The sequence below is a fragment of the Homo sapiens genome, chromosome 5 (genome assembly GCF_000001405.40).
Source record: "Homo sapiens chromosome 5, GRCh38.p14 Primary Assembly".
Lineage (NCBI taxonomy): Eukaryota > Metazoa > Chordata > Mammalia > Primates > Hominidae > Homo > Homo sapiens.
This window is the reverse complement of record NC_000005.10, coordinates 158020517-158092605: the sequence shown is the minus strand read 5'-3', so window position 1 is coordinate 158092605 and position 72089 is coordinate 158020517. Positions and strand designations below refer to the sequence as shown.

The 72089-nt window shown below is 41.7% G+C and overlaps 2 long non-coding RNA genes and 1 pseudogene across 2 annotated transcripts; all 3 read left to right on the top strand.

The window, feature by feature from the left end:
• LOC100128898 (latexin pseudogene) lies at positions 13752-14694 on the top strand (annotated as a pseudogene).
• Positions 41322-43976, top strand: LOC105377677 (uncharacterized). The gene is made up of 4 exons (XR_941130.2): positions 41322-41387; positions 41717-42035; positions 43513-43684; positions 43782-43976. It is a non-coding gene; the product is annotated as an uncharacterized LOC105377677 (long non-coding RNA).
• An 11286-nt stretch (positions 43977-55262) lies between these two features.
• LOC107986466 (uncharacterized) lies at positions 55263-60409 on the top strand. Its single transcript, XR_001742941.1, has 2 exons — positions 55263-55296; positions 58502-60409. It is a non-coding gene; the product is annotated as an uncharacterized LOC107986466 (long non-coding RNA).
• The last annotated feature ends 11680 nt before the right edge of the window (positions 60410-72089 follow it).

Sequence of the window (72089 nt, the reverse complement as noted above, 5' to 3'; positions counted from 1 at the left end):
AAACTTTCAGGCAGGTTTTTCATTTCATGAAATCTATTCGCAGGAATATGTAGAATAGATTTGAGCTAGAGGAGGAAACCTAAAGTCAGAGAGACCAGTTAGGAAGTTGTTGAAGATGTCTAGATGAGAGAAGATGACAATATAAATGATGGCAATAATGGAAAGAAGTTAACACATTTAAAATTTTTAAAGCAATGGACTCCAAAGGACCTGATAATTAATTGAATGTAATGGAAGGGATGTGAGAATCAGTTCCCTGACTTGGGCAACTAGTAGTATAGATACATCATTCACTGAGCTAAGAAGCTCAAGAGGAAGAACATGGGCCTCTTGGGTTGTTGACATCTATGGGGTTCCCACAATGAAGATGTCTCCCAGGTTATAAATTATAAAAAGCAGGAGCTGAGGAAAGAGCTCTGAACTGAAATTAAAGATCTGAGAGTCATTCTAGATAGTTGCCGCTGAAACGATGGTGGGGTCTAGGGGTTCATAGAGCTGTCTGCTCCTGTATTCTATGGTCCAGACTACTCTGTTTTTACAAGTCTCCTCCCTTTGCCTTTAGTTGTCACCCTGATGTCAGTGGAATCTTCTTTTTAATCTGCCTTTATTTTAAATTGGCCATACCTGAGTAAAGGCATAAAAGTAGCTAGACCTGCAGAAAAACAAATGCCAGACCTTTGTCACAGCAACTTGGAAAACTTCCATTTTCAATTTTATGGATATGTTCTTGCTAGTTAAGGTTTTGCATAAAAGGATGCTACTATAAAATGCATTCTAATTCTTAACTATAAACAACTTTTTATCATGTGCTACAGTGGATGAAGCAAGCCATGAAGATCTACAAAATTAGCAAAAAGCTAATTATCTAAAGCAGTACTCCCTGTACACTCAAGATTATTTTAAGTGATATGAGAGTTGATTTTGGATGATGCACGGATATGGCACTCAATAACATTGAGCCTCATCGTAAAATAGTTTATTTCATTTTCCATTTTCTTTCAATCTTTCTGACTAGACCTCCACAACGAGAAAGACTCACTTTGCTACTAGTGTGTCCTTAATGACCTCCAATTCCTATTAAAATCTCTTTATAACAGAGATAAAGAAGGCCTTGCATTCAGAGGCCTTCCAGAAACCACAGTTTCTAGTTAGAACTCAATAACATTATGTTATTTTTATTGCATCTATTTTTATATTTAACTTCTATTTATGGCAAATGGTTTCCATTTATGGTACAGATATCAAATGTCCTAAAATAAATTAAGAATTTTTAAATTAATCAGTTTCAAAGTTATTAAGTAAAAGATGGTTCTTTGATGTCCAAAAACATGAAGATGATAGTTTTAATCATTTCCACCAAGTAAGGTTAAAATCATGACTCATACACATATAAAATAACAACATTAAATTTTTTATTTATTATTTAATACATTACTGAAGTGAGTGAACCAGGCAGATAACATAACCAGTTCAAAGCAGGTGCCAAAGACACTCAAATGTATATGGAGTAAAATAATGTTGAAATGAATGTGGGAATGGATGTAAAACTGACTTTTCCACAGGAGAGAAGCATTGTCTCTTCACTGAACAGAACTGTTTTGCTTTGCTATTTGTTACCTATAAGTTACAGAGTAATAAAATAATTCAACGGCCGTAAAAATCTCAAATCAAACAACTTGCAAAGCTGTTCTCTAAACCATGCATAGTTTTCCATGGAAGCAATGGTCCAAGGCAATTTATACCCTATATGCTAGGGAGGAAGCATTGAATAGATGAAAAGGTACATAGTGGATGGCTTTTTGGCCTCAGATTACTTATCTGCAAATGAAGGACCTGGACAAGATACTTTCTAAGATCCTATAAGTTAGGAAATTCTCAGATTCATACTTAAACTCCCAGGACTTTAGCTGCAAAAGAATGGCATTTTGACAGACTACCTTTTATTTTTGAAGCTCTCAGCATGGAGTTAGACTGCTCACCTGTCTTCCCAAAGAAGATAACAGGAAGCTGTTTCCATTTACTCAGACTAGAAGTGTAGTCAATCAGTGATCACCATTCACACACCAGTGGCTTTGTTTGAAACAGGATGTCTTCCTGTGTGTTCATATTGTAATCAGGACCTTGTTGAAATCTAACAAATATACTTCATTTATCATCATCCTTCTTACTACCATTAATAATCTGAGTAGAAGTCCCAGCTTCCACCGGCTACCATAACACATCATTAACTTCCTTCTCCCTGAGCTAGCTGCAGGTCCCACTCCTGCTCAGAAAGTTCCTGTGCCAGGGGAGGCATTAACATAGTTATTTTAAAAGTAATTTGATATGAGAATTTCAGAGAGGCACAGTTCAATTTTTGTAGCCCCTTCTGAGTTTTTTTGGACAGCCATTTTGAGGAAGCTGGATTAATATAATTTTCATTAAGTTCAATTCGCTCCCTCCTCGAGTGACAGAGGATGGGGGATAGGGACAGGAGTAAGGTTACCAAGACTATATTTGATGACCTTACACAAGAAAGAGCCCAGGGAGGAGCAAATACTGCCTCTTTCTCTTCCAACACTACTCCTCTATTACCTTGGTTCCTTCTACGAGAGCTGGAGTCAGAATCCAAGAGAGTGGGCTTTTCTGCCAGAAAGTCTGGGATCTGCCACTTACCTCAAGCAAGTTCATTCATTTCTCTGCAGCTTCCTGATCTGCTAAATAATATAATAGTAGCCGGGGCTGGGCGCGGTGGCTCACGCCTGTAATCCCAGCACTTTGGGAGGCCAAGGTGGGTGGATCATGTGGTCAGGAGTTCGAGACCAGCCTAGCCAACATGGTGAAACCCCGTCTCTACTAAAAATACAAAAATTACCCAGGCGTGGTGGCAGGCGCCTGTAATCCCAGCTACTCGGGAGGCTGAGGCAGGAGAATCACTTAACCCAGAAGCAGAGGTTGCAGTGAGCTGAGATCGCACCACTGCACTCCAGCCTAAGCGAAAGAGTGAAACTCCATCTCAAAAAATAAATTAATTAATAATAATAATAATAATAATAATAGAATCACAGAGTTCTCACAAGGCTTAAAGCTAAGCAAGTAAAATACTTAGCATGATGGCAGTAAGCACTTTAATGTTAACCATTGTTGCAATTATAGTTCCATGTCACTGCCTGACTGCACTCGATATTGAAAAACACAAGTAACCACAAAAATAAGCATTATTTCATTGTCATTCAACAGGAATATCTTTCTCATCCATTTTTATTATTTTCCACTATAAAAATAATGAATAGGCCCAGCGCGGTGGCTCATGCCTGTAATCCCAGAACTTTGAGAGGCCAAGGCAGGCAGGTCATGTGAGGTCAGGAGTTCAAGACGAGCCCGGCCAACATGGTGAAACCCCATCTCTACTAAAAATAAAAATAAAAATAAAAAATTATCTGGGCATGATAATGTATGCCTGTAATCCCAGCTACTCTGGAGGCTGAGGCAGGAGAATCACTTGAACCTGCGAGGCAGAGGTTGCAGTGAGCCGAGATTGTGCCACTGCACTCCAGGCTGGGTGACAGAGGGAGACCCCGTCTCAAAAAATAATTATTATTACAATGAATAATATAAGTTTATTATTTTTGCAGTTGATGTTAGAAAGTATTTATACCAGAGTATTAGGACTAATTTCTGCAGCATGGAATTAGAAGGACAATTTTACTTTAAACTTGCAATGTTATAGGTTTGTTGTTTCTTAACAACAAATGTATATGTGTGTTTGTGTGTGTAATTATTATACATTTTTTAAATAGGGCTGGACATGGGAGCTCATACCTATAATCCCAGCACTTTGGGAGGCCAAGGCAGGAGGATCACTTGAGCTCAGGAGTTTGAGACCAGCCTGGGCAACATAGTGAGACTCCATCTCTACAAAAAATAGAAAAACTTAGCCAGGCATGGTGGCAAACACCTGTAGTCCCAGCTACTCGGGGGCTGAGGTGAGAGGATCACTTGAACCTGGGAGATTGAGGCTGCAGTGAGCCGTGATTGTACCACTGGACTCCAGCCTTAGTGACAGAGCAAGACCTTAAGAAGAAAAAAATTAAGTTTCTATTTTGAAAAAGCCAAAATGCAAATACCAGGAGTACATAATAAACAACTTGCAGGAACACAAAAAAGGGGGACAAGAAGACTCATCCACCTACCGCACCAGCTATCATTGTTCTAACGCCTTTGAAAATCCAGGGAGTTGTGACTCCTAAGGAAACTTAATTAAAGATCCTGGATACAAGTGTAACTGAGGGCTGGAGTTCTTAAAATCTGGAAGGTCATGGAGTCCAAAAGTATCTGATAAAAGCTGTGGATCTTTCTTCAAGGAATGTGAATGCATAAAATAGCCGCCTACAGCTGCAGGGTGTCCTAACTTCTTGAGGTTCGTGTAGGTACAACAAACACTAACATCAATCTAGGTATACCGCTAACAAGATCCTTCCACTACCTGCCTATTTGATGAAAGGTTTACCAAGAAGGTCCCATGACCAAAAATATCTTCCCCATGGTCCTGATACCAGTGCCTAATATCTCAATATTAGAAATTCTTTGGGGTCATAAATCATTCTATTCCAAAAATACATGCACATGTATGATTATTGCAGCACTATTCACAATAGCAAAGACATGGAATCAACCCAAATGCCCATCAATGATTGACTGGATAAAGAAAATGTGGTACATATAAACCATGGAATACTATATAGCCATAAAAAGGAATGAGTTCACGTCCTTTGCAGGAACATGGATGGAGCTGAGAGCCATTATCCTCAGCAAACTAACGAAGGAACAGAAAACCAAACACTGCATAAGTTTCACTTATAAGTGGGGGCTGAACAATGAGAACACATGGACACAGGGAGGGGAACAACACACACTGGGGCCTGTTGATGGGGGTGGAGGTTAGGGAGGAAGAGCATGAGGAAAAATAGCTAGTGCATGCTGGGCTTAACACCTAGGTGAGGGGTTGATAGGTGCAGCAAACCACCATGGTATACGTTTACCTATGTAACAAAATTGCACATCCTGCGTATGTATCCTGGAACGTAAAACAAAATTTTTTTAAAAAATTTGTTAATGGAAAAAGTGCTTGAATAAAATAAAAATGCAGTAAAAAAAAACTTGTATTTATTTAAAAAAGAAAAAAAGAAATTCCTTTGGGTCAAGGCATTATTACCTATAACGCTGCAAGAAGTTCTGAGAGATTTAACACATTAAGCTTGTATCATTCATTCATTCATTTTACCAACAAATATTTACTGGGCAACTACTATATTCCAGGTGACAGGGTAAACAAGACAGTTCTCTTTGAACTCAGAATCTAGTGTGTATGAGAAAATGGGCAGAGAAATGGATAATAAATGCATAAACAAATGAATTAGTACCGTCATTGGTTGATGATGAGTGCTGTGAAGGCAAGAAGACAAAGTCATGGAATAGAAAAGCTTGTCAGAGAACACAGTCACATTGGGTGCTCAAAGAGCCTCCCTGTAGATCTGACAAGTGAGGATAAGCCAGTGTATTGAAAGATAGGAGGAAAGGCATGTCCGTCGTGGAAAAAATGTAATTGAAGCTGCACATCACATTCTCTCTCAGATGAGGGCAGCTTCTAAAAATAGGAAGAAAGCAAAGTCCAGAAAAAAATATATTGCAGAGAGAAGGAAGGGTATAATCACAGGGAAGGCACAAATAGGGAAAGACTTTGAAAAAGATAGGTAGGGAACAGAGGTAAGAGGCCAGACCTGATTGGAATTATACCTTGGAATAGTTAGAATCCTTTCAGCTGCAAGTGATACACATCTGACTCAAACTGGCTTAAACAATAAGGAATGTCACTGGCTCAGGCAAGGTGAAATTCGGAAGTGATGCAGGATTTGGGTGTGGTACCATCAGGGCTCCAGCTCTGTTTTCCTTGATTCTCAGCTGTGTCCTCCTCAGTAGAGAGATAAAGATCAATATAGATGATAGAAAGTATAGAAATAGATACAGATAGAGCTGTAGGTATAACTATGCATCTACTATTTCCAGGTTTTTCTATTCCTCTTTGTCCCCAAAATGTTTCTAGCTTTGTTCACTAGGTTTCTTCCTCTCTCCAGCTCTTTGGGACAAATTCTGCTAAAATCAGACTAGTTCCTTAGACTTCATGACATAAGGCAGCAGGGATAGATGAACAAAGGCTAGAATGAAGATGTCATGTTCTGGGAATTTTATAAAATTCTAGAAAAGGAGAAGCCACAAGGAATGAAGGAATTAGATGATTAGAGAAGAGGGTATTTTTTAAAAGAGCTTTTGTGGCAGACGTATCCCCTTCCTAATGTTTGGGAAACAGACTCTCCAATAAATGGTGCTGGAAAAACTGGATGTCTACATGCAAAAGAATGAAATTGGACCCTTAGCTTATACCATACAAAAAAAATTTAACTTTAAATGGGTCAAAATTTTAAATGTTAAGACTTGAAACTATAAAACTCCTAGAAGAAAGCATAGGGGAAAAGTCTTTGACACTGGTCCTGGCAATGATCTTTTGGATATGACACCAAAAGCACAGGCAAAAATAAAAATAAAAATAAAAATAAACAGTGGGATTATATCAAGCTAAAAGCCTCTGGACAGCCAAGGAAACAATCAGCAAAATGAAAAGGCAACCTACAGAATGGAAGAAAATATTTGCAAACCATATATCTGATAAAGGATTAATAATCCAAAATATATAAGGAACTCAAACAATAGCCAAAAAGCAAATAACCCAATTTAAAAATGGGCAAAGGATCTGAATGGACATATTTTCAAAGAAGACATACTAACGGCCAATAGTTCTATGAAAAGATACTCGACATTCACCATCATCAGGGAACTGCAAATCAAAAGCACAGTGAGATATTACCTCACATTTTTAGCATGACTATTATTTACAAAATAAGAAATATAACAAATAGTGAGGATGTGAAGAAAAGGGAACCCTGGTGCACTGTTGATGGGAATGTAAGTTAGTACAGCCATTATGGAAAACAGTATGGAGGCTCCTCAAAAAAGTAAAAGTGGAACTTCCATATGATCCAGCAATCCCACTTATGGGTATATATCCAAAGGAGAGGCAAACAGCATCTCAAGAAGATACCTGCACTCCCATGTTCATTGCAACATTATTCATAATAGTCAAGATACGGAAACATCCTAAACGTCCACCGGTACATGAAAGGATAAAGAAAATGTGGCACATACGTACAATGGAATATTATTCAGGTGCCATCTGTAGCAACATGGATGAACCTGGAGGACATTACGCTAAGTGAAACAGGCCAGACACAGAAACATAAATACTGTACGATCTTATTTATATGTGGAATCTAAAACAGTCAAATTCACAGAAGCAGAGAGAGAATAGTGGTTATGAGGGGCCGAGGGGAGGGGAAGATGGGAAGGTGATGGTAAAAGTGCACACGGTTTCAGTTATGTCAGATAAATAAGTTCTGGAGATCTACTGTACAGGATAGTGGCTATAGCTACCAATATGGTACTACATGCTTAAAATTTGCTAAGAGGATAGATCTTATGTTAAGTACTCTTATCCCAAAAAATTTAAAGAAGAGAGAAAAGAGCAGGAGGGGAAGAAAAAGGATATAAAGAAAAAGAAGAAAGAGGAGATGACAAAGATGAAAGAGAAGGAGGAAAGGGCAAGAGGAAACTTGAGGAGGGAAGGGATATGTTTATGGCCTTAATGATGGTGATGGTTACACAGGTGTATACTTATCCCCAAACTCATCAAGTTGTATATATTAAATATGCACAGTTTTCCAAAATAAAATTGGGTTTAATGTTTTTTTAAAATGTTGGAGCAATTCTAATAAAGAACTTGAGTTGTTTTGAATTGACGTTTTGGGGTTTTTAACTAAGTCCTTTGATTGCAACATAGCTCTGAGACTGGCCTATGTGAGTCCTGGCTTCAGTAGGGTTACACACCCACCCACAAACATACACACACATGCACACACACGGCATAAGCTCAACAACCCTGTTTCCCACACCCTTTAGGGACAAGCTTGTCGTGATCTGCTCCAATTCTGACCTTGTCCAGGCATGTCAAAAGGAAAAAGACTGGAATTTTGGCAAGCCACTTTTTAAAGGTCATTGACCTCTGGTTTACACTACAGTTCAAACCACAACTCTGTACCATAAATCATTATTATTAAAAGCAGCTTGGGTGCAGTGTAAAGGTCTTGGATTTATAAGCAAGAGACATGGGCTGAAATCACTGTTCTATAGCTCACTAGCTGAGTGATCGCTACCGTGTTTCTTAACATCCCTTTAACATCTGTTTAAAAGGCATCATAGTGCCAACTTTAACAGGTTACTGCAAAACTGTGGACTCCATGCATGTATGAGCCTTACAGGTAGAATATTCTTTATTCGTTTTTGTATTTTTAAGACATAGCTCATGGATGGCAAATACACAGTCCTAATGCTGTAACTCTCTATGCACGGAAAACAAAGCTAATAAATAATTGTAATTTTTGCCACAAAATCTAAAACATAGGCACATTAAATAAGGAAGTATTGTTGAGCAAATGAATGAATGAACCCAGTGCTCTAAGCAGTCACTACCAACTGATCAGAGCTGGCTCTTGAGAAGATGCACAATAGCTACCCTTGGTCCTGGCCTTTATTCCAACTTTATCACAATGTATGTAACTGATTGCTTACCCACACCCTAGCGATCCACCACCCATTTTTGTAAATAAAATTTTACTGGAACACAGCCATACTCATTTGTCTACATATTTTTATGGTTGCTTTCACACTTGTGTGGTAGAGTTTAGTAGTTATAACAGAGAACCATATAGCTCACAAAGCTTTATAATTTTAGCCTTTATTTTAAAGTTTGCAAATCCCAGCTCCAGACCATGACTACCTTTAAGGTAGAAGCTATATGCTTCATCTTCTTATCCCCAGCACCTAGCAAACAGACATGAAGGATAATTATTTTAACACATGTTGGGGACTCAAAGAATACTGATTACATATGAAATGATGCGTTCACTAGAATTAACCATTCAGATTCTTATCTGGGCTCTCAGGTGTTGAAAAACAAGGCAGTCCACATTCATCAGGAGAAGGGCCATGGCAAGCATCAGAGGCCCAAAGACAAACTGCCAAGTAGTGGCCTAAGGTATTTGGGGTGAGGATGTACAACTGAGGGCAAAAGGAGACCCCAGACCAAGAAGAGAGCATGCACAGAGCACAAAGGAGCAACTCCAAAGTCCAATCTGGTCTTCACTCTACTTCTGCTGAAAACGGGCACTGCCAAATAAAAGTCTTTTCATTGAGAACCTCAAAGTATCCTCTGTGGACAATTTACATCAAAATCATCTGAGGAGTTTGTTCACATAAAAATGCCTAGGAATTATCCAAGACTTAAGACTGCATAAACCCCAAGGGTGGAGTCCAGCACTCTGCCTGGTTAACAAGTTCCCCGGGTGCTTTTCCTACTCATTCATTTTTACAACCACTGACTTCAAGAGTATGCACTCTTCCCAAGTGAGAGTTCCTAACAAATATTTATCTCAGATGGTTCCCTTGTCACACATATTTTCATCTAAAGACTTAAGAGCAAGGCATTCTTCCTGAAGATCTGATTATTATCTGTTGAGAGATGCTTTTACTGTGTCCACACAGTGCCAAATGCCTGCTCAACCCAACCAAAAATACCAGGAGAAGGTTTGCCTCAATAACCTGGCCAGTCAGAAATTGATTGATGATCCAAGAGTCTCAAGAAGACATAGGCTCGGGGAGAGACAAGGGCAATGTGGGGAGTGTCCAGTGGAATGATAGTGTCTTATTGGAAAGTATCTTTTTCCCCAAAATAACCAAGATAAATGATTTGTGACTGTGACATAGGACAAAGGATTTCAGTATAACAGAGACGACTATGGAAAAAATGCAACTAGTAAATCACTCTATGGAGAAAAACAAAAAGGAAACAGTTCAGAATGAGTGCCTCCAGAGATAAAAATCACCTCTCTGAGATATTTTTGTGAAAAAAAAATTCCTTTAGAAATATTGGGAAATAATTTATGGTAGGAAAAAAAGGCCATTATAAACCAAATGGTCTTCCCACATGATAGCAAAGTATATATTTAACATGGGCTCGTTATACCTTATTTACTATCAATTCTAACTAGGTTTTCCTTTGCTGCCAAGGTTTAGCCCCAAGGGTGTTAAATCTAAAGCCAACCCATTCTTCTCAAGGCTGTAAACGTCCATGAAAGGGGTTACGAAGTGAAAATAGACTCCTCCCCTGCCCCTGCCCATGAGACTCATTTCTAGACTCTTCAATGGCAGCCATTCATTACTTGTGTGCCCGGGATATTCATACTACCTACCAACTATGCCCACTCAGACTCTAGAAGCAGAATTCAGAAAAAACATACATGCAAAAAATTTTTAAAGAACTGCAAAATGAGTAAAATGGCATTGGGAAAACTAAGTAATCGTCTGGGAAAATAAATAATGTTTAATTCCCAAATCACTCCCTATACCTAAAAGTAGTTCAGATTAATCAAAGATTAAACCAGAAAATATGTGGCCATAAAGGTTCTAGTAGAAAACTTGGGGGGAAATGTTATAATTTTATCATGGAGAAAGTATGTCTGTGTGTAACACAAAATTCAGATGCCAGAATGAAGTAAAGATGAATTTTACCCCACAAAATTCTACATAAAAGAAAATACTGGAAGAAGAAACAAAGATAAATAACAAACTGGAGGAAACTAGGTGGCAATGCATATTATAGATCAAAGGGTATTTTTATTAATATACAAAGAGTTCCTAAAAATCAATAAGAAAAAGCCCAACTACAGAAGGAAAAATTGCCAAGGACATAGATTCTTCACAAGTAACTAAAGCGGCTTATGGACATATTAAATTTACTCAATTTCCTTATAATAAGAGAAATGAACATTCAAAACTATACTGAAATACCATCTTTCACTGATCAGATTGACAAAGACCAAAAAAAAACTTGTAGCCACTTGTATTGAAGGTGGAGAAAATAGGTATTCTTATACCTTATTGATGGAAATGTAAATTGATTTAATCTCTGAGAAAGGCAATCTGGCAATATTTATCAAAATTTAAAATGCACATATCCTTTAACCCAATACCTAAACTTCTAATGATTCATGCTGAAATTTACCTACACATGTGTACAATAGCCGGGATTACCATTGTATCACTGCTTTTCACAGAAAAGATGAAACAATCTGAATGTCTATCAACAGAGGGCTGGTAAAAAAAAAAAAAATTATGGTAAATATATATAATAGAATATATTACAAAGTTACTAAAATTAAAGAGGTAGCTCTATGTAATTATGTAGACAAAAGTTCAAATATATATATTAAGCCAAACAGGTGCAAAATGATATATTCATATATGATTATGTATCAGGAAATATTTCTGGCAGAAAAATTGAGAAACAGATAATAGTGGTCACCTGTGGAGAGAAATGAGTGGTTGGGGAATAAGGGTGGGAGAGAGACTTTCTACTATATATGTATTTGTACTTTTTGAATTCTGAACCATGGGCATGTACTACCTATTCAAAAGATATTTTTTAATGAGCTGCAAGAAAATCAGACAAATATTCAAACCCTCTCATCATATTCTAAAAGGGTCCCGAAGGTAGGTTTAGACCTGCAGGATGTGAGTAGTATCACCAGGCAGGAAAATTTTTAAGATATTAATTAGTATTCTGCTTTATTTTTCCCTATTTCTCTTTCCCAAATATGTATTGTGACCCTTAATAACTCCTTGCCTGAGGGTGTTTTGCAGGATAGAAAGCACAAGCTGCTTAAGTCAATGGTTCTTTCCAACTTTTGTAAAGCCTCAGCACTTTGAAGAGATTGGAGCAGGAGACTCAACGGGAAGGAGAAGGTGTGCGTTTGAGGGTAATAAGAGAGTGATCAGGAAAGAGGAAAGTTTTTGTAAGCAGAAAGAGATGACATTTTGGCAACACCAACAGCAAAGCTCACGGGCTAAATATCTGGCAGGCTAAGGGAGTCTTAACCCAGGATGCAGGGACTCCCAAAGAGTCCTAAACCCCAAGAACCAGCAACTAAAGGGCCAACAGAAGCAGTGAGAGCTGACCTCTATGAACCAATGGGGACACTTCTAGCTGACTCTAAGAAAAAGTCTAGAATCTTGGGAAATCCCTGTTGGAGGTGAGGGGGTGGGGCACAGCAGGGAAAGTTAAACTCCCAGAGGGTCATGTTTTCCTCTAGCCATCGGAATGCAGGACTTACAGTTGAATTACATAGCTGATTTTTTGGGTGAAGATTCCTCCCCATTACACTGCAGAGTACACTGTTAATCAGCTGGTGGACAGTAGGTGCCCAACATACTAGTCCCACTGCTCAAAGTCTTTGATGGCACCATGTGGATATATCTTTCTTCTTCTTTTTTTTTTTTTTGAGACAGGGTCTCTTGCTTTGTCACCCAGGCTGGAGTGCAGTGATGCAGTCTCAGCTCACTGCAGCTTGACCTACTAGGCTCAAGTGATCCTCCCACCTCCCAAGTAGCTGGGACCACAGACCTGCACCGCCACATCCAGCTATTTTTTTTTTTTTTTTTTTTTTTTTGTAAAGATGGGATTTCACCATGCTGCCCAGGCTGGTCTGGAACTCCTTGGCTCAGACAATCCTCCCACCTCCACCTGCAGTGATGAGATTACAGGCTTGATCTCTTTTCTACCGTGTTGTGTACCTCTTCTTTTCCTTTGTTTTTTATGATCTACCTTTGCCTGTTTCTATCACTTTTTCTTCTCCTGATGCCCAAGATAAACACATTCTAAGGCATGAGCAAGAACGGTTTGCCACAATCAAAATCGCACAAAGATGAAGATGCTCTCTTGAGCTTACCGATTCCATGCCCAGAATCTAAATAATTTTCTCAAAATGGCCGTCTCTTCTTACTGGATTTCTCCATGAAGCTTGGGGGGATGTTAGTTAAGCCTGAGGCAGACAGTGGAGGCAACCCTCTGAGACAGCACAGGAGCCTTCTAAATGAGCTAGTTCTCTTTTGGCAAAATATAAAACAGGTCTGTGAATCTGGCACCACCACGCCTCTCAACGGGGGTTGAGGTCCATCTTCAGTAAGAGTCGTCACAAGGAGATAGGATGAGGGCCAGTGAGGGGCACCAGCATCAGTCATCAAAGAAATTGCTGCTTGGCTGTCTAAAGAAACATAATGGAGAAATGGGGAAGTGAGTGGGGAACTGAGACCCTGTGTGTAGGGAGACTGCTGCAGTGCTTAATTTAAAAGACCGTGAAAGGCCCAAAATCTCTCTCCAGAGGACCGGAAACAGCACTCTAAAATCACATGCATAAACTTGCCTTTGTTTAAGGTGGTGCTTCTCACACTGAGCCCCATGTTTGTCCTGAGGACTCTGTATACACTTTCTCCAGGACCTGAGAGTTTCAAGAAGATTTTTTCATCATGTATTCTTACTTCAGCGATAATTTTAAAAGGAGGAAAAGAAAAAGTTCCAGCGACTGTAACGCCAAAACTTCTCCTTAGCACTGACAATTTGCAGTGGAAAGTTTCTTAACTAAGAGGCAGTTGTCTTCTCTGGAGTCGAGATAATACTTTTCCTTTAAAAAGGGGCCATATATTTAAAAACAAAACAAAACAAAAAAGGGTGATCCTTCCCACACCCAGCCCAAGCCAGGCATGACAGTTTTTCTGCCTCAGCAACCTGGGAGCAAGCAGGGTAGGAGGCTACTGGTCCCCTTAAGCCTGAGCAGACTCATGGTCACTGCTAACCAAGAATAGAAATTTCATGAACCCATGACCCAGCCTCCAAGGCAGCCTCGGTGGCAGTGATCTGCCTCAACTACCAGCAAGGGACACCCCACAAGGTATTTCTGAGGGAGACAGTCAAACAAACCAGCACGGAGGATATCCCAGGAAAAGGACATAAGTATCACCTCAAATGTTCTGTGGAATAAGTTATTCTAAAACAAATTGCAGTGAACTGCATAGCTGAATCGCCTTACCCTGCAGTGGGACAAGATACTGTACCAGAAATCAACATCACATGTGAAGGAGAAATGGAAAGAGCCCAGATAAAGAAAACAACACATCTGATCAAAAACTCAAGTCCATGAAGGAATCACTAGAAGCACAAAATATTCCAGACATTTTGAGAAATGTATCTCCAAAACATGAAGCCAGGTCAACATTTAGCCTGGGTTGCCTGTGGTTATGTAACATGGCAAAATTCTGGTGAAAACACGTGATATAAAAGTGGTAAAAATTAAACTGTCAAGGAAATGCAAAAAAATGATGACTTTATCGAATAGACTATACCATTCCACTTCATGACATTGCATCCCAGGAGATTGATTCCTTGGCAAATGCAAGTTCTTTGGCACTGACAAGATGGTGCTGAGGTAAAATGTAATCGCTGTCTGCCAAGGGAAGTACAAGCGGAATAAACAGAAACCCTAACACTAGGATGAAGAATAAACATGCCTGTGAATGTGTGGATGCCAGTCTTCATTGGTATCCAGCTAAAGGGGCCAACCATATCTCAAAGTGTCACTTTGTATAAATGTCTTGATTATAGTATAGAACTATATAGATTCCATAATACAAGGTGTCACTACGTAAAAAAGTCTTCATAACAGTAATAGTGGTATGTATATCCCACAATAAAATGTTTCCATTTCCAACCTCAAAAAAAGGAAAAAGAAAGAAAATATGGTATATACAGAGAGTGGAATACAATTTAGCCATAAAAAAGAATAAAATCCTGTTATTTGTGGCAACATGTATGAGCCTAGCGGACAATATGTTAAGTGAAGTGTCAGGCACGAGAAGACAAATACCACATGTTCTCCCTCCTACATGGAAACTTTTTAAAAATATGCTTATAGAAGCAGAGAGTAGAACTGTGGTTTTTAGAGGCTGGGAAGGAGGGGGAGAGGGGAGGATAGGGAGATGCTAGTTAATAGACACAAAACTGCATAGAAGGAAAGAGTTTCCATATTCTGCTACAATATAGGGTGAATGCGGTTAGCTATAATTTAGTGTATATTTTAAGAAAACTGGAAGAGAGGATTCTGAATGTTCACAACACAAATGATAAATGTTTGAGATGATGACTATGCTAATTACCCTGATTTGATCATTATACATTGTATACATGTGTGAAAATATCACTCTCTATCCCATAGATATGTACAATAATTATGTGTCGAATAAAAAGAAAAAGAAAAAAAAAGTCCATATATTACACAGGTTTAAGAAGTTCTGGTTTTAAGCATTGTCTTTTCAGGAAAGTGGGGTAAAATGTGAATGTTCCCATCAGTTCCCATCATAGGCGGTGCCTGTGGCACCACTCTAAACTTGAGCTGTGTGTTCCAACTGCCAGTGTGAACACCAGCATCCCATGAGCCCCAAATGCAAACTGGCTTCAGACTTCTGCTCTTCTCTTTCTAAACCCCATCCATTTTTCCAGGCCTGACTTCTCCCTGACCTCATTCAACATATCTTCTGTGCCATATACTTTACCACTTTCCCTAAACTGTTTGAATTACTCACCATTGATCAACCTGTATTCCTCTTGTCTACCCAAGAATATTGTAAGATCCTGTGGGTACACCCTAGAAGAGCACGTGCCGTTAATAATAATTTCTCTTATTTTCAACAACTACAAAGCACTTTCATGCCTAGTCTCTCATTTTACTCAAACGTCAATCCTATTGGGCAAATTGGACAGGAATTACTAGAAACTTCTATCAAGATAAGGAAACTGAGGTCCAGAGAAGTTTGGTAATTGAATTTGAACCCATTAAGTGAACTCACAAACATGCTAATAAACTCTGTAATCTTCTGACCTCCATACTGATCTGAGGGTCTGTTTGATATTACATGATTTTCCTTAAAACTGTTCTTCAAAGAAATAGTGGACATCCAGTCCAGCAACCTCACTGCCGAGCCTTCATAATACTCATCCAGGTTGTAATTGTATAGTTATTTTCTGATTATAAGCCTGATCCAAAGTGAGTGCTTAATAAATATTTGCTAATGAATGAATTCTACCTCCTGCGCTGACTCTAAGTTTTAGTAGAGTGATGGCAAACCTGCTTTGCTCATTATCAAATCCCCAGCTCCTAACTAGCGCCTCACACAGAGTAGGCCTTTATGAAATATTTATTGATAAACAAATGAACCAATCAATTAGTCAATGCCTAAATGCCCTCCTTTGAAAAGCATCCATGAGGCCCACAATCAGATTTCTTTTAAAAATCTACTTTCTGTTAACCCCCCAAACCAGGGCAGTGAACCCAAAACAGAATAAAATTACTTCTAAAATGAACTGTTACCCAGTTGCAAATTGGCTCTGGCTGCTGCTGCTGCTTCTCCCCCATTGACACTCTTTTCAGGCAGCGATTTCAGGTGATGGCATTATCATCAGCGGAATTCAATAAAGCGGCTGGCTTCCCCGCCCCCCACCCCCCCATCCATGTTTATTTTCTATAATCCGTCTTACAGCGGGAGACCATTACCCAGTCAAACAACGTTCAATTTCATCGGCATTACCGCTTCAAGGAAACAGGCAGAGGGTTCGCACAAACGTGTGTGTAGTAAATTTAGTCTTTTAATAGGTTCATTCTTTATTAGGTATTTATTTCGGGAGGCAAAGTCCTAATTAGATTAAGTGGAGAAGCTAAAAAGCTATGGAAACCCACAGAGATATTCCAGAATTAGATGGATTTGGTTTAGCTTTCCAGTTTCCCCTTTATTTTCTTCAGTTGGCTGGAGAAATCCACACAGCAATCTCCAGCCCCTCAGATAAGAGTTTGTGAAATGAAACCCTGCCAACGTTTTGTGTGAGGAAGTCGCATTTGTCTTTCTCCTGCGCAAAGTTATGTGGGACTAGAATCGAGGAAAAAGCAGCTCCCAGAGCCAATGGTGAACCCAATTTACTGTGGCAGATGAATATAACAAAGGTGGTGGTCTAGATGTTTGGCCTCAAGGCACAATTCAATTTTCAGCTGTTTCAAAGCTATTATGTCAAAGGCTGTTTGCATAAACATAAAGTTGCCGGGGTGATCTTGGGCAGGCGGGAGTGGAGACGTCTGCCCTCTACTGCTCAAAATGGAGATAGCGGCTGGACGTCCCCTCAACCCAGAATTAGAGCTACAAAAACTTCAGCTGTCTCCCAAATAACAGGCCATCTCCAGAACCTTCTGAAACTTTTTCTCTCAAGCTTTAAAACCAGAGTGATTATTCAGTTTTGTGTCGAGGGGGGAAATGCAGTAGACTGAGGATGTGATGAGTTGATGGATGATGTGGGAACCTATGAAAAAGCTATTTCCCTTCTTAGAATTTGAAAGAAAATTCCTTTCACCCGCCCATCCACCCACACGTATATATTTATATCATCACATTGATATTTAATATGTTTTTTAACATAGAAAGCAGAAACAGACAATGACTCACAGGAAACAAATCAATACATTTCAGAATGGGCTAAAAATGTCACCATAAAAAAATGCTTAATGTTTATGAGGGCAAGTGTAGGGGCATATCTTCTCAGTTTCATGTTGGAATTTAGTAATTTCCTCATGTTTTGCCTCTCTTTGTTCTTCTCTTTAATGAAAACTGTGCCAAGCTATATGGTAAGCACCTTACGCTCTCAGAGAGACACCAATAACGTGTAAATGTTCCTTCTAAATACAGATCTTTTTTGGTGAAATACAGCATGGGCCACTGCTGGGGGGGACTTTTCAGATGGGGTCCCCCAGACAAAGAGGAAGGTCAAATGCAAATAGGGGGAAGATGTGGTCTGAGAGACACTGATGTAAAATCCAGTCAGTCCAGAACCAAACCTGGAGCAGAAAAACACCCATCAGATGATATTGATTCCAAATGGCACAGAATTAATCCCCAATTTGATTTTGTAAACTAATGTTCCTATATCCAGAGTTATCCTTAAAATGTTTTATATTGTAAAATGTCCAATCTTTGTTCATTACGGAACACAAAATATTCCCTCGGGACACCCAGGTACCAAATAAGGCCCTGGCATGAAGACTGGATGATATAAATACATACATGGTGTTCACAGTCCAGTGAAGTTTATAGTTCAGTGAAAGAGACTGTCATTCATCAGATAAAACAATCCAGTCATTAATTACAAAATGAAGGTGATTAAAAAATGGTGCTCATAGGCCGGGCACGGTGACTAACGCCTGTAATCCTAGCACTTTGGGAGGCCAAGGCGGGTGGATCACCTGAGGTCAGGAGTTTGAGACCAGCCCGGCCAACATGGTGAAACCCTGTCTCTACTAAAAACACAAAAACTAGCCGGGCATGGTGGCAGGCACCTGGAATCCCAGCTACTCAGAAGGCTGAGGCAGGAGAATCCCTTGAACCGAGGAGGCAAAGGTTGCAGTGAGCTGAGATCGCACCATTGCACTCCAGCCTAGGTGACAAGAGTGAGACTCCGTCTCAAAAAAAAAAAGAAAAAAAAAAAAGATGCTCATAGAGCATGTTTAATAGGATACCTGCACTAAGACAATCCCTATTATGGCAAAATAATTGTCTATAATAATTTTTTAAAATCTAATTATTGGTGTGTTTCCTCATTCTCTAGGCACTGTCTGAGGTCTTCATATGGTTTTCTCATTGAATCCTCACCGCACCCCATGAGGTAAGCATATTATTCCATTTCACTGATGAATAAACTGAGATTTAAAGAAGTAACATAACTCGTCCAAGAGCATACAGCTAGTAGGTGGCTCATAACTGTCTAAGTCCAAACTCAACACGCTTCAGTGCTTCCTGCTTTCTTAGTTATCTAACTATTCTAGAAAATTCAGTCAATGAGTTTGAGAATCAACACATTCACATTAAGCAGAGCTACTGTATTTTCTTAAAGTTTCACAAACCAAAAAGAGTTAACTATTTTTAAGAAATGGAGGAATGGGTGCTGACAGCTGGGGTAGTTAGTAGACAAGTGTGGTTTCTAAGGCCAGACTGCTTGGGTTCAAATCTCAGAACTATCAGTTACTATCTGGGTGACATTGGGGCAAGCTTCTTCATCTTCCCATACTTAGGTCTCCTCACTTGTGAAATAGGAATGATAATAATAATAATAGGATCTACCTTGTGGGCTTTTGTATTTGACACACTTAGAACAGTATTTGGAAGACAGTACGTACCCTTCAGGTGCTTCTGCATTTTGGATTTATGATGAAAGCACAGATGATGGTCTACCTCAAGGGAGCCGAGAAGATTAAATGAGGTAACATTTGTAAAGTGCTTAGAACAGTGCCCAGAACTGTGTAAGGGATATGTAACTGTTGAATGAAATCCTTCCCTGGCTGCCCATGACTGGGAAGAGGACTAGGTAGCCACAATCACCCTGGAGTCAGGAATCACCACTTTGAGATGAACCAGACACAGGTCCCCATCTAGATGGTCGAGGCCAAAGGCTTTGATCTAACTGAAGAATGGTCTTATGTTGCACAGTAATTTGCATTTGTTAGCTAAGCCTCCAGTGTTGGGATTCTGCAGAACTGCTCTGTGTGGAAAAAAATAACTAAATCACAAAAGGCAAGGGGTTCTTTGGTTTCTTCCCCCATTCCCACATTCCCAGTGGTCTGCCTTACCCCCCACCACACCCACACACAGAAACAGGAACTCAGGCTGTGAGTGAACTCGTGTCTTCCCAGTTGGTACATTAAAGGATAGGAAGGCAGGACAGAATAGTAATTAGGGACATGAAATTCAGAGGCAGGAAAAATTGGGGTCAAAATTCAGTTCCACTTCTTAAACAGAGATGAAAACAGTATTTTTCTCACAGGTTTGATGGAAGAATGAAATATGATAGTATAAAAAAGTGCTTATCACTTAAAATAAAATAAAAATAATAACAGCCAGTATTTATTGAGTGCCAACAGTGTCAAGAGCCTTCTATACCACATTTATGCCTCCCAACGACCTAGCACATATATGGCTGTTAGTCCCATTTTACAGATGATGTTTGGGATAATTGAGTCATTTGCTGCTACAGCCAGGATTTAAAGTCAAGTCTGACTGGGGCTGGGACATACTATTCTGTAAATGATAGCTGTTATTTCCCTTTGTGTCATCAATTCCTCAATTATTCAAACCATTAAATTTTTTTAATTTTTAAATTTGTGGGTACACAGTAAATGTATGTATTTATAGGGCACATGAGATGTTTTGATACAGGCATGCAATGCATAATAATCATATCATGGAAAATGGGGTATCTATCCCCTCGAGCATTTATCCTTTTTGTGCTACAATCCAATTACACTTTTAGTTATCTCAAAATGTACAATTAAATTATTGTTGACTATAGTCTCCCTGTCTAGCAAATGCTGTCTTATTCTAACTACTTTTTGTACTCATTAGCCATCCCTACCTCCCCTTCAACCCCTTCACACCCCTTCCCCTGGTAACCAACCTTCTGTTCTCTACGTCCATGAGTTCAATTGTTTTAATTTTTAGATCCCACAAGTAAGTGAGAACATGTGATGTTTGTCTTTCTGTGCTTTGCTTATTTCACTTAACATAATGATTTCCAGTTCCATCTGTGTTGTTGCAAATGACAGTATCTCAATCATTTTTGTGGTTGAATAGTACCCCATTGTGTATATGTACCACATTTTCTTTGTCCACTTATCCGTTGGACACTTAGGTTGCTTCCAAATCTTAGCTATTGTGAACAGTGGTGCCACAAACATGGAAATGCAGGTATCTCTTCAATATACTGATTTCCATTAAATATTTCATAGGTGCCTTATTTGTGGAGCCCGGGCCTGTGAGGAAAACCAGGCAGGATAACACATGGTTCTTACCTTCATGGAGCTTTTAGTTTTATTGTTTAGACAAGACACAACACCTGATGATTTACTGCTCCCATCTCCATATCATCCCAGATATAACCAGAGTCTTCTACATAAGATATTCAACTTTCTCCCTCACAGTAGACTCCCAAACACCACATGTGTGCTATATGGAGTTAATATCATTCACCATCAGTATATTAGTTAGGAGTTCTGAAGCTAATTCAATGTATTTGGGGTATGATGGTGAAACCATATATTTACCACTCTATGTGCTTAGCATAGAGATCTATTATTTTCCCCCTAATATCTATACATCCTTCTCCAAGTGATAGTATCCCAACTTTGCTCTGGAGCCTCCCATTCTCAGTCCATGAGCTTTGGGGAAAGTTGCTTCCACTCCAGGCTCCAACAGGAAGGGGTTGCTGAGCACTAATGTAACCTTGGCCAATCAAAAAGCTGCATTCTTCAAGCTAAACAATTGGTTCAAGGCTGGGCTTGTAATCTAATCAGCACCAAAGAGGCTTTTTCTGAGAGTGATGAGAGAAAAGCATCATGTTTTCCCCTGGGTCTGCTAGCAGTAAGGAGAATTTGAGTCTAGAGCTTCCAGGGCCATCACCAGGAACCTGGGAATGAAGCCAGCGTGCAAGAGACACAGCTGAGAAATGAAGAGAAAGCAGGTCCTCATGACATCAGCTGAGCCCTTGGACCATGTCACTCCTGAAACATACCACTGGAGAGAGACAGTTTGCACTTTTCTATAGAAACTTCTTCTCTACTTAAGCCAGTCTGAATTAGGTATGTATCACTTTCAACCAAATTAACCTGTACTTAGAGTGTTCAATAGATATAATGCATATTATTAATAGTAGAAGTGGAAACTGGCTGTATATATAGTCTTCTACACTTGTCATCTGTATCACTGGCACATCCCTGTGAAGTTTCTCTCTAGAGTTGGGAGTGGTTTCTAAAAAATCAAATGAGGAAAATCTGCATCAAAAACTGAGTGTGAACAAACAAATTCCACTAAGCCTTGACTCCAGCAATGCAAAACATAATGTTGGCTTCAGCATCCAACAGGTATAAATTCTATGCTCATAAGACAAAATCATGTAAGAACAAGACTTCTGTGTGCAATTTATGTTGAACCAAAGTAACTTAATTTCTTAATCCCCAAGCAACCAATTTGAGAAAAGCAAAGCATAAAACCTAAAGAAGCTTTCTTTTCAGGAATGCAGACAGTGTGAGTGAAAGCAGTGTGTTTTTAAACAGGATGGTTGTGAGAAATTCACTGATGTGTTTTTCCTTCCTGTTTTTTTCTCTTTCCTTTTTCCTGTGTCCAATCATGGACTGAGCCCTGTGCTTTCTTGCCTAAGGGAAGCTTTGTAAACTGTAAAACACTTTCTTCCCTGGCTTTTGTTTTCAAAAGGCTGCACTGGTCATGGTGGCAACATGGCAGCCCGTGGGTATTTTACTTTGCCCTACACAGAGTAATTTTAAATGCGTAAGCCAACATTTAATCCAAAAGAGATCACTCATTTTAAAAAACTGGATTTCTGACTTTTCTTGGAAAATCAGAAGACACAGCAGCACAGGTCAGCATGGCTGACAGCAGTTCACCAGGAATGAGTAGCAGCCTCTTTACACGGACCAAGTGCTTTCTAATGTTCCAAGCCCCTGCCAAGCTCCTGTGCTCACTTCCATTCCTATCTGGCCTCTTCAGGCACTTAAATTTGCAATTCTTCATCTAAACCTACAGAAGAGAGTAAGCCAGGAGCCCTAGGAGATAGGAAAGTAGAGTTGCAGACTAGAGGAAATTCCTCTAATGAAAGTAAGAAGAGAAATAAATTTTTTCAAGATTAAGGAGGATATTCCCAAAGGCTGAGAGAGAAGACAAGAGGGATTTCGGACTCTGAGCAGCAGTGAACCAAGGGGACTGGCTGGTTGTGTTCCAGAGAAATAGCAAGATTTCAGAAAGGAATGGTTGTGTCGCTCTCTACTTTGACAGTGATTTTCTTATTCCAACTGTGGCACAAAAGCAGCAGGCCAGGAATCACATCTCATAGAATGGGCTAAAGAGTATCTCAGCATCCAAGGCTCACTAATGGCCTATGACCTGGGACCCTCCCAAACCCTTTGACTCTATTGCAGACACCCTTAGTCCTTCTGGGGATGGGGGAAAAGATGGTCTCTTGGACTAAGCAAGACTGAAGTTCTAGCTCACCAGGGAAATGGGGTTTGGATTGTTTTTAAGGAAAAAAGACTACAATATTTCTTGAGCATATGAGATTGAGAACTGCTACAATTTGAAAGTGCTCCAGTAAGTCACATGCATACCCCGACCCCCGCACTCCAACTAAAAAAAAAAAAAAAAAAAAAAAAAAGTTCTTTCTCCCTTGGTTTTTCTCTGGTTTGTTTTTTTGTTTTTAATACTTCTGGGCGAGTTTTCTGAGATGGCCATTCCTGTTTGGCCCAGCCCTATGGCTGCCATGGCCTTGGCCTACAGAAGCCTGAGTTTTAGAGTGTCCTTAGTCCCAGGATGTTTGGAAGTTTCTGTTGCTCTGACCTGGACACTGTGATCCTGACACAGAGCAACAATCCCCACATTCCTCACATACTGGAAGAAGCCCAGTTGATAGCTTCTTAGCTGACAATAGAGTTCATCTGAGGCAAGTCTGCAGAATGGGACGTCAAGATACACCCTGTGATCTCTCTAGAAGTAAGAAGAAAAGTGTAGTTTTCTCTGGTTGCTCAAGAAGCAATGTTTTCATGTGGGCATCAAGAGCACCAGCTTTAAAGTCAGACAAACCAAGGTCGGATCCCGGCTCTGCCACTTATTGGCTTTTTTTAACCTTAGGCAGCCTCAGTTTCCTCAGAATAATAGTACTTGCTTCTCAGATCTGTTGGGAGGATTCAATGAGATAATGGATAGAAACTGTCTAGTTCAATACCTGTTCATAGTAAGAACTCGACAAAGGGTTAGCTGTTAAAATAATTAATGGAAATCAGCCCAGGCCCCCCGGGAATTCAGAACTTGGATAATGAAACCAGCTAAACCAACATCTGCCCAGTGATTTCATCTATAGAACATACATTAAAGAAAACAAAGGACACAGCACCAGCACGTGGCTGTTCCAGACTCTGCTAAATCCAATATAAATATTGATTTTCTCCTCACTGCCAATAGGAAAGAACCAGAGCTTCGCTGCACTCAAGGAAGATAGAAGCCAATAGATGTAAGGTGTCTAAGAAAGGAATTCCACAGGGCCCGTTGTCAGCTGTTCCAGAGAACATGAAGGAGCCAAGCAGAAAGAAAATATTGGCCTAAAAGCAAATCAGCCAGGGGAGCGAAACAGGCCAGAGCCATCGAACAAAATTGTGGGCCAGGCATGGTGGCTCACACCTGTAATCCCAGCACTTTGAGAAGCCAAGGTGGGCAGATCACAAGGTCAGGAATTCGAGACTAGCCTGGCCAACATGGTGAAACCCTGTCTCTACTAAAAATACAAAAATTAGCCAGGCATGGTGGTGCATGCCTATAGTCCCAGCTACTCAGGAGGCTGAGACAGGAGAATCACTTGAACCTGGGAAGTGGAGGTTGCAGTGAGCTGAGATTGCGCCACTGCATTCCAGCCTGGGCGACAGAGCAAGACTCCGTCTCAGAAAAAAAAAAAAAATTGTAAAGACCAAGGTTTTGTTCAGCCTTTTGTTATTCTCTTTTTTGATATATTAGGGCATACCCTCCTGACTAGGCACCCAGCGATTCATGCTGCCCTTTTGATGGCCAGCTCTGGAAGTCAGTGACATTCTGTCTCAAGCAAACTCACTCTGAACCTTCAAGGAACACCCCCGTCCCCCGTCAAACCTGCCACGTGTTCCCTTTGCTTCAGGTTCTGCTCCCTCCTTACTAATCTGAAAAATTCATGTGTTCTAAAGTATTATGAAAGGATGGAGGTTCCCTCCACTACCACTTCTATTGAATCTTTTTTTTTGTAGATAGAAGGCATAAAAATTTTCACTGTAACATGCATGCACAGAGAATAATTACCCAATGGGGTACAGAATAACCCAATGGGGTTCAGAAGCTTATATACTCTTTTTCATAGGGGAGGAAGGAGATGAAGAATTCAGACAATTCTTTTGAGGAGCTGCAAATGATTATTAGGAAATATGAATGAACAGAAATTAACTATAGATTCTCTTTGAAATTTGAATGAGCCTCCAGTGGCAGGCATTATCTTCTGAAAAAGTCCATCCAAGTGTGGTTGCATTCTTCAGTCTTCTTTTCTGAGATAGATAATGAGATTTCAGGGAAGGGAGGAAGACAATTGTATTTCTTCATTTGGTTGGGGTTGGGGGTGGGAGACAGACAAGGTTAGAGGGACATTGACTCTGAGGCCACTTCTAAGGCCTTTCAGCATGTCCAGACTTCAAGGTATCATTTTCTGAACCCCAACATTACCTTTCTGAAACTTCCCTAGAAGTTTCATACTTTAAAAGCTGAGTTAGTGGCTGTGCAGAGAAAAATTGAGTTAATAGCCAAGTGGCAAAGGATCCCATTAAACCAGTCTCCTGTTTCTAGAAATAGGTCAGTTCAATTAAACAGTCATGTCTCATTTCAGGAGATGGCGCTGCAGAGGGGCTCTCAAAGCTAGGCCTCTATATATAGTGCAGGCAAACAGATCTTTAATAAGATGCCTTTCTATGGAAACAGAAGAAAAACAAAGGTGAAGGTCCAGAGTACTTACTATGATTTGGATCTCTGTCCCCTCACATTGAAATGTGATCCTCATTGTTGGAGGTGGGGCCTGGAGGGAGGTGACTGGACCGTTGAGGTGGATCCTCATGAATGGCTTAGCACCATCCCCTTGGTGATGGGCGAGTTTTCACTCAGTTCACACGAGATCTGGTTGTGTAAAAGAATCTGGGCCCCCCCCTTCTCTCTCTTGTTCCTGCTCTCACCATGTGATGCGTCTGCTCCCACTTTGCCTCTGCCATGATTGGAAGCTTCCTGAACTTCACCAGAAGCTGAGGCAACCTGCTGCCATGCTTCCTCTACAGCCTGCAAAACCATGAGCCAAATAAACCTCTTTTCTTTGTAAATTACCCAGCCTCAGGTATTCCTTGATAGTGACACAAAAAAGGACTATCACTGTAGTCTATAAACTAGTTTTTCTAGAGTTTCTGAAGCATCTTCAGTTGCCATAGGCAGGCAGTGACAATCTGACAGACTTTCATGGATTGTAGTTTGAATCAGATGTTCCAGTTAAGAAAGAAATGTGTCTCAGAGCAGTCTGAAGATTGTAAGGAAAATTTATCAGGCCCAAAGTGACAGGAGCATGAGACTTCAGTCTGGTCCCCCACAGCCATGCCCAGGGGTAATTGTTTCAAGGCGTTTTGTTTTTTCTTTCTTTCCCTGTAGTTCCCAAACTAGCTGATAAATTTCCTAAAATGTCACCACAAGTTGCACAACATGACCCTCACCCACTATCTTCATGTTCCTGGAATTTGTGATACAAAGAACAATGAACATCAAATTGATGGCTTATGTTATTTTTATGAACCAATGCAAATTCTTGACAAACAGCTTAAGAACTGTCCCTGTTTTTTTATTTCAAAACTCACTTGTAACTGCTGCTAATTGGAGGATATATTCAGGGCAACTTGAATTTATGTCTTCCAGGCTGCAGTCTTCAAACTTGACCCAAATAAACTCTCTACTTATATTAATTTTGCCTCAGTTTCTTCCATTAGGTCAACACAGTGGACTTTCTGAGTAGTCCATCCGTCAACAAGCACGGAGGTTGTTTACATGTAAGTTGCTGTGATGATTTCTCCCAAAGTTTATATAAAGTTGTCTAGCTTCAGTTTGTAGGGCTTTTTAAAAAATAAAAAAGCACAGTTTTAATTTCTAGTATCAAATCTGCATTTTTTACAAGGCTGTTAGTACCCCCAAGAGCTGGTATTATACCTGCCTCACAAGTGACTAAGACTTGGTGTGAAGTGGACAGCCCTGGAATCACAGTTTGGTTATAAACTGTCAGGTGCTCCATAAACATGGCAAGGCACTTGCTTTATGAGAGAGGCATTGTTTCACACCCCAAGGCAGGATGCCCCCCAACTCTGTATAGGCAAAGCCTCCCACTTCCTTCCTCCCACCCCAAACCCCTCCTAAGCTGAGCCTCAGGCATACAGAGACAACAAAGAAGACAAACTTGGCCTAACTACTGATCTCCTGTCAAGAGAATCCACTGCCCACTGAAAAATGCAACTTGTAAAGTCATCTCTCTCTGGTCTTCTCATAACATGCAAACATCTATGAAAAGATACAGGAGAATTTCCTTTTGAATTAACATCTAAGCATTTATTTCTTTATAATGCCATCTGGGTCTTCTCAGGCCCTTTAAATCTAAAGAGGATTGCCTTAAATTCCCACTTCTTGTGGTATGGGGGAAGCCCTACATCTCCCCCAAGATTTCTGTAATTTCTAAGAGCTTAGTCTCTCTTACCTGCTTTTCCCTGGCTCCCAAGTCCAGGAGATTATCTCTGCTATCCACTAAAGGGACCCAGATGTAAAGTTCAGCCCCTCCTCAGGTTGCTCCCAAAGAATCCACTCAGAGAGCTAATGTTGAACAATGAGGATTTAACTGAAGATCTCAGAGAGAAGACAGTGTGTGTCCTCCAGCAAGCTACATGAGAAGTCACATTGAATGACCTCTATTGACTGACCCACTGGATGAATCCATGCTACCCGTGACCTTGTACAGCTTTTAACCGATGCCCCAGTCTGAATGCCCCAACTCGCTTGTGGCAATTGTGCTGGTCTGGTGATTATGTAATTCAATTCAGTATAAACAAGCAGACAAAAATAGGAGTACAAAAATACAGCTCTCGTTTCTATCAAAATGAAGTTGAATGCTTTGAACAGGCTTAGAGAGAAATTACTGTCAGGTTCAATCTTTGGGGAAAAAGGATCACTATAAAAGATAAGGGGATAGGAGTAAACCTCTGGAAGGATTCTGTCCTGAGATTACTTCTCAAGTTTTTTTTAAGGTGGTGCTCCAGTTAAAAAAAAGTAAAAACTAGAATTCGTAGATAATGTGTTATGGATGGAGTGCCTGCTGCAAGAAATTCCAATAGCAGACACTGGCCAGAAAACAGACCTTGGCCAGATGTCAGATGATGAGTAAAGAACACATACTTTATGTGTCTCAGGTTAAAATAAAACATATAAATGTGTTTTTTATGATATCCTGATTTAACCTTTTGTTTTCATTAACTATGCTACTGCTCCTGTCACATCCAATTAGAAGGCTTCTGCTAGTGTTAATTCATAGTTGACAGTCCTGTTTTCAAAATCCCTTTTCAGGCACCCCATCCCCAGAAAGTATCCTACCCAACTCTTTCCCCACCCAACACCAAGCTTGCCCCCATAATTTCAGATCTTTGCCCCTCTGTCATGCAGAATAAACTAGAACTCTCTGACTCCAATTCTCAAACTTGTAATCAGAAAACCTCAGCAAGGTTTTTACTCAGCAGGAATATGATAACGGCAAACACTAATGTAGTGCTCACTTTGTGCCAGGCTTTGCTCTAAGTGCCTTATATTATATGTGTTAATTCAACAATCCTATGAGATAGGTAGCATTTTACCAAGAAGGATCTGATGCACAGAAAGGTTAATTAATTGCTCATTGTCACAGAGCTAGTAAGCAGCAATGGTACCCCAGATCCCATGGTCTTCATCATGCTTAGATGACAAAGATTTTCCACCCAGCCTATTCTGCCTTCCTCTGTAAATGGCAGTTTAAAAACTGCAACAACCAAAAAGAAAAGAACCCCTCCCTATTATACAATACATTGACATGCAGGTTTATTTCTAGATTAATACTTATCAAATACCTACTATGTAGGTCAGGCACTGCATTAGTTCTGGGGATAGAGACAGACTCAGTATCTGTCCTCATAGAGCTTACAGGAAGTTCAGAGTGGCAGACACTGAACAAGTAATTATAAATATGACAGGCACAAGCAGTTAACAAATTCTTCTGTATAGAGAGTGGCAAGAAAATTCACAAACCGGAAAGAGATATTTGCTACATATATAAGCAAAAAAGCTAAGCAGAAGACCAAAAAAAAAAAGAGAAAATTAGCAAAAGACATGAACAAGCATTTCACACAAAAGGAAACAATGAATAGCAATAAACATATGAAAAGATTTTCAACCTTATAAGTAATAAGAACAAAAGCTTAATCTCAGTGAGATACTATTTTACATCTACTAGATAGGCAGCAACTAACAAGCCTGACCATACCAAGCACTGGTGAGGATGTGGAGCAATGGGAACTCCCCTACACTGCTGGTGGGGCTATAATTTCCATAAACACCTTGGAAAACAATCAACATCAAGTAGAAAATACATCTGTTCTCCAACCCAACAATTCCGCTCCTAAATGTACATGTTGGAGCAGCTCTTGTCAATGCATGTGTACCAGGAAAACATGTTGAGAATGTTGATAGCATTGTTTGTAATCAGAAAAATAAAGACAAAACATGAAACAACTCAAATGTCCATCAATGATATGATGGTTAATAGGTTGGATGTCTGTATTCAATGGAGCACTGTACAACAGTGACAATAAACAGCACAGAGGTGTCTTCAAAATTATTGATGATATTCTAGTTTTTAAGCTGTTAGTGAATATGTGGTTGGTTATTTATTAACACTCTTTTTACTGTCCTGATTTGTTACATTCAGTCATTTGTATGTATATTTCACTATATTTTATAAATACCAAAAAAAAGAGAAAGAGCTAGGCAAGCATATACAGTTTTCAATTTTTCTGTAATATCTCCCAGACTCTGATAGGTCCATGCCCTGCCTCAATTCTTCATATAGTGGAATAGTAAATAAGTTCAGTCAATTCAATCAATACGAACCGCCAAACCAGATCACTGTGACCTTAAATTGGATTTAGAAGGCCTGAATTAATTAAGTGAATTAATTTCAACACAGAGTCTGCCTCATTTTATGCTACATAGACATATGCTCTAATCTTCATTTTATTGATCAATGTTCTAATCTACTGAAAGCTCAGTTTGGAAGTGATTAGTAGGCCACAGATCCCTTACCACCTATTTCCTGAGTCTCTTCATAAGATCGTCACAAGTTTTGCCAGAAGAATAAGTATTTGGAATCTGGATGATTTGGGGGAGCTTGTGTTCTTAACCGGGAACTCATGAATAGGCTTCAAAAAGTCCAAGAAATTCCTGAAAATGTGTGTAAAACATTGCATGTGTATGTTTACGTTGAGTGTGTATCATTAGAGTGCCTGTTACCATCATTTAAGTTTCAAATGTGACCATCTAAACAGCTACCAGACTTAATGGGGTGACCAATCATGCCTGTTTGTCTGTGGCTATTCCAGTTGTAAACTAAAAGTCCTGGGTCTTGGGAAACCCCTCAAATCTGAGATATAACCAGAATAGTTATTTTACGTAACACAGGGCTGCCAGATAAAACGCAGAACACGTAGTTAAATTTCAATTTAAGATAATGAATAATTTTTAGCATAAGCTTGTCCTGAGAAATATTTATTGTTTATCTAAATTAAATTTAACCAGGAAGCCTAAACCGTTTTTTGCAAAATTTGACAATGCTACCCTAATAGATTAATTTAAGTAGAACTAGTAATAGTAGTAGCAACAGCAGTAACCAACAATTGAGTGCTTCATGCCAAGCACAATTTCTTATTCAATCCTAAGCACATCATAGGGGGTTGGGATTCTCATCATTCCTTTTTTATGGATGCAGTAACTAAAGATGGAAGAGGTGAAATAGCTTCCCAATATCATGCAGTTAGTCAGTGGCAAAGTCAGATTCAAATCCACCAAAATCTGTTCCATAAAAGGGGAAATGGGGAAAGCTGTATCTCAAAATGTCAAAGGGCTGAGTTTGCCACCTGGACTCCCCCTCCAACTCCCCTTTAAGTCAGTAAGTCACCCCTAGGCTCTGAGCACCCCAGAAGAGAATGTGCATCAGAGGCTTCCAGACACGAAGCATTAGCACCACGGCTTGGCAACCATCCTGTTTCCCAAACTCTGCCTAACTCCCCCACTTTTCTCACAGGCTTTATCAGGGAGAATTTCCCTGATGCCTTTCAACCCAAAAGAGTTGACAGCCGCTTCAAACACCAGCTGAAATTCATTTGCCTCCTTGAGCTGCTTCCTGTTCTCCAAAATCTATTATCGCTTTGCCCAGATATTCTGCAGGTTGGAATGGGACTTGCATGGAAGTGACCAGCTGTGCTGATTTACCCACAACTGAAGAGTCTCCAAGGCTACAAGACTTAAAGTTTAAAAATGGGAAAGTCCCTGGAAGGCTGGGACAGCTGATCACCTTACCTGCCTGGCAGATTCACCACTTGGCTTTCATTAATATTATCTCGTTCGATCCTCAGCACAACCCTGGGACAAAACTCATTTTACAGATGAGGGAACTGAATCACGGAGATATTCAGTAATTGCCCAATGTGCATGGTTGTGAAGCACGGAGCTAACTAAGCCTACCAGGTGTGTCTCCTTCAAAACTGGGCTGAGACGTGAATGTCCTGGGCTCTGGAGTCAGAATGCCTGAATCTGAACCTTGAGGCTAACCTTGGGTCACTTTATCAACCTCTCCTAGCACTCCAACTTCCCTTATCTGTAAAAATGATTATATTAAAACTTACCATCCCATCTTGTGAAGATTGAAATAATGCATTCGAAACACTCAGCACAACACCTGGTGCTTAGTAAGTGTTCACTAACAGAAGCTATTATTACTCCAACCTATTGCTAAAAGAATGAAGTATGAAAACAGGTCTGTCTTCTTTAACGCTATCCTCAAAGATTGGAAATATCCCCCAAAATATCCTTCTTTCACCTTACAGCTACTTATCTATCATCAAAGTTGTTTCCTAACTTTTGTTTTAAAGAGAGAATCTTTCTCTGTCCCCAAGGCTGGAATGCAGTGGCATGATCACAGCTCACTGTAATTTCAACCTCCTTGGGTCAAGGGATCCTCTTGCCTCAACCTCCCAAAGAGCTGGGATTACAGGTGTGAGCCACCTCACCCTGCCTTTTCCTAAATATTTTTAAAAACTACATTTTCAGCTTTTACTATCTCTCGTGAGTCCCATATTCTGATTGCAAGCTGTGTCTACTAGAGGTTCCTTTTATTTTACCTCTGTTTAGCTGTATCTTTCACAGCTCAAAGGGAATAAAATGAGTCAGGGTTTACTTAAAGAACAAATCCTTCTTGACCCCACCCACCCCCTTACATAAGCTAAGCACAGGACCGTATCTGCCATATCTGCTTCAATCAGCTCTGAGTCACCTCCAGTGCCAAATTAATGCAAGTGCTCAATACATATTTGTTGACTTTATTAAATAATATCAATTTTACCATTATCAATCATTTTTGTTATTCTGTATCTGAAATAAACCACCCCACTTTCTCATTTCTCCTGGAAAATATGACTATATGAGTCCTGTTTTACAGTAATGTTTAATTCCCATTTTATACTTCATAATTTTCAAATGTTTACATTCAGGCAATGCTATTCATCAACATACTCATAAGAATAAAATTGTTCAGAATAACTAGAAATCATGGAACAAATAAAGATGATGTAGAAGAAATACCAAACCAGAAGTCAGAAGAACTAGAGACCAGATTTGCCATTAACCAGATTTGCCATTAATTAGCTCTGTGTCTTTGGGGAGAAGAAAGGGAATGAGAACATTTGTGTAGCCCTTGCTACGGGCTGACTTTGTATTAAACACTTTCTACAGATTTTTTAAAATTTAATTCCCCTGCAAAGGAGCTATTTCTCTCCCAGTTTTTTAAAGTGAAGAAACTAATGCTCAGGGAGTTTCAGCATTTGATCCAAATTATACCCAGTAGGAAAGCCAAGATTTGAACCCATGTCTATTGACTAGAAAGCACAGATTCTTCTCATTTTTCTCACCACCACCAAGTTGCCTCCTTAAAATATGAGATTGTAATAAAAATTGTTCTGTTTCATCAGTCTCTAGCATATGGGCCCAACAAACTTCCCTTGAATCAGTTCATGTCATCAATGTAAGCCCTCATTTTCCTCCAGAAAAAATGATCTAGATGATGCCTTTTACATTTTAAACCCTGTGACTTCGTGCCAATGTGCTGAGGTTCACTCTAAAACAGGGCTGCTAGTCGGAGCCCTTGGAAGAAGGCAGCCTGTGTGTTCAAGCATCCATCCTTCTAGCATTATCAATCTGCCACATTAATATGCTAATTTCAAGGGAAGAACTGTGGAACTAATTCCATGTATCATTCAAGCAAAGGTATCCAGGTAGCACCAAGATACTAGACAATCAAAATCAACATGATTATGTGACTTGGAGTGTGTTGTGGCAGGAGAACAGGAAAGGTGTTCTTCCATGACAAGTCCTTAACAGGTTGTTCACTCCAAACAGTCCAACAGAAAGGAAGCTCTTCTCCCCATTTTCTTCTGGCGTTGGCATTGTCCAATGGAGAAAGTGCATTGGCAGCCTCCTACAGCCCTCCAGGAGCCCATCAAAAAGTAATAACCCTGATGCCTTGGGGCTGGGAAATCTGTTGCTCTCAGAATCCCCACCCACCCAGCTTTGAAGTGTTGGCTGACTTGAATAGATGGGGCTAAAAGAATGTTCCAGTTGGCTTTTTCAGAATCTTGACTAATTGAACCATCTGGTGGAAGACAAAAACCATGTCATTTTGGGCCCGATGATCTTAAATAAGCTGCCGGCATGTGCAGGATGAAAAGATTTGTTGGCATGTCGGTAATGATGACAGGAGAGCTTAGCACATCTGCTAGAATGGACCTTGACATAGAACATCCTAAATGTAAAATCATCCTTTCTCCCCCCATGACTCCTGCTCTGCCATCCCCTAAAACCAAATGTATGCTACTTTTATTTTCTTTTTAACGTTTATTGCTCAAATAAGGGCATTCCTAGCTTCCTCTTTTTATGCGATTCCTTTACTAAGAACAAGCCTAACATATTATCAAAATAGTACATCACCAACATGATTCAATTTTCATGGCCCTTCAAAGTCCTCCTGTCTTAGGCCTCATGCCTTCCACCCACCAACCAAAAAATATATTAAACCCTGGTCTGCCACAGTGGCTGATATTCCCATTATGTACTTTCTTTAGATTCAATGTGTATGTGCCTCTCTATGATGCAAAAGCAGAGTGTGTTACCTGAGATTTCTCAGAAGCTGACTCAGAGAGGAAGGCATGTGGGCAAGAGATTTGTTAAGGAAATGCTCCCGGGAGAAATTGGTAAGGGAGAAGAAGGAAGGGGGGAGAAGCTGAGCAAAGGCTTGATTTCTGGCCTTTTCCCATGGAGAGCAGCTTCAACCCAACTCCACAGAGAACCCAGGAGTGAAAGTTGGGTACCTCAGAGTTTGTCTACATTTGAGGTAAGGAAGCTGGGATTTTATGCCTCTGCACAAGTCAGCTGTTCACCAAGAACAGCCCCTGGTGGATAAACCCATAGGCATTTCCACCTATCTGAGATTTGGGGGTAAGCCACTTCAGTTGCCCAAAAGTGTCCTTTGAAGAGAGTGACTGGAGCAGGTCACAGAAGCAAAAGCAATCAGGGGAAGGAGAGTGAAATGGATCCAAAGGGATCTAAAAGGAGCCTGACAGTGTCTGCCACACACAGGAAGCTTTTCTCAACCTTCTGTGGGTTCATGGAAAATAACCAGGTTAGCCTTAAAAGACAACAGGATCCAGGAGGAAGGGTGCAGATGGCAGGAAAGTGAAATGCCAAGAAGTGTTTAATGTCTGTGTCTCCTACTAGTCACAGGTCTCCTTGAGAGCAAGGATATAGAAATTTTAAAAGCTAACACACCGCTGGAGAAGCAGACAGGCAGAAGGTGATGCCAACACTGCATGGCCTATGCCAGGAGGATTGATCCATTTATTTACTCACTTAACAACCTTTTCTTGAGAACTCGTGAGATGTTGGAAATGCTCTAATGAATAAGATGGTCGAGGTACCTACTCTTATGGAGCTTCCATTCTGGCAGGGGAAACCAAATGTAACCCAATGAACCAACTCAGATAATATAAGATGATAACAAATGCTGGAACAGCAATAAAAAGGAGTAACAAGGTCGGGTGTGGTGACTTATGCCTGCAATCCCTGCATTTTGGGAGGCCGAGGCAGGAGGATCATTTGAAGCCAGAAGTTCAAGACCAGCCTGGGCAACAAAGTGAAAGCCTATGTCTACAAAAAAATTTTTTAATTAGCCAAGCATGGTGGCATGTGCCAGCAGTCCCAGATACTCAGGAGGCTGAGGCAGGAGAATCACTTGAGCCTAGGCTGCAGTGAGCTATGCACACAGTTTAAAAGAAAAAAAAAGTAACAACATAAACAGTGATGGAGTGAGGTGGGGGCTGTTCTAGAAAGAGTGGGCAAGGAAAGGCTTCCCTGGGGGTGTCATTTGAGCAGAATCTTGACTAAAGTAGGGAGCACATCCATCTGAGGGAAGTTATATGGTCTGTTTTTGTTTCTTAAAACATTGCTGCAACTATTATGTGGAGAAGCAACTGCTTATTGAAATGGAATAGAAATAGACCAGTTTGCAGACTTTTGCCCAAAAACAGGGGAGATGGTCATGCCTTAACCGTGGGTAACAGTCATGGAGATGATGAGGCGGAAAAGATATAAAGAAACACACTGCAGAGAGAGGGAAAGGACGTCACCCAGTATACAATCCCAGGAGCTGCATTTGAAGGGGAGGGTTATGGGATCCAAAAACTACTTTAGGGCATGCCTGTCCTCTTCCCTTAACCGGCCTATGTGTCCATTTCAAAAAACAATCAGGTTCATCAAATCAAAGTCAACATCCAAATGCATCAACAGCATAAAGGATCTTGAACTCGGCTAGCCCCCATGCTATCCTTTCCAGAGCCCAAGTCCAAATTCCTCTAGAACAGGGTTCAGCAAGCTGTTCCTGTAAAGGGCCAGACAGTAAATATTTCTGGCTTTGCAGCCCTACGTTCTCTGTGGCAACCACTCAACTTGAAGGAATGTAAATGCAACCATAGGCAATATGTAAATGATGGGTGTGGCTGTGTTCCAGTCAAACTTTTTTATGCACAATTAAATTTTAATTTCATTTTGTTTTCTCATGCCACAAAATATTATTCCTCTGTTACTTTTTTTCAACCATTTAAATTGTCAAAACCATACTCAGCTTATAGGATGTACAAAAACAGGCAATGGGCAGATTTGGCCCACAAGCCATAGTTGGCAGACCCCTGCTCTAGGAGATTGCTGGCCAGGAGAGAAGGATCTCTAGCAGTCCCCTCCCTATTTGTTTTTTCATGTAGCATCACTCCTGTGGGCCCAATATGTCATACTGCATATCTTACATATAAATATAAGCCAGATTTTTTTTACTCCCCTCCATGGAGTTCCGCTGGGGACTGAAGGGTCTAATAGCGAGAGTGAGTATATTTTGCCAACAATTCCCGCTCTCCATAATGGAATTTAATTATTTGGCCTGAAAAGCATTTAAGCCTCACTATACAAAAAGAGTCAAATAAATAAATAATAAAGGGGCACATTTTGATAGCACCTGCCTCAAAGATCTTAAAGGCACTGTCATGCCTGCTTTAATATTTTATGGTGTAGAAATGTGACTGTTACCAGGTCATAAAAATATACTGCTTTTTATACCAGGTCAAAATCGAGGGCCAATAGCCCTGTTTTGTGGCAGGATGCAGAGAGCCAGCCAGGAAGGAGGATAGAGTTACCTTTTTTGCAATCTGAAGGGAGCTATTTAAAGATGATGTACCAGATAAATGCATATTGGATATTTTTATTGTGTTTCTTTTTCCTTCTGCATTTTAAAACAGAAGATTTCAGAGTCTGCCAGCAGCTGGTGCAACATTCATTATTTACCACTGAAAAACCAAGAATCTCAGCCTCTGACCCTCTATTATTGCTTAGGCATATTCTGGGAAGAGCTGAGAGGCAGGCAGGTGTTTCCTGGAGCCAGTAACACATGGTTTCTCCTGCAAACACTCAAAATCTTCAAGTTGGAGTAACGCTAGTGATGTTCTACCCCAAGACCCTACGTCCTGGAAGGAAGACTCCTGCAGCGTCACTGACTGAAGACCATCCCATCAAACGTAGCCACTCCCTGGGCAGCCTTTGTTGTCACCGAAGAAAGAGCTGGTTGTTGTTTAATCTTCATAAAAATCCTGGGCAGTAGGAACAATTATAATGTCTACTTTACAGATAAGGAAACTGAGGTTAGATAAGTTGCCCAAAAGTGACACAGCTGGGAAGGGCAGGGCTGGAGTGGAAACCACAAGGGGACTGTAACCAGCCCTCTCACCATCTTTGCCTCCCACCCCCTCCTAATGCTTTCGTGTAACAAGGCAAGGTCTTCCTTCATATGTGAGCTGCCCTAGTTCCTACCCAAGGAAAATGACAATTTCCAAGACTGAGAGGAAAAAAAGAGCGAGAGAGAGGAGTAACTGTTCCCCAGCTAGAGTTAGGTATTCACAAAGCTAATAACTGATGTACAAGCAAACAAATGCAGAGAAAGGTTTTTGGCACCACTCTATATAACACAGAGATTAATTAATACTAGATTACAATGGAATTCCTGTAGAATTACAGTTGATCCAGACCCCAGAACAACAAAGGAATTCAACATGATTAATGCTTTGGATAGCAAGGAACGTCAGAATGATTTACCTCCTATTACTAAAAAGGGCTGCCAGATTGCTTGAAAAAAAGCTCTGCTTGACCCAGGACATTGCTGTCTCTAGTGCAATCAGTGTTCTGAGTTTACTCGTTTGACAGGAGCGTGACTCTTTGCCAACTCTACTTCGTTTTATGTCTCCCTTTTCCCCTTTTTTCTTCCCTATCCCACCCTCTCTCCCAGTTTCATTCCAGGCCAACAAAGTGATGTTGGAGAGGAGGCATTCTGAAATCCCCAGCAAGTCCAGATGGGTAACCTGGGCTGTTCAGGACCAGTTACAGGCACAGAGGCAGCACATGCAAAACGAGCCCGAACACCAGTGCCAGCCCTTCCACTAGAGCTGCAGGGGTGCCTTTATTTTATCTTCTCATTTTTCCTCTTCTGAAAAAATCTCTGCTGGTGAGTCATTTGTGGCTATAGGTGTTTAAAGCATTTATATGAGGAGAACGACAGATTGATGTCTTTAGCACAGCCTGCCTGCTCTGGTCTAGGAGAGGTCAGGAGGATGACAAGAATACTAAGGCTTAAGATGACAGAGTTGGCGCCAACATGCATTTAAGCAGAGACTGAGAGTCCAGAATTCCTGGACATCATAAAGAATCTATTATCATTATGGTCACTCTCAGCAAGACTGATTTCATTACCATCTGTCTTCATCCACCGCTGCTTGGTGAATAAATATTAAATATGGAACTTTTCCTGGACTCAAGTCACTGAGGCTGAGAGGGAAGTAGTTATGTAACCATGTGATCCCCACACACCTCATACCAGGAAGAAAGAAGATGAGGCAAGGGGGGTTGGGTGGGGGGACCTGGAGGAGGGAGACAAAATGGTGTGAGAAAAGATCATTAGCTCTACTGAGTCGAAAATAAGAGTTCAGTTCTCGGTTGAGTAATAATCCTCTTTTCAAGGTGGGCGATATTTAAGCAATCATCTCTCGAAAATTGGTCATTACCACTGGCTAATAACTGATTTGTTAGTTAATACCCCAAGGTGAAGCCAAGGCAGCAAATGCTGTGGCATACCGTTTTTCAATGGCAAGATTAACAGATTTCAAGGGCATTATTGCTATTACGAACCATATTCGATTGATTTATAACACTAATATGTTTTATTTTAAAAAGTGGGTGGAATGTCCTGGAAAAACTCATCATTGTGTGGTGTTTGAAGTTGAATAGTCACTGTATGATGTCCAAGAGAGATATCCTCTGGTCTGGTTCTGGGCATTGCTAAGGTCTAGGCTGGCCCTCAGTGGCTTGCACAGTGTGGGATTAGAGAATCCAGGGAACCATTACTCAGAGAGGCCCAGGGTATTTAACTACAACGATGTCGCCTCTTCCCCTAAGTATACCCTGATGATATTTTTTTAAAACCTGCCATTATAAAGTCTAGAACGATAAACAGCAAGATTTTAAGTGGCATCTCTGAAGAGTAGGATTTCCATAAGGGAAGACAAGATTTTTATTTCCTACTTTTTAACTTCTGTTCTTGTCTTGAAGTTTTAATAAAATTTTGGTAAAAAAAAAAAACGAAAACCTTATAACTGCCCCCTAGGGGAGTCCTGAGGCTTGGGGTGGGCCCTAATGTCTACTGGTAAGGCAAGTCATCCCACTGGTAAGGCAAGCAAAACAAGGGCACCCGAACCCTGGGCCACAGACCAGTACTGGTCCGTGGCCTGTTAGGAACCAGGCCATACAAGATGTGAGCAGGCAAGTGAGCATTACGGCCTGAGCTTCACCTCCTGTCATCTTTTTTTTTTTTTTTTTTCTTTGAGGGAGTCTTGCTCTGTCACCTGGGCTAGAGTGCAATGACATTATCTTGGCTCACTGCAACCTCCACCTCCCGAGTTCACATAATTCTCCTGCCTCAGCCTCCTGGATAGCTAAGAATACAGGCCTCCACCACCACGCCTAGCCAACTTTTGTATTTTTAGTAGACACAGGTTTTGCCATGTTGGCCAGGCCGTTCTCAAACTCCTGACCTCAGGTGATCCACCTGCCTTGGCCTCCCAAAGTGCTGGGATTACAGGTGTGAGCCACCATGTCTGGCCTTACCTCCTGTCAGATGGTGGCAGCATTAGATTCTCTAGCAGTGTGAACTCTACTGTGAGCTGTACGTGGTTGCGGGGGGCAGGGATCTAGGTTGCATGTTCCTTATAAGAATCTAACTAATGCCCGATGATCAGTGGTGGAACAGTTAAATCCTGAAACCATCCCCCAACAACAGGCTTGCAAGTGTGACTGAGCCCAAGGGAGAGAAGTTACCATGGTATGGTAAGGCAGAGGGTCCCACTGGGAGCTGCCCTGGCCTTTGGCTGAAGTCAAAGTTTTCCCAGGGAGCCTGCAATCATATCCCCTTTGCTTCCTGCAGCAGCCCTCCTCTCCCCTCTTCCTTGATAATACAACTCCAGTTTTATGCTTCAAAGGGAGCAGGGACCCTCCCCATTCCCAAGGATAAATCTTAATGAATCTAAGCTAATCGTAGTAATTCCCGTTATCTTCTAGTGAGTGGTTTAAGGGTGGGCATGTGGCCCAGTTTGAGCCAATAAGATTAAGAGATCTGTAGAGAGATTACTGAAAAAAGTTTTCCTTTTTTTTTTTTTTTTTTTTTTTTTTGACATGGTGTCTTGCTCTGTTGCCCAGGCTGGAGTGCAGTGGCAAAATCTTGGCTCACTGCAACCTCTGCCTCCCAGGTTCAAGCAATTCTCCTGCCTCAGCCTCCCAAGTAGCTGGGACTATAGGCACGCGCAGCACCATGCCTGGCTAATTTTTGTATTTTTAGTAGAGACAGGGTTTCACCATGTTGGCCAGGCTGATCTCGAACTCCTGACCTCAGGTGATCCACTCACCTCAGCCTCCCAAAGTGCTGGGATTACAGGCATAAGCCACCTCACCCAGCCTGAAAAAAAGTTTTCTTACTCTTAAAAGCAAATGTGTGAGAAGAAAGCCCATTTTTCTGCTCACAGCATGGCTGGTGAAGAAGTGATGGCTGGAGCCACTGCAGCTTTCCTGCAATCACGGAAAGATGTCAGTCTGAGGACAAAGGCAAATATGCTATGCATAGCAGGGCAGAAAGATGGGAATAACCCAGGTGCTGCACTTGGTTGAGACTCCAGATGAACCAACCCTGCAACTACCCTATCTCCAAACTTACAATTTGACATAATGATGTCTAGACTGTTGACACCACTTCTCATTGGGTTTTTTTTCCCACTCACAGCTGAACATGTCCTGTCTGCTACACTCCCCTAGTCTGCCTTGAGGAACATGGAATAAGGAAAAAGACCTACAAAGAAGGAAGTGAAGACAGGGTCACAACAGAACCTGGGGGTACAGGGTTTAGAAAATCCAGAGAGCATTTTAGTGAGTTCCATACAACTGAATACTACATTTATACCTTAAAGATTAGGTGGAGTCTTTTCCATGGCAAACACAAAATGAATATGCACATTAGCCAGAAAAACAAACATCTACCTATGCCACAGACCTCAAAAAAAAAAAAATCAGACTGCAGCCAATGGAAATCAGTTGGCACATCCAGCAAAAATCAAGTCAGGAGGAATGTGTTACAATCACTCTCGACTCTCAGCTTCACTGAATTTGTCTTTCAGAGAAATATGTTTGTGGGGAAATAGCATTTAGTGAAGGTAGTCGCCTGGCTCTCCCCCAGTGAAGAAGGAAAATAAAAGGTGAGGATTCATAAGTGATTAGCTCATTAAGTAAACATTTCCTCACTGCCTGTCAGGTCCAAGTGCTGTATGTCAGGACAACGGAGTAATTGAAGATGTCTCTGCCTTCAAAGCGCTCACAGTCTGTAGTTAGCTAATAAAAGATGGCTGGGGGCTGATGTAAAATAGAAGCTTTATTACATGGGTAAGCAAGACAGATACATACAGGTTACCACCAAACTCAAGACCACAGAGCATATCAGTTACTGGCTAACAACTCACAGGTGCCTGAAATCCGCAGTTCTGAGTTCAGGGGATAGAGTACTACTTTTCCTCTTTCTTTCTTTTAGCTTTATCTGAGAGGTGTTTTCCAGAAGCTGAAGGTTGATGCTGAACTGCTGAAGCTGGAGGAGCCAGATGACAAAGAGCATGGTGAGGAGGAGTATCAGGCTATGACACACGTTATTTTGGAAAAACTTTTCATATGATTATTTATTTTTCTAATCCACCATTTTTGGAATGAGCTGAGATTAGCCCAACTAATATTAACATCAGTTCTAGGCTTGAATCCAAACAGACTTTTCAAGATCTCTAAATTCCTTCAGAGATGCTTAGAGGGATAGAATGCAGCTGAATCACAGTCTCCCAACCAGATCTTCCTTACCCGTGGTAAGTACCCTCATTCTAAACATTTTCATCTCTCCTCACCCTCTCTGCCTCCATCAAAATTCCATCTCACTGCTGTGTCATCTCTTTAACATTGTATGTTCTTCTCAGAATCTGAGACACTAGATGTTACTAATAGGTATGAATTGGTTAATCTGGTACCTCTGCCAGGTAACGTACATGTATTTTTACAGGAACTTTCTGAGGTAGTTTTCTAACCCTCTGGTTAATGATTCTCATAATGAGGATTTTTAAGTATTCTGGAAAACTGATGAAGAAAGTTGGGAAAATACTCCTAAAAGCACACCTGGCAAGCCATTTGAATTCACTTATGTGTAGGGTAGGGTGGGTCACCTCCTGAGTTATCCAAATACATTCTTTGAGTTTGCATGAAATACTTCTCCTGAAAAGTAACTCACATGTTAACAATCTTGCTCCAGAAGATTCCTGTGCTCACCCAATATTTGCTACAAGACTATGAGTGTGGCAGTTGTAGAATGCACTGTTAAATTGAGTCTAGACATTCATTTCCCTTTAGGGGAGAAGAAGATGTTCTGCTTAATGATGGTTGCCTTCCCTTGCATATGAGACAGGCAAGCCAACCACGGTAACAAACAGCACTGAAATCTCAGAGGCTTAAAACAGTAAAGATTTGTTTCACATGACATTTAAGCAGCTCTCTTCCAACTAATGATTCAGAAACCAGGTTCCTTTGATTTGGGGCTCTGCACAAATGGACAGGTCTGCACAAATTCACAGCTTACAAAGTTCCCTGGGCTTCATTTCTGAGTCAGGGGTGCAGAGAAGGAAGAACATGGAGTCAGAGGAGGTCTTAGAGGCCAGGACTGGAAGGGGCAAATAGTACTTCAACCCACATGTTGGTGGCCAGAACTCAGTCACGTGCACACCTGAGTGCAGAGGAGGCTGGGAAAGGTAGTTTCACTGTGTGTATGGTGAGGAAGTAACAGAGTAAGTGAGCAGAACCTGCCATACCCTGAAACCTGGAGGGCTAATGGAGAACTATGCACTCCCTCCAAACAGGCCCCTTACTATACTGACCCCCAGCTGCAGCAGACCACATCTGACCAGACCCCAGTCTAATTTTTAAACAGCTCCCTCTGTGAGTTTCAGTTTATAAGACTAAAAGCAGGATCCTTGGGGGAAATAAAGACTGAAGAGCTGGATATTCTCTTATGATACATTCTTCTGGCAAAAATTATCTTCATTTTGAGAAAAAAATTATACGCCTTCTAGGGCCTTTCATTTTCCCAGAAAACCTGATTTTCCTCTTTAGAAATCAATTCCACTCCACAAAACTATATCCATGGATACCTAAGGTCTGAGAACCATACGCAAGTATAAGATATTTAGGCTTCTGGAGAAACCAGCCTCAAAGCTCCCTGTTTGATTTTGATTAGCTTTCCCTGCTGTGTACCCACGGAATTTTTGTGGTTGTTGTTTTTTGTTGGCCACTTCACAGAGAACTACGGTCAAAGGAGGACTTATCCAAGGAACTGCAAAGACTTTTTGATCCAGACATCAGTTTATCTAGGCACTCACCACTGATGGTCCAAGTCCATCCACTTGGTCCTGAGAAAACCTTCTCAAAGTGCCTGGGAGAAAATCCATGGTTTCACTGAGACACCAATGAGGTGATGTCTGGTTTGTATTCAACAGGATAATTATTTATTCAATATCACATTATTAATTTATGCCAGAAACTAAAGTATGGATGCTGTCAAATTACAGTATGAATAATAGAGAAGACCAGACCTTGGCTGACACTTTGAGAATCTCTGATAGAATTGATTCCCCCTCTCAGCTGGCACCATCCAGGAAGAACCACATGACCAGCTTGCCTGCTTGATCTGAGCAGCACTGATTGAAAGAGAAAACTACTGTTTTGTGAATGATCAACCTCACTCAAAGTTGACATTTTTAACATTGAAGGTAAAGGTGAATTTGACTAGTGAAAACGTTACAAGCAAAAACTTTTTTGGAGGGCTTTAAGATCTAAAGGGTCTTTTTAGGTCACAAGTTTTTTTATCTTTGGAATCTTTGGATTTAATGAGTACTTACTATTTGCCATGAAGTATTCTAGAAGAGTTTTTTTTTTTAAGATGGAGTCTTGCTCTGTTGCCCAGGCTGGAGTGCAGTGGAGCAGGCTCGGCTCACTGCAATCTCCATCTCCAGGGTTCAAGCGATTCTCCTGCCTCAGCCTCCTGAGAAGCTGGGACCACAGGCACACACCACCACACCCGGCTAATTTTTTCTATTTTTAGTAGAGATGGGGTTTCCCCATGTTGGCCAGGCTGGCCTCAAACTCCTGACCTCAAGTGATCCACCCACTTCAGCCTCCCAAAGTGCTGGGATTACAGGCGTGAGCCACCACACCCAGCCCGATTCTAGAAGATGTTAAATGGTTTATTCCATTGACTACTTAGAGAAATCCAATGACATAGATACAATTCCCGTCTCCATTTTGCAGATGAGGAAAATGATGTATTTGTTTAAGGTTGCATTAATAATACCTCATATATGTATCAGGTACTGCAGGTTATAAACATATTTTTACTTGCATTATCTCTTTTGATCCTTACAACAACATAAGAGATAGATGGAGTATGTCATATTTTTCCATTTTATAGATGAGAAAACTGACACTAGGAGGAGTTCAATTAGCTGATCAACATCCCTTAGGAAATGCTGGGACCAGGACTCAAATCTGAATCTCCTGACTTCCAACCTCATTGCTCTTTCTACTACAACACACTACTCTTTTGAGAAAAGCACTCATAACACATTACTCATTAGAGAAAAGCCCTTTCTTTTCAAGAGAGTGGATTGAAGCAAAAAATAAAATGTGTAGCATGTCTTTGTACCTTTTAGTAGTGTCTACCCGAAGGTAATATGAAAAGAAAAGATATACCATGCAAAATACTGTCTGAATAGTCACTTGCTTTGGTAAGTGAACAGAATATTTGTAGGAGAGTCAGCCCCGTTGGGTCCACCTGCAAGCTCAAATGAATTGGACTTGATGTGGACCCACAAGCATTGAGCATATAGAGAACTCAGCAATAAATTTCAGAGCCCCACCAGGCAAAGTGTCTCATGCCTGTAATCCCAGCACTCTGGGAGCCTGAGGCAGGTGGATCACCTGAAGTCAGGAGTTTGAGACCAGCCTGGCCAACATGATGAAACCTGGTCTCTACTGAAAATACAAAAATTAGCCAGGCATGGCAGTGGGTGCCTGTAATCCCAGCTACTTGGGAGGCTGAGCCAGGAGAATTGCTTGAACCTGGGAGGCGGAGGTTGCAGTTAGCCAAGATCGCACCACTGCTCCAGCTTGAGTGACAGAGTGAGACTCCGTCTCCAAATTAAAAAAAAAAAAAAAAATTCAGAGCCCCAGAGGTATGAAATTCTGAATAAAGTCTGCCTCCCCTCCTGCAAGAAGTCCTTTTCAACATCCTCAGCCCACAATGGTCTTCCTTCTTATAAATGCGTATCTCTCTCAAAGTCTACATCACACAATCTACTGCCTTGATGATATCTGAGTTTTATTACCTTCTATTTATCACAGAAATACATGTCTAGCCAGACTGATTATTAACTCCTTGAAAGCAAAAACCATGTCTCTCTCTTACTTTTGTATTCACCAGATGATAAGCACCATTATGAGGCCATATGAGTGACTGCTAAAACTTGAGGGATATTTCTAATGGTAATAGCCATTCCATTAAAATACTACTATTATATGATAAAACTAACCACTTATAAGCTTATCACACTGTATTGAGAATTTATTCTATAGAAATATGTTTCAGTGTGTATAATTTGACCCATGTTTTAGCCAGAGCTATATAATAAAGAAACATGTTTAAGACAGTTTCCCCGCATGTAGATAATATCATTTAAAACCTAGTACTAAATTTTGAACTCCCAGAAATGAGAGAATGAGAAGGCTGGTTAAATATTTGGTATTTATACATAGTACATAGAAATAAATCATAATAAAGGTACAGTGTAGATATTTTCACCCAGCAATTTTAATGAAAACAAGCCTTTAAATCTCTATTACTGTTTCAAGAAAAATGGCACTACTTTCACAACTTAGTTACCTAATGAACTGTGCATTTCTTTTCCTTTGTCCTGGAGGATGAGCAGAAATGAATAGGAGAGGCCATGCTTGGCAATAATATTACTGATTACTAGAACATCTTTTGTTACTGCCTTTACTATACAGACCTTCAATGATTTACACCTCAAGTTTGTGACCATCAATATATAAGAACATATAGTTGACAGCATAAAAAGGTTGATGGTCAGAAACAACCAGCAGAAAACCCTATTCATTTCCATTTATCACCCTAGGAACACAGGATAAGAACAAACAATAACTCCCTGTTCTTTATCTTCTGCAGAAATGCCTTCCCATTATCTCTCTCCATCTGAGAACCAAGGCCATGTCCCTGGACATAAAAACCCACTTACTTGGGCAAAGCATCCTGGGTAACCAGAAGTCAGCATGCTAAGCCTTTGTGTGGGTATATGCCTATTGTATGCACATCTGCCAAGATCTTAGGATGCCTGCAATTGCCAAATGGATATGGCTACACATTAAAGCTACTGTTCATAATCATACTCAATAGTACAAGAAATCATCCACAAGCAAGTTCATGACTGCAGTTCTTGACCTAACTAGTCTCTCTGACTCACTGACATCATAAGCTTACGAATATTAATGACCATGATCTAGAAATGCAAGTGGAAAGAAAAATAGGCTTCTTGACAAAGCCAGGGCAAATCCCAAGTCTAGAGAATGGAGGCTGCCTGCCAGCCAGCCAAGGAAAAGGGTACACAGTGCCCAAGACCTTTATTTGCAAAACTGAGCTTAAAAACGAAACAAAACAAAAACAACCAAGATTCTGCTACCTGTTAAATACTTATCGACAAAGAAAAGTGGTGAAGACTAGCAACATATGTGGAAGATTACAGGACAGAATGTTGTTCCAACGTAGCCTTGAGTTTAATTTAAAATGCGTGATCCACAAAGTCAGCTTAGTTAGGGGAAAGAGGGAACCCTGAGTTTAGACGCTAGTCCTGACTTCGCACAAACTTGTTAACAGCCTTAATCATGTGAGTGAAACTCTGTGCCTTTGCTGCCTCACCCTTCAAATGATAAGACAATAGAATCATCTACAATAGTCATTTTTTTTTTCTTTTTTCGAGACAGGGTTTCACTCTGTCACCCAGGCTGGAGTGCAATAGTGCCATCATGGTTCATTGCAGCCTTCACCTCCCAGGCTCAAGCAATCTTCCCCACCTCAGACTCCTGAGTAACTGGGACTATAGGTATGTACACTACATCTTGCTAAATTTTTTTATATTTGGAGAGGCAGGGTCTCACTATGTTGCCCAGGCTGACCTCAAACTCCTGACCTCAAGCAATCCTCCTGCCTCAGTCTCCCAAACTGTTTGGATTTACAGGCACGAACCACTGCATCTGGCCTGTTACATTTTTTTAAATATAATAATTATGCTTGTTGTCCAAAGGTTTGACAGTTTACCCAATGGTTACTTCAAAATTTTGAGGTGGATGCCATAAAGTCCTACAAATTTCTTTTATTTCAATAGGTTTTGGGGGAACAGGTGGTGTTTGGGTACATTAATGAGTTTAGTTGTTGTATTTGTCCATTCTTACACTGCTCTGAAGAAATACTCGAGACTGGGTAATTTATAAAGGAAAGAGGTTTGATTGGCTCACAGTTCAGCAAGGTTGGAGAGGCCTCAGGAAACTTACAGTCATGGCAGAAGGGGAAGCAAACACATCCTTCTTCACATGGTGGCAGCAAGGAGAAGAATGTGAGCTGAGCAAAGGAGGAAGTGCCTTATAAAACCATCAGATCTCATTAGAAGTTACTCACTATCACGAGAATAGCATGGGGGAACCGCCCCCATGATTCAGTTACCTCCCACCAGGTCCCTCCCACCACACATGGGGATTATGGGAACTACAATTCAAGAGGAGATTTGGGTGGGGACACAGCCAAACCATAACAGTGGTGGTTTCTGAGATTTTAGTGCACCCATCATCTGAGCAGTGTACACTGTACTCAATGTATAGTTTTATCCCTCACCCCCCTCCTGCCCTTTCCCCAAGTCCCCAAAGTCCATTGTATTATTCTTGTGTTTTTGCATCCTCATAGCTTAGTTCCCACGTAGGAGTGAGAACATACGATGTTTGGTTTTCAACTCCTACGAATTTTTATAGTCGGTTATGCCTTAAGTCCAGGATATTCTAAGACAGCATTTCTCAAAGTATGTGCTACAACTACAAGTCCAAAAATAATCCGCAAAACAAAGGTTCTGTGGTGAAATAGACTTGGAAAACATTGCATGTCATAACTTCACTTTTGGATATTCAATATCTACGTTAGCATATTGGAGGTTCTGAGAAGTCCTGAAGTAAAGAAATCACAGCTTTGTTTAGCCCACACCCCTGCATCCTACTGACTTCCTTCTGTACCTCTTTGTCTTAAGTCTCTGTTTCTCCCTCTCTCTTTCTCTTTTCTTCCCTCTCCCTCTCTCTAAGCCTTAGAAGGCTGTTCTGACTGCTTGCAGAGCAGGCCTGAAATACCAAGAAATTAACACATACCTAAGAACAGTCCTAAAGCAATAACTGATGGAAGTTGAGGTATCCCAGCTCCCTTGCTTCTTGGTGGGGATAACTCAGAGTCATATGCTTAACACTGTCTCCTATCGTTTCCTCATGCAGTTAAGTTAGTTCCAGCCACCCACAGTGGTTGCTGGCTGGAGAAGCTCCCCTTAATCAGGTGCCTTCCATTCCTTACTTCCCCACTCCCATCTCCCAGATAAACTACTAGCATGCACATTCAACTGCAGAGTCTATTTCTGGGCCAACCCAAACTAATATGCCCAGGATTTCTCACACATGTCTAATGATAGACCTTCACATCACACTTTTTCAATTAGCCAAAACTCCAAAATCAATCCCAAGTGATTGATCCAAGTGGCGAGTGAGAGAAGCCCAATAAAAACTGGTGAAAACAGAAAAAATTAGTTTTATTTAAGACCAGGACAGGGCTAGCTTTAGGCCTGGCAGGACTCTAGGCCTTGGACAGTATCATGAAGACTCACTCTGTCTCCATTTCTGGGCACTACACCTTTTTGTTGGCTTCATTCAAACAGGCTCCTTTCACAAAGCAGAAAGATGACCATCTGCACTGAGCTTACATTCTCTCTTTCAGCAGCCCCGGTGAAAAAAGGGGTTTCTCTCCCTCCCTCAATAATTTCAAAAAGAGCCTAGAAGAAATCTCACTGGACTGTCTTTGGTCAATAGTCACTGCTGCACCAATTCTTGAGACTGGGGAGAAGGAATGTACTGACTTCATAGTCCTGAGCCAGTGCCTACCTCTGGAGCTGTACATATGGCCCTCAGTCACACCCAAACCACATGGACCAGTGATGATGAGGGTTATTGCTTCCAGCAGAAGGAAATGCCTTCAAGGCAGGCACAAATAATAGACATCCAGTCTACTCTTTAACATTCTATGGGACTCATTTGGGGAGATGCTCTTCTACAGCATTCACAACTACTTCCTCCAAAATTCCTGACAAAGTCTTTCTCAGAAAAGTCTGAAAGTGAAGTTTAAAAAGTGAAGAATTTTTGACAACTTTATGTCACCCTAATAAATGTTTTATACATGATCATTTTATTGATACCACTAATTCTCTACTTGCTTTCCTGGTTTGGGTACCTTTAAAGAAGTATTGATCATTACCTTTGGCATTGCTTGCCAAAAGAAAAGATACTCCATCAATTCCTTTCCGTCAACCCTGATCCTCATGATTAATTCTTCACTATTCCAACCAAGAAAGGTGATTGAGAAGCCTTAAGCAAATGGGAGATACACACAGTAATTGAAAAGACTAAGAAAAATGGTGGTTAAAATGTATTCCATAAACCACCCATCCACTACTGGAAATGTTTTTGTTTTGTTTTATTTACTTTGTCTTTCCCACAGGGGAAAAAAATTAAAACCCAGCAAAAAAAAAAAAAAAAAAGGAAAAAGAAAAAAAGATTTAACTGTACATTGTGGTTTTATTGGTGTTCCTACAATTTATTACAATGGCAGAAATTAATTTATAGATAATGACGAACATGGGTTCACAACAAACATCACATGAAGCAAAGGAAAACACACCAAGAATGTTCTAATTGGCAAGAAAACATTCATCTGTGGCTGGAATAGCCAAAGAGAAGGGCAAGTTTTACATACCAGCCTTGAAAAGCATTATTGGTTTTTAAATTACAAGTCTTTCCAATTTTTTTTCTGTATTTTTTTCCCTCTCTTCTCCTAAGGTCTCCCCACAAAGGAATCCCACTGAGGAATCTCATCTATATTATCAGGGGAGCTGCTATACCACTTTCTTCCACCTTCCTTTGATCATTTTCTACTTTTCGAGAGAAGGGCCCTATGGCATTTCTATTGACCCCCTTGACAAACATAACTATTGATGTCTTTCATAAAAAAGGATCAGTATTAAAATTATATGATTTCAGAGTTTCTTGGTCTACCAATGCGGAGTCTACCAAGGTCAATCCGATTTTCAAACAGAAAGTGGGTCCTCTCTGAAATTTCAGTTGTGGTCTCCACTATGCTCATGTATGTGCAGACTTGGGCAGAAGCATGGATTAAGTGCTGCTGCCCCAAGTGACTGCACCCCTGCCACCCAAGTGCACTCCATATGGGCACACCCTCATGTTCATGAGACTCTACTCTCTCCCAGGTACCTTGGAACAGCCTCAACAACCAACCTATGTAGCCCAGGAAGGAGGAACTTACTTATGAAAATATGAAAAGGTTCAACCATACCCCAAAATAAATGGGACATCAGTTCCATTCAGCTACTTAAAAGCATTCTTTTAAAGAATATTCGTGATACAGGAAAATGCCAACAATAAATCTTTTAAAAAAAGATTGAGAAGAAAGACACAAAATATTAACAGTAACATTCTATCTCTGGGTGATAAAATTCTCAGGTTTTTTTTTCCTCCATGTTTTCCTGATTTTCCCACATTTTATGCAATGAGTATCTGTTACTTTATACTCGGGTAAAAACAACAAATGCTAAATTTTTTTAGCAATTGAAAAGTACAGCAAGCCTCTGATAAAAGTCTATAGTCACTGGCATTATAAAAGTGCTGAAGCTGGTGAGACCAAGCAGGTCATCACTACAAAAATCAGAGCCTTGGGCCAGGCATGGTGGCTCACACCACTGGGTGCGGTGGCTGAGGCAGGTGGATCACCTGAGGTCAGGAGTTCGAGACCAGCCTGGCCAACATGGCAAACCCCATCTCAACTAAAAAAAAATACAAAAAAAAAAAATTAGCCAGGCATGGTGGTGGGCGCCTATAATCCCAGCTACTCGGGAGGCTGAGGCACAAGAATCACTTGAACCTGGGAGGCAAAGGTTGCAGTGGGCCGAGGTTGTGCCACTGCACTCCAGCCTGGATGACAGAGCAGGACTCTGTCTCAAAAAATAAATAAATAAAAATAAAAATCAGAGCCTTGGATTCCCTTCCATGATATCAAATACTTGTCCATCACACTCCTGTTATATAGCCTTACATTCCCCGACAGCACTGCAACCTCCTAGAGTTTCAATATCATATCTCAGCTTCTTTGTTGTCCCAAAAATGCTTTGTCCAGTGCTTTGCACAAAACAGGTATTCAAGAAATGTATTGTGAATTAACTAATGGCAGCATGGTGGTAATAGGATAGGTGTTTACTATCAGGGGATAGTAAGAACTAAGGGTCCAGGGACACTGGATCCTAAAAGCTTCAGGTAAGCGACCGGGTACAGTGGCTCACGCCTATAATCCCAGCACTTTGGGAGGCCAAGATGGGCGGATCACAAGGTCAGGGGATTGAGACCATCTGGTCAACATGGTGAAACCCCGTCTCTACTAAAATTACAAAAATTAGCTGGGCATGGTAGTGCACACCTGTAGTCCCAGCTACTCAGGAGGCTGAGGTAGGAGAATCACTTGAACACAGCAGGCGGAGGTTGCAGTGAGCCGAGATCGCACCACTGCACTCCAGCCTGGTGACAGAGCAAGGCAAGACTCATGGGATTAGGGAGTTAAAACAAGCATCTAGGAAATCAGTTGAATCAATGGCCCTGACAGCCAAGATAGCAAAGCAGTGCTGAGACTGCTTTTGACTTTCTTTTAAGCAGGGCAGTCCCAGGAGCAAGTGTGCTTTGTGGTTACCCAGAGTGGCCCCCTGCATACACCAGTTCCAGATGGTTTGACTGAAAACAATTTTGCCACAGAAACTGAATAATTCAGGCCAACAATAGAGGACTCGTTGAAACAACCCAGTCCCACAATAGAATGCCTTTTGAAAGTTTTTATTGTTTTTCCCCAATTTCAAAAACAATGCATTCTCATTACAGAAACATCTTAGATGACTAATAAATGTATCAAACTTATGTTCAAAACTGAGCTCCTGATCTTGCCTCCTGATCTTTATCTCACTATAGACTTCTCCATTTCTATTAACTTAGTTCTAAGCTTCTATTTGTTTAGGCCGAGAAGCTTGGATTCCTTTCTGACTACTCTATTTATCTCATAAGTCCATGTTCTGTATATGTAAGCAAGTCCTGTAGACTATAACTTCAAAATGTATCAATACTGTAACCACTAACCACTGTTCCCCACTTCCACTGCTATCACCTTGATCCAAGCCCCCATCACCTCTCACCCATAGTCTCCTGCTTCCACCATTGTCCCTGCTACAGGTTATTCCCAAAGGGGCAGTCAAAGTGATACACATAAAACATAACATAGATTATGTCACTTCTCTGCTCAGCACCCCCAGTGGCTTTCTAGCTGGCTGAGTGAAAGTCTAAGTCTTCACAATGGCCTATAAGACTACACATGACTTGGCTCTCTCGCTACCTCTCTAACTCACCTTCTCCTACTCTTCCTCATGGCTGATTCTGCACCAGTCCTCTGACCTCCTTGTCTCACTACACACACACACAAACACACACACACACACACACACACACAAAACCAGGCATGCTCCTCTAGCAAGCCTTTTGTACTTGATACTCTTTCTGCTGGCTCGCTTTTCCCCCCAGATATCCACCTGGCTCAGGCTCTCATTTCCTTTAGATCTTCACTCAAAAGTAACCTCGACAGTCAGACCTCCCTGGTGACCCTATTTAAAATTGGAACCCCTCCCCAACATGCTGTAGCCCCCTTCCCTGCTTCATTTATCTCCATAGTGCTTGTCACTGTTTGGCCTGTGATATATCTTACTTAATTCTTTTGTCTGCTTCCTACTCCTACAAGTATGTACCTTCAATCAGGGCAAATTTTTCTTTTTTCTTCATTGTTATACCCTCAACATAAAGAATATGGCTGACATTTAATAAGAGCTTATTAAAATTTTGTCAAATTGATTAAAAAATATATAAATAAGCAAAATAATTCCACCCACCCAAGGCAAACACTATTCAGACCTTGGTGTATAATTGTCCAAATAATTTTTCTGTACACTATAATTATTCTACAAATATAAGCTTATATAATACTTACATTAGAAACCTGTGTGTTTATCATAACTTGATATTTTGGATATTTCAATTGAGTCCTATTATTCTAATTTTTCACTTCAACAAACACCAAAGAATAGGAATAATGGACTAAAAATACATTTGAAATATGATAGTAAATAGTGGGGAAACAATTGAAAAGTTCAATTTTTTTTTTCCAAGATAGCATCTCACTGTCACCCAGGCTGGAGTGCAGTAAAGTAGTGTAATCATGGCTGTCAGCAACCTCAAACTCCTGGCTCAATCCTCCCAAGCAGCTGAGATCGTAAGCCCACACCACCACCACCTGGCTAATTTTTTAATTTTTTTGGAGGGACACTGTATTAGTCCATTTTCAAACCGATATGAAGATACTACCTGAGACTAGGCAATTTATAAACAAGAGGTTTAATTGACTAGGTTCTGCATGGCTGGGGAGGCCTCAGGAAACTTATAGTCATGGTGGAAGGCAAAGGAAAAGCAAGAACCTTCTTGACAAAGTGGCAGGAGAGAGAGGGAGTGAATGGGGAAGTACCACTTTTAAACCATCAGGTCTCATGAGAATTCACTCACTATCAGGAGAACAGCATGGGAGAAACCACCCCAATGATCCAATCATCTCCCACCAGGTCCCTCCCTAGACACATGGGGATTACAATTCAAGATGAGATTTGAGTGCGGACACAGAGACCCTTTGTTCTGGTGTGCTCTCATGGTGACTGGCCAAGGAGAAGCACCCCTCTGCACAGAAGTAAAATTGCTTCGCTGAAAATCCTTTGTTTGAGTGCTCAGTTTCCTTAAGATTCTGAGCTTTATTTCCAACAGAGTCAAACCGTATCATTCCACCCCAACCCCTCCCAAAAGAACCCATGTCCTTTTCACATTTCAAAACTAATCCCTCTCCCTCTCCCCGGTCTCCCTCTGATGACACCAAAGTTGTGCCCCTCCCCGGTCTCCCTCTGATGCCACTGAAGTTGTGAAAGCTGAGGCTGGACTGTACTGCGGCCATCTCGGCTCACTGCAACCTCCCTGCCTGATTCTCCTGCCTCAGCCTGCAGAGTGCCTGGGATTGCAGGCGCGCGCCACCACACCTGACTGGTTTTTGCATTTTTTGGTGGAGACGGGGTTTCGCCATGTTGGCCGGGCTGGTCTCCAGCTCCTGACCGCAAGTGATCTGCCTGCCTCTGCCTCCCGAGGTGCCGGGATTGCAGACGGAGTCTCACTCACTCAGTGCTCAATGTTGCCTAGGCTGGAGTGCAGTGGCGTGATCTCGGCTCGCTACAACCTCCACCTCCCAGCCGCCTGCCTTGGCCTCCCAAAGTGTCGAGATTGCAGCCTCTGCCTGGCTGCCACCCCGTCTGGGAAGTGAGGAGTGTCTCTGCCTGGCCGCCCAGTCTGGGAAGTGAGGAGCCCCTCTGACAGGCCGCCCAGTCTGGGAAGTGAGGGGCGCCTCTTCCCGGCCGCCATCCAGTCTAGGAAGTGAGGAGTGTCTCTGCCCCGCCGCCCATCGTCTGAGATGTGGGGAGTACCTCTGCCCCACCGCCCCATCTGGGATGTGAGGAGTGCCTCTGCCCGGCCACGACCCCATCTGGGAACTGAGGAGTGTCTCTGCCTGACCGCCACCCCATCTGGGAGGTGAGGAGCGAATCTGCCCAGCCGCCCCATCTGAGAAGTGAGGAGCCCCGCTGCCCGGCAGCCACCCCGTCCAGGAGGTCGGGGGGCAGCCCCCGCCCAGCCAGCCACCCCATCCGGGAGGTGGGGGGCAGCCCCCGCCCCACCAGCTGCCCCGTCCAGCAGGGAGGTGGGGGGTCAGCCCCCACCCAGCCAGCCGCCCCTTCTGGGAGGGAGGTGGGGGGTCAGCCCCCACCCAGCCAGCCGCCCCCTCTGGGAGGGAGGTGGGGGGTCAGCCCCCACCTGGCCAGCCGCCCCGTCCGGGAGGGAGGTGGGGGGCGCCTCCGCCCGGCCACTGCCCCGTCTGGGAGGTGGGGGGCGCCTCTGCCCGGCCGCCCCGTCTGGGAAGTGAGGAGCCCCTCTGCCCAGCCGCCACCCCGTCTGGGAGGTGTATCCAACAGCTCATTGAGAACGGGCCATGATGAGGATGGCGGTTTTGTCGAATAGAAAAGGCGGAAATGTGGGGAAAAGAAAGAGAGATCAGATTGTTACTGTATCTGTGTAGAAAGAAGTAGACATGGGAGACTCCATTTTGTTCTGTACTAAGAAAAATTCTTCTGCCTTGGGATGCTGTTAATCTATAACCTTACCCCCAACCCCGTGCTCTCTGAAACATGTGCTGTGTCCACTCAGGGTTAAATGGATTAAGGGCGGTGCAAGATGTGCTTTGTTAAACAGATGCTTGAAGGCAGCATGCTCGTTAAGAGTCATCACCACTCCCTAATCTCAAGTACCCAGGGACACAAACACTGCGGAAGGCCGCAGGGTCCTCTGTCTAGGAAAACCAGAGAACCTTGTTCACAGGTTTATCTGCTGACCTTCCCTCCACTATTGTCCTATGACCCTGCCAAATCCCCCTCTCCAAGAAACACCCAAGAATGATCAAAAATACTAAAAAAAATAATTAAAAATTAAAAATTAAAAAAAAAATTTTTAAACAGAAAAAAAAAAAAAAACTAATCATGCCTTCCCAACAGTCCCCCAATGTCTTAACTCATTCCAGCATTAACTCAAAAATCCAAGTCCAAAATCGCATCTGAGACAAGGCAAGTCACTTCCACGTAGGAACCTGTAAAATCAAAAGCAATTCAGTTTACTTCCAAGATACAATAGGGGTACAGGCATTGGGTAAATGTTCCCTTTCCAAATGGGAGAAATTGGCCAAAACAACAGGTCCATAAGCCCCATGCAAGTCCAAAACCAGGACAGGCAGTCATTAAATCTTAAAGCTCCAAAATCTCTTTTGAGTCCATGTCTCACATCCAGGTCACACTGATGCCAAGGTATGGGCTCCCACAGCCTTGGGCAGCTCTGTCCCTGTGTCTGTTCTTATGGGCTGGTGTTGAGTGCCTATGGCTTTTCTAGGCACATGATGTAAGCTGTCAGTGGATCTACCTTTCTGGGGTCCGGGGGACGGTGAACCTCTTCTCACAGCTCCACTAGGCAATGCCCCAGTGGTGACTGTGTGTGAGGGCTCCAATTCCACATTTCCTTTCTGCACTGCCCTGGCAGACGTTCTCTATGAGGGCTCTGCCCCTGCAGCAGACTTCTGCTGGACATCCAAGCATTTCCATACATCCTCTGAAATCTAGGTGGAGGCTCCCAAAGCTCAACTCTTATCTTCTGTTCACCCACAGGCCATGTGGAAGCTGACAAGGCTTGGGGCTTGCAGCCCCTGAAATGACAGCTTGAGCTGTACATTGGTCCCTTTTAGCCATGGCTGGAGCTGGAGCAGCTGGGATGCAGGGCGCCAAGTCCTGAGGCTGCACAGAGCAGCAGGGCCCTGGGCCTGGCCCACAAAACTATTTTTCCCTCCTAGGCCTCTGGGCCTGTGATGGGAGAGGCTGCCATGAAGATCTCTGAAATGCCATGGAGACTTTTTCCCCATTGTCTTGGTGATTAACATTCAGCTCCTCATTACTCATGCAAATTTCTGCAGGCAGCTTGTATTCCTCCCTAGAAAATGGGTTTTTCTTTTCTACTGCATGGTCAGGCTGCAAATCTTCCAAATCTTTATGCTCTGCTTTCCTTTGAAACATAAGTTTCATTTTCAAACCATCTCTTTGTGAACACATATGACTGAATGTTTTCAAAATCAGCCAGGTCAACTCTTGAATACTTTGCTGCCTAGAAATTTCTTACATCAGATACCCTAAATCAACTCTCTCAAATTCAAAGTTCCACAGATCTCTAGGCCAGGGGCAAAATGCCACCAATCTCTTTGCTGAAGCACAGCAAGAGTGACCTTTGTTCCAGTTCCCAGTAGATTCCTCATCTCCATCTGAGACCACCTCAGCCTGGACTTCATTGTCCATATCGCTATCAGCATTTTGGCCAAAACCATTCAACAAGTCTCTAGGAAGTTCCAAACTTCCCTGCGTCTTCTTATCTTCTTCTGAGCCCTCCAAACTGTTCCAAACTCTGCCCATTACCCAGTTCCAAAGTTACTTCCATGTCTTCTGGTTATCTTTATAGCAGTACCCCACTCCTGGTACCAATTTTTTGTATTAGTCCATTTTCACGCTGCTATAGAGATTCTACCTGAGACTGAGTAATTTATAACAACAAATGTTTAATTGACTCACCGTTCCACATGGCTGGGGAGGCCTCAGGAAACTTACAATCATGGTGGAAGGCGAAGAGGAAATAAGCACCTTCTTCCAAAGCAGCACGAGAGAGAGAGAGCATGCAGGGGAAACTGCCACTCTTAAACCATCAGATCTCATGAGAACTCCCTCACCATCACAGGAACACCATAGGGGAAGCCACTCCCATGATCCAATTATCTCCCACCAGGTCCCTGCCTAGACATGTGGGGATTACAATTCAAGATGAGATTTGGGTGGGGACACAGAGCCAAACCATATCAGACGTGATCTCCCTATGCTGCCCAGGCTGGTCTTAAACTCCTGGCCTCAAGCTATCCTCCCACCTCAGCCTCCCAAAGTGCTGAGATTACAGGTGTGAGCCACCATGCCTGGCCTCTTGAAAAGTTAAATTTTAAATGGGCAAAAATCATTAAAGATAAATAAAGATTACAAAGTGGTTGCAATCATAAACAAAAAATATCAAGGCTTTGGGATTAATGTCTGAGAAATAATTATTTTATGTTTTTTCTTTCACCAAATAGTAATGTTGAACAGTTTATTTTTGGCTAAATTGTTTTCAGCTGAATAATCTGGAGATGGTGCTGGCAAAAGTCAGTAGAGACAGAGAGAGCTCAAAGCTCCCAGGAGCATCCTGATTCTGGCAGAAGCAGGAGCAGAGAGTTTAGAATCATGAGATCATCATAAACCCCCTTCTTGGAAGATCTCAGGACCTCAGACCACAGAAATTACCCTCCACTTCAGTTTTGCCATCCATCATACTAAGGCAGAAACACATCTCACCTTCCTGCTACTCAAGAATTGGCAAATAAAGGCAAAATCTCGCCCCTCTCTGAGATTCTCAAAGAACAGTGTTTGACTCTGTTCAGTGGGGTTTTCCAGGGCCAAAAATGCCTGTGGGATTGATTTTGGAGTCCCAGCAACCCTCATCTCTTAGTCCTTATATTGCATGCAGGTCCACAGGAAGAGAGGGTTGGCACTCAAAGGATCACAGTTTCTATCCCACGTCATCACTCTTACTGACCACTCTGGCTCTGGGGATGCTGCATCTCTCTGAAATCCACCCAGTTGCGGGAAATACTGAGAGTTTAGGCCTACTTCCCATTATCTGAATAAAATAGATAACATCGTTTTTTCTTTTCCAAGAAAATGGAAATCAAGCCCACTGTTTTGTGTTATCAGTTTAACCGCTGAGTTGAGGTGTCACCAGCAAGTACTGAGCTTTAACTGTTTCCAAATGGGGCTTCTGAGAGGCACTGAGTTGGCATCTACCAAGGACTTGGTCTACACATAGAGGGAAGACAGAGACCAGGAAACACTCATCTTTCTGCAATTCAACTCTGGGCTCCATCTTGAAGGAAATGAATGCATGAAGAACATTCTTAACCTAGTATGTCTACGGCCATACCACCCTAGGCGTGCCCAATCTCGTCTGAACCCAGTACGTGACATGCCCTATGCTGATGCTTTCATATGCGTTACCTTATTTAATCCTCATGACTTCCACATTAATAATAATTACCTATGATGTGAGAGGGTCATTATACCAATTTTATGAAGAAAATATGGCTCAAAGAAATAATTTTTAAGTAGCAACACCAACATTTGGAATCTTCTTGAAACTTCTAACTCCTAGAAGACCACCATGCTGTATTTTTGGTCTACAAATTTAAATGGAATAGTATCTAATGTTGGGGAAAACGGGAGGAATGAAGGGTGACTGCTAAAGAGTACAGGATTTCTTTTAGTGGTGATGAAAATGTTCTAAAATTGACAGTGATGACCATTGCTCAACTCCATGAGGACTCTAAAATTCATTGAATTGTATATTTTAAATGGGTGAATTGTATGGCATGTGAGTTATAACCACACAGAGCTGTTACAAATAAGTAATATTTAATGGAGGCCTCTTCCCACCCTACTCTACAACAGTCACAAAAACCTCTCAATTTTCCCATATATCCTGAAGTAGAAGGGCTTGCCTTTTATCTCTTTGTAATTTTATGTAGTGGACAATAAACAAATGGCTGATTGTAATGATGAAAAAGATCCAAATTTCTCCAGTAAAGTTGGGGGAGAAATGCCCAGTTACAAGCAGCTGAATGGAGGTCAGAGAGAACCATAATCCCAGATAAAAAATAAGCAGGCAAAATTTTCTGTAGCACAATCCCTCTCTCATTTCAAGAATCTGCCCACACGCTCCTCACACCTCCTCCTCTCCTGTCACTACCACCATGATCTTGTGGTTACACAATTTCATTCAGAGTCAAAATTAGAAATTAACTAAAGAAGCTATGGTATGGTATTTTATTCTAAGATGTCATCTCTTTTCAAATGAATCATCAATTTAATAACAGTTTTCCAAGTGTTAAAAATGTGGGGTAAAAATGCATTTTAGAATCAAAGAAATGTACTAATCCCTATGAAGATGGTAATCCAATTAAAGTGTAATTTCTCCATATTTGAAGACATTTTCAGTGCATGAAAATGCTTTTTAGAATCAGAGGGCTAATGAATGTTTAATGATGTAAATCTATGCCTGACACAATAGAAGAACGACTGGTGTTTATTGTTTAGGATGGAGGGGGCCGCTTCCCAGAATCTATCGAATGCCCAAAGCCTGTGCCCTCCCCATTCATTTTTCTGGGCTGAACCCTCACTCTCATTTTCAAGGTTAACAGGGGAAGTAGAAAAGGGCATGAGCTGTCCTTTGCAAGGACATGGATGAAGCTGGAAACCATCATTCTCAGCAAACTAACACAGGAACAGAAAACCAAACACCACATGTTCTCACTCATAACTGGGAATTAAACAATGAGAACACATGGACACAGGGAGGGAAACATCACACAACAGTCTGTTGGGGGGTGAGGGGCAAGGGGAGGGAGAGCATTAGGAGAAATACCTAATGCATGAGGGGCTTAAAACATAGATGACAGGTTGACAGGTGCAGCAAACTACCATGGCACATGTATACCTATGTAACAAACCTATATCCCAGACACATGTATCCCAGAACTTAAAGAAAGATAGACAGATAGATAGATAGATATAGATAGATAGATAGATAGATAGATAGATAGATAGATAGATAAAAGAAAAGGGCATGAGCACTGAAATATGCATTTTCTCAAAGGCCTGGAGAAGTAGGTGAGATTGCTTCAACTTCACATTGCCAGAATGCTGCAAAGCTTTCAACAAAGAATTGGTAATTAGACCACCCAAGCTCTGAGGAACTATGAAGCCTAGATTCTCGGAAGAGGTACTGTCCACAAAAAAAGCAACTTAGAGGACCAAATCCTGCCTAAATGAGTGCTTTGGTCTCTAATATTGGTCAGTCCATTTTGGGTTGGAGGCGGTGAGGAAATTCTAGTATCTCTGTTCCTGGCTTATCACAGGAGGGATTTGCCCAGCCTAGTGCCCCTTGACTCCCTCCTGCCCCTTAAGATATTAGAACCAGGTACCCTACCACTACCTCAGCAAATGAGACTAAACAAGGCAGAGTAAAAATCTCTGTTGTGCTACTCTTGCCAACAACTTGATTCTTCGATTCTGGACTACCTACACTCCCCGCTTTCTGCCCCGTCTCAGCTGCTCAGATCTTACTAGATTTAAACCTGCTCAAACATCAGATATTTGTTTGGTGGCATCCCCAGGACAACTCCAAGACCATACATACATCCATATGATGAATGTTTCCTGATGACAAAAAAAAAAAAACACAAAGTTCTAACCAAATGGTGGTGATAAAGGATGAGACTATTGATAGTGAGTTCCAAGCAGGCAGAAACTACCACATTTGCTGGAAAAAAAGTGCAGAACAATTTTGCACAGAGATTGTCTGGGGGGAAGTTTTTAATTACATTTATAACATATGCACTAATAGTAGCTCTAAAGTAGAAATACAGAGGACATTTTGTTTTATAAATACAGAATATTGGAAAATCACTAGGAAAGCATGTATTCTGGATGTATGGTAATATTCTCTTAACTTTAAGAAAAATTGTAAATCAAAAAACTAGGCTGGGTGTACTGACTCATGCCTGTAATCCCAGCACTTTGGGAGGCCAAGTTGTGCAGATCACTTGAGCCCAGAAGTTTGAGACCAGCGCGGGCAATATGGCAAAACCCCATCTCTAAAAAAAACTACAAAGATTAGCCAGGTGTGGTGACGCGCCTGTAGTTCCAGCTACCTGGGAGGCTGAGGTGGGAGAATCACCTGAGCCTGGGAGGTTGAGGCTGCAGTTAGCTGTGATCACACTACTGCACTCCAGCCTGGGCAATAAGGTGAGACTCTGTCTCATTTAAAAAACAAAAAAGAAGAAGAAGAAAGAAGAAGAAGAAGAAAAAAGAAAAGCTAAAAACTTTACATTGATATCAATGACTATATATAAAGGTATACTTTTCATTAATTCATACATTCTCATTCATTGAGAATAGGTCTATTGATTGAAACTGGCCATTTTCTTGGTTTTTATAATGCTGTTATATCAATCTTTCACAGTTATTTCTCACACTCCTAATTCGCCAGCTATATATATAGTTTGAATGGTCATCTTAATGAAACTTTACAAAGTTTCTCACCTTATCCTTACATATACACTAACTTTATTTTCACCCATAGCATTTATTGGATTACTCACTAGCAAAAATTCATAATTTCCCTGCATTCCAGGAAACACAAGCATTATAGTGAAACACAGTGCATTACAGTAGAAAAGAAAGAGCAGGCTGGGCACAGTGGCTCTCACGTGTAATCCCAACACTTTGGGAGGCCGAGACAGGCAGATTGCTTGAGCTCAGGAGTTCAAGACCTGGGCAACATAGCAAAACTCCATCTCTACAAAAAAAAAATATTGAAATTAGCTGGGTGTGGTGATGCATGCCCAGCCCAGAAGGTTGAGACTGCAGTGAGCTGGGATCTCACCACTACACTCCAGCCTGGGTGACAGAGTGAGACCCTGTCTCAAAAAGGAAGGCAGGGGGAAGGGAGAGGTAGGGAGAGGGGAAGGGAGGGAGGGAGGGAAAAAGAGAGAAAGAGAGAGAGAAAGAAAGAGAAAGAGAGAGAGAAAGAGAGAAAGAGAAAGAAAGAAAGAAAGAAAGAAAGAAAGAAAGAAAGAAAGAAAGAAAGAAAGAAAGAAAGAAAGAAAAGAAAGAGAAAGAGATAGAAAGAGAGAAAGAGAAAGAGAGACAGAAAGATCGAATTAAGAAAATGCAGTCAAGTGCCTTCTCCACATCTTTCCAGCAGTGTGACCTTGGACAATTCAGTTCAACTTTCTGGGACTTGGGTTCTGACTCAATAAAATTGGAGAGTAGTCTGAGATTATGAACTCTTAATCTATAATCCTAAGAATTTTGTGTACCCACTGCCGGCAGACAATGCTCTGTCCTAACAGAAAAGTATGAGGCATTCATGAACCCACACTCACAAACACCCCAACACACATAGAGGCTCGAGTCTATCTGCTTTACACATCAGACTTCTGGATATTATTTTGTTTCCTGGGCTTAAAAAAAAAAAATGAAAAACCCCTGGGATAGATGATATCTGAGTTCAGGGCAGCTCTAACTTTCTCTAATTCTTCCTTCCACATTGCCATTTAGAAAAAGGCACTCAAAAAATAATGAGTGTTGATGGTGTCTATTGTGACCATTGGAAAACTCAACACTCAGCTATCAAGCACTGCTGGAATTAAGCCCCTCTCAACAGACAAGATCCCTCACAATTCTACACATGTTTAAGATTTCAAATGTGCAGCCTAATTAGCAGAGAAATTTTAAAAATTTAATTTAAAAAAAAACCTGGCTGCTTAACATAACTTTGGCATTGCTTTCAAATTGTATTCCCACTTGCAAATTTTACCACTGGATTTTTTTCACATACAGTTGACATTTTATTTCCCTGTTAAAGCCAAATTCAAGAAAAAAGAACAAGAGAAGGAGAGGGGGGGGGCAGGGGCTGGGGTGGGGGAGAAAGAACAAAACAAGCAGCCCTGTAGGAGGATAAAGAACAGCTTGATAAAGATCACCAGAAGATTGCTGCCTCTAGAAAGTTTCGGAACCTTGTAATAAATAACCCTGTATAAATCTAAAGAGATCTGAAATGTTTAACTAGTTTTTCAATGTGAGCAAACACACACACACACACACACACACACACACACAGAGCAGTCTAATAGCTTTTGCTTCATATCCTGAACTCCATAAAAATGTCCTATTATTGGTATTCACAACAATTTAATGGCTTAGATAGATTATATTCCTTAGGGGCAGAAGGCAGCTACGATACAAAGCTCAAGTTCCTGAAGTCCAGATAGTTTTAGGGCATTAAAAATATTTCCCATAGGAAGAATTAATTTCTCAAGCAAAAAACAAGGAGTGAGAATTTCTTTAATTAATCCCATGCTTTGGACAGAAACAGTGGAAATTCTTGGTCTCATAGGTGACTTTTGCAGAAAGGCTTAGGCCAGCATTTTCCCAGGAGGCCATATCCAGGTCTGTTAGAAGTATATAAGCATGAGAATATGTAAGAAATTCGCATATTCATTGTGCAAAGTTTACATAGACTGACAAGGTCCATACAGTTGATTCTCGGGCACTTTTCAAGTTTTCACATCTGATTGCTGCTACCTTTAAGTTAGTCAGTTTGAAAGTTCACTCATCTACATTCCTTCTCCCTCAGCTAACATTACGGTCTTGGGTCCCCTGAGGGAAGGCACATTACTTAATTCTTAGAATCATAGGTAGGATTATGAGATGTGAGAGTTGAAAAGGCTTTGTTTTCAACTTTACATACAGATTTAGAAAAATAATGGCAAGGTCATTCAAAATTTTCCTATGGCCCCCCTGAGCTGGTGAATCACAGTTTGGAAAACATTGCCTTTACAGGGAAAATGCATAGAAACCCACCTAAGAAATAGTTTAGAGCAGATGCTTTGGAGTCAGATAATCTCGGGTCCTTATCCCAGTTCTGCTTCTCACTAACTGAAATTCAGCAAGTTTTTGAAGTTTGCAGAGACTTTATTTTCTCATCTGTAAAATCTGAATGATAGTAAAGATTGTCTTATGGGGCTGTGCAAATTAAAGGAGATGCTTTTAAAGTGTTTATGATGTTACCTGGATTTAGTTCATTATTGTTTTAGAATATTAACTCTGTCCTTTCCTGCATGGCTTTCATCTTCAATAGCATCAAAGTTGTCCTACAGATAATTTTTCCTGAATAAACTTTCATAATCAAACCTTTCATATTCCACATCAGCACAAGAACTAAGGTTATTCATGGGGTGGAATATAAATATCCTTAAAAAAGTTTTTTAACTCAAGTTATTAATCTCATTGCCAAATCACCAGCATCCTCATCATCCTTCAGCAGTGAACTAAGGTCACCATGCTTTTCTATGCCACCTCAGAGCCCCCCAATACATTTCATGGTCATTACCTTTGTTCATACCCACTCTTAAGAACCACATGGGTCTCTGACCTGTGTCAGGAATAAGGCGCAAGTAGGTATTTCTTTTCCCCCTTCCAGCTCTTCCATTTACAAAGAAGGGATAAAGAAACAAAACTCAGCAACTAGAAGAGGAGAGGATGTTAATTCCAGACCTTGGCTGCTTTTAATTTGAGGCATTTCAGTATGGCTATTTCTCAGAGTCATTGAGGGCTAATGGTGCAATCGGATTTTGCCTAGATGAATTTCCCATGACAGATGATATTGGCTCATCATTTGTGGTCATGATGGAGTGCCAGTATTTTTCTTCCTCCAAAGCTTGGGTAGGACGGCATGGAGCTCTTATGTTCTTTAGGACATTTGTTTCCAATTTTGCAAACACTGTGAATGTGGTTATTTTTGTAGCTCTGTTAGGAAAGTGCATGGCATTTGGTTTTTCTTGTTGGAGTTAATTATAAATCATTAGATTTCCAGTGACCACAACAAAGTCCTTGGACCTTGAAGCTCAATCACTGATGATTGCGATAGTCCTACCCACAGCCCCCACCTCTTGCTAAATCTCTCCATTTCTCATTATGGAGCAGGAGGGAGAAGAGGGCGTTATTTTAAGATGTTTTTATTGGCATCTAAACGTAAAGCTTTAGTTCCAAGGTCTTCTTTTTTCCCAGAGCAAGATAAACTTTGGGGGGTTGTAAATCATGGGACTTTTGCATCATTTGACAGGGTCCATGTTTAAAAGTCATTCCAATCGCCTCTCTGATGACTTAGGAAGCCAAGAGAGTTGCCCACGCATCATGAAAAGGACCCTTTCAGTAGCACTGGGCCTATGCCCAGATCTGTTGCTTTAGGACAATAAATCATTTCTATTTTCACCCCCTCCCCACCTCCATCCCCATTTATAGAAAACAGCCTTGTGACCTGACTGGTAACTTTAGGGCCAGCCATTGGCAAAACTGGGAGGCCCAAGATAAGGAGCCTTCCTCTACCTGTGAACAGACCCCTCTTCCTGCCCAGAATAAGGCACACACATCTTTATACTGCCCTGAGCCTTCTGCCGTAATTACCCAACCCATCTCACTCTCCAGGACAGCACCCAAAGTACCGAGATTTTTCCCACCATAATGCCCCTATCTTGAGTGTTATTTTTCAACAAGGCTCTGTTTCCTGCTAAAGAGTAAATGGTTAATCTAATTTTAAAAATAAATAAATACCAGCACTCAAGTGTCAATAAAATGCCAACTATAATGACGTGAGAGGAAGACTTATTTTCTACTGTTTTATTTAAAAAAAAAAAAAAAAACCCTCCAAACCCTCTCTTCATTGAAGCCCTTCTTTGGTTGAATTAGGGTGGGTAGCTGAGACTCTCTTGTTCACCTCTCCACCCTCAATGCCTAGAACAGACCCTGGCACACAGTAGGCTCCCAGGACTATCTGTGAATGAGTAAGAGCCCACCCCACTTTCCATTTCCTCCCCCACCTGACAGATCCTGAGCGGGACCTTGAAAGAAGAGCTTGCAGCCAATGAAGTTGATTCATCAACAGATTCATCAATTGATGAAATAGATTACCCTAGAATCTTGATGCCAAAGTCCACTTAGTTCAACCTCGCCACTTCATAGATGAGGAAACCAAGGCCCATAAAGGAAGAGTCTCCTGCCCCAGGTCACACAGGGAGTGACTCTATTATAGCACCCGATCTCAGGTCCCTAGACTCTCAGGTCAGGGCTCATCCCCTTGGGTTTATCTGCCTTGTTCTTTACTTTTCAGGCTAAGACTTCTGGAGAAGTTTCGCTTAGAATCGCTGAGATAGATGTCCTTAACAGCCTCCTAAAGAGGATCTCTCCTTTTTTTTTTGTTTTCTACTTTCTAAGCTAGAATTCCAAGTTTTGATGTTACTTGAAGACAATTAGGCAGTATGAAAAGAAAATCAAGTACATTATCCCTTCCCGTTATTTCCCATGCAAAAATATGTTTTTAAAAGTTAACATTGCATCCTAGCCCGCTGCCAGGAGGTGATGGTAAGAAGATGGGAATCAGAGGATAGTTGGAACTGGGCAGATGTTTCAATACTGGTTCATGGCCACCATCTGTCAAATGATATTGATCTTTGGTTTCAATCTCCACTTACTAAAAAACCAAACTAGATAAATTTGCTTTCAGTGACTTTGCGTTTGTGTAAGAAGGAGGAAGGCTGAAAAACAATCAGAGATAATCACTAATTCATTCCAATGTGTTTGGCACCAACATTCCATGAAAGTAGCCCATATGAGTGCAACCAAAGATCTCCTCACTAAATCCAAAGATCATTCCGTAATCTTTTTTTTTTCCTTTTTCTTTCTTTTTTTTTTTTTTTTTTTTTTGAGATGGAGTTTCACTCTTGTTACCCAGGCTGGAGTGCAATGGTGCAATCTCGGCTCACTGCAACCTCCACCTCCTGGGTTTAAGTGATTCTCCTGCCTCAGCCTCCCAAGTGGCTGGGATTACAGGCATGTGCCACCACACCCCACAAATTTTGTATTTTTAGTAGAGATGGGGTTTCTCCATGTTGGTCAGGCTGGTCTTGAACTCCCAACCTCAGGTGATCTGCCTGCCTCAGCTTCCCAAAGTGCTGGGATTACAGGTGTGAGCCACTGTGCCTGGCTATTCCGTAATCTTTATCTTCCTTCTTCTCTCAGCAACATTCACACTGGTGATCCCTCTTCCCTTCTTGGCACACTACTTTCCAATAGCTAATGAGGATCTACTTTTAATCAAACAGACAGACACACACACACATACACACACACACACACAAACCCCCAGCCTTATGATTATGAGATGAACAGGGTATCTGAAAAGGTAAGTTCTCATCCCCCCACCCCTTCCTTTCTGCTCCAGGAATCCCAAGCAAAAGACACAATAATGACAATCAGCTTGAAAGCCACATACAGAGCTTGAAGACTGTCTCAGGGTGGCTCCCCCTCCAAAGCAGATGCTGAGGTGAGGATTTCAGGACATGTTTATGAAGGTGATTCCAGGAAGCACTGTGAGGAAGTGAAGCAGAAAGCAGGCAGGAAGGGAGGAGAGCCAATTAAAGACATCTTACTAAGGTAGCTGGGTCCTCTGCCCCATTTGGGATCTTCTGAGAGGCTTCAAAAACACACCCGAGAATTGTCCCACTGGAGGGTGAGGAAGCTGGGGTATTTATCCTCCAACTCTTGTCCCACATCAATAGAGAATCCACAAGGGCTGCCAACTCTCCTATACCTCTGGCCTACCCCCACTTGGCCCCCTTAGTCTCTGCAGATGGCAAACCCATGCAGGCAGATGCAGGATGGCCCTGGGCCTGGAAGGAAGCTGTCTGCAGAAGTTCTCTATGGAGGGCTAAGGGGAGGTATGCAGGCACCAACAGCATCTGTTGCAAAGAACAAACAGGTGATCAAAAACTACCCACTACTCCAAAAATGGGTGACCTGCTGTTGAGAACGGAGAGCACCGTGGGAGGTTAGAGGTGGGGCATTAGCTGCACAAAGGAATCATCACATGAAACCCAATAGGAGACTGCCCTTTTCCTCTACATAGTAACCTTATTCCTAAAGCCTCTTGCCCCTGCTCATTCTTCATCTCAGCTTTTAAAAAAAGTTTCTTGAGGAGGCCTTCCCTGACCTGCTCTCATGCCCTTCCCTCCAGTAACACTCGAGATGCTTATGAATCAGTGTCCATCTTCCCCCAAGGACTCGCATTCTCTCAGCGCAGGAACACGTCTGCCTTACTCACTTCTGTGTTGTTGACACCTGGCGCAGAGCCTGGACATGAAAGACGTTCAGTAAGTATCTGTAGAGGTGTTGCTGGAACATATATTTAATGTGGCCTGATTGTGGGTCATACTGTGTTTAGTGTGAATGGATCGAGTTAGGCCTCCTGACTCATTTTGTCTGTTTTTACTTGATCACTATCCCTCTTCTGTGGATGGTAGGTGACACTGTGTTCCTCAATGCAGCTCAAGTCAGTAAAAACCCAGGTGAGGGGATTCCATCAAGTTTCATTAAAGGAAATTTTCTAAAACTTCCTCCCTCTAACCTCCTTACTGTCACAACTGATTTATAAAGAACAAGGGCTTATGACTATAAAGGATTTAATCAGGTTTCCTCTTTTCTTGAGAGGGTGAAAATTCAGCTTCCTTATAGAGTGAGCTGTATGATGTTATCACTGCCTGTTCTGGGAAGGACAAGCCTGTTCCACTTAATGACTAGCATTTTCTCAGGATCTTATTTCCTTGGACGTTTTCATAGTAGTTATAATATAACAGTTAATTAGCCGGGCATGATGGCGGGTGCCTGTAATCCCAGCTATTCAGGAGGCTGAGGCGGGAGAATCGCTTGAACCCGGGAGGCAGAGGTTGCAGTGAGCCAAGATCACACCATTGCACTCCAGCCTGGGTGACAGAGCGAGACTCCATCTCAAAAAATAAAAACAAACAAACAGTTGTAGGGAGGAGACTGGCAGATTTGCTGCCCTCAGACATGGCAGAGGGAGATGGGATAGCAGAAATGGAAGAGGGACATGAGTCACTCTTAGAGAACTATCCCCCACTTCTCTGACAATGTGTTTTCCACCAAGACAAATGGCAGTAACTCACTCATATTAACTCAAGTAAAGGGTGGAGGTGGTTGTAAGAAAAAAAAAAATGCCTCATGGGACCCGGCACAGTGGCTCACACCTATAATTCCAGCACTCTGGGAGGCCGAGGCAGGTGGATCACTTGAGCCCAGGAGTTTGAGATCAGCCTGGGCAACGTGACAAAACCTTATCTCTGCAAAAAAATAAGAAAAAAATTAGCTAGCCTTGGTGGCGCATGCCTGTAGTTCCAGCTGCTAGGGAGGCTGAGACAGGAGGATCGCTTGAGCCCAGGAGGTCGAGGCTGCAATGAGTTATGATCACATCACTGCACTCCAGCCTGGGTGACAGAGGGAGACCCTGTCCCAAAATGAAAGAAGGAAGGGGAAGGTGAAGGGAAAGGCGAAGGGGAAGGCAGGCAAGGCAGGCAAGGCAGGCAGGAAGGCAAGAAGGCAGGAAGGCAGGAAGGCCTCATGGGAAAGCAGAAAAATTTGAACAACCACACTCAAGAAAGGCAAGAAACAAGGCACATCTAGGGCTGGGCCTCTTAACCCTCTCTTTTTTGTTCTTTATATTCCTCTAACAATAACCTTCCTCATTATTTCTGCATCATTCATGTGTTCCTCTCTTCATATGTTAACATTTTAATTCTAGCTCCTACAGCTAACTGGTAATGGGATCCTTATTTTTCAGTTCCATATCGCAAAAAAGGAACCTGGCCTGCCCTGCTTGTTTGAATTGAGACAAATTCTAGTAACAAGTCGTGGGTTATTGACAAGCCCATAGACAATGCCAACTTTGAGACAAGTACAGAATCAATGTGGTGGGAATAAGAATGGGAAGAGAAGGCTGGGTATGATACTTCATGCCTGTAATCCCAGCACTTTGGGAGGCTGTAGGCTGCTTGAGCCCAGGAATTCGAGACCAGCCTAGGCAACATGGCGAGACCCCCATCTCTACAAAAAATACAAAAACTAGCCAGACATGGTGGCACACGCCTGTAGTTCCAGCTACTCAAGAGGCTGAGGCAGCAGGATAGCCTGAGCCTGGGGAAGTTGTGGCTGCAGTGACCCGTGATTACGCCGCTGCACTGCAGCCTAGGTGGAGTGAGACCCTGTCTTAAAAAAAAAAAAAAAAAAAAAAAAAAAAAAAAAAAATCGGAAGACAGAGTTTTAAGGCGTGGAACATAGACATACCCACTCAGGTGAGTGTGAAGGCAGAACTTCCTAAGAAAGCAGTGTAGACTGTATAAAATAACCAAAAATTAACTGTCTTAATCCTCCTCCAGCAGAGACTGGTAGCTGGTGGCTTAGGATGCAGAAATTTACATTTCTTTTAAGACAGCCTCTTCTTCACTGTTCCATGCAGATGATGACTTCCAACTGGGAGAGTCTTCAACTCTCTGCCTGAGGCTTTTGCCAATCATAGCTGCACTCATGCTCAAGGCAAGCTAGAGGTTCCTGGGGGTTGATGGCACCAGGTGCAGTCCTCAATGACAAATGGGAGTTGGTAAATACTCCAGAGGCTTTGGCCCTTAGGGGGGGCAACTATGAGGCTCGTTCTGCACTTTCTCCCAGAGATCCAGAGAGCAACTGAGCCACTTTCTCACAGAAATAAGCTGTTCCATGGCACTTGCTGTAACGGCCCTCCTCCCTTCCTCGGCTCACTTCACACTACTGCCTGTGCCTCGGAGATTTACAAATCCAGCTCACAGGGTGCTTCCTGAAAACTCAACCTATGGAAAGAATTTTCCATAGTTCAGAGATTGAACCAATACTTTTTCCAGATCTGTGCTCCAGATCTCATTCTCCTCCCACTGTGTCATGCTTCCCTGGCCCCTGTTCTGTGATGCAATCACCTGAAAACACACAGATAGCAAGGCAGTAAAAATCCACACATTTATCATTTCCTACCATAAGATGTGTTTGCTCTAGTGATCAAATTGGACAAGCAAGTGGTTAGCTCCCAGATTTTCTGAACTTGTGGACTAGGTCACATCTCAGCAATTAAAACAGTAACTTAACAGTAACTTTCTTAAAACAGCTTAAGAAATGAATTGGCCAGGCACGGTGGCTCACACCTGCAATCACAACACTTTGGGAGGCTGA